Source organism: Pituophis catenifer, unplaced genomic scaffold (assembly GCF_029215685.1).
Source record: "Pituophis catenifer annectens isolate HBS135680 unplaced genomic scaffold, rPitCat1.0.hap2 SCAF_6, whole genome shotgun sequence".
Lineage (NCBI taxonomy): Eukaryota > Metazoa > Chordata > Lepidosauria > Squamata > Colubridae > Pituophis > Pituophis catenifer.
The window spans coordinates 15,722,342-15,783,289 of record NW_027256886.1 but is presented as its reverse complement, the minus strand read 5'-3'; the positions used below and the strand labels follow the sequence as shown (position 1 = coordinate 15,783,289).

The 60,948-nt window shown below is 39.0% G+C and overlaps 2 protein-coding genes across 4 annotated transcripts; both read left to right on the top strand.

Annotated features, from left to right (window-relative positions):
• Positions 1-2,259: 2,259 nt before the first annotated feature.
• SAMD7 (sterile alpha motif domain containing 7) lies at positions 2,260-16,344 on the top strand. Its single transcript, XM_070945731.1, has 8 exons — positions 2,260-2,362; positions 4,906-5,026; positions 6,490-6,626; positions 8,021-8,099; positions 8,981-9,657; positions 11,957-12,078; positions 13,982-14,092; positions 16,120-16,344. The coding sequence occupies exons 1-8, from the start codon at positions 2,260-2,262 to the stop codon at positions 16,342-16,344; spliced, it is 1,575 nt and encodes a 524-aa protein (XP_070801832.1).
• A 7,275-nt stretch (positions 16,345-23,619) lies between these two features.
• SEC62 (SEC62 homolog, preprotein translocation factor) lies at positions 23,620-51,179 on the top strand. Of its 3 annotated transcripts, none has more exons than XM_070945496.1 (8): positions 23,620-23,712; positions 33,863-33,971; positions 36,427-36,532; positions 38,112-38,322; positions 40,902-40,994; positions 44,224-44,284; positions 45,646-45,765; positions 49,926-51,179. In XM_070945496.1, exons 1-8 carry the CDS (start codon positions 23,677-23,679, stop codon positions 50,408-50,410), a joined length of 1,221 nt encoding a protein of 406 aa, XP_070801597.1. In that variant the 5' UTR covers positions 23,620-23,676; the 3' UTR covers positions 50,411-51,179. The 3 variants fall into 3 exon arrangements, with proteins under 3 accessions (XP_070801597.1, XP_070801596.1, XP_070801598.1); XM_070945495.1 differs by lacking the exon at positions 23,620-23,712 and adding an exon at positions 31,709-31,792; XM_070945497.1 differs by lacking the exon at positions 23,620-23,712 and adding an exon at positions 33,604-33,677.
• Positions 51,180-60,948: the final 9,769 nt, after the last annotated feature.

The window sequence follows — 60,948 nt, the reverse complement described above, 5'->3', positions numbered from 1 at the left end:
TTTAAACACATTAACTCCAGCATGTAGAGGGGCAAGCAAATCCAGTTAGCGAGTCTAAAAATATTTGGTTCATTTTTGATGTATTTGGAGGTTGGGAGTAATTTAACAAAGGAATGGCAACATTTCACATCACAGAAGCCTTGCAATATGATTCCCACCTTGTTTTGCCATTTTTTGTTGGAAAAGTCTTACAGGTATGATTTGGCAGTCCATTTTTGGCTAGTTTTCTAGAGTTCTAGATAGGTTCCCAGCAGGATCTTACCTCTAGATCCTTTTCCACACATTTCTAAATTGTACAATTCCCATTATACAACTTGCTGTGATGCATTTAAGGAAAACCAAAACCGAACTGTTTTAAATCAACCTTATATGTGCATGTGTTTGTGCGTGTGCACACATACACATCACACATGCATAACATGCATTATTTTCTGGGTTGCTGCTGAAATGAATTCTGAATCCATCTAATTTAATCTAATTTTGTAGGTTCAAACAACATACTGAAATATAAACTATTTTCATGGGTTCATAGAACACGCTAGGTTAAAAGGTAGCTGGCTACTTTGCATGTTCAGTATGTTGTAAGTTTATTTTAAACTTTTACTTGCCTTAATTACTGCATTGTCAACCCCAAAGCATCTCTCTCTTTTTTTAGTGCTCTCTATCCAAAGAGGCAGAAGATAAAGAAGTCCAGTTTGCTTACGTGATATTTTTAATACCAGTAGACCAAGAGAATTGAACCAGTAGTCTACCAAGGATTGCTCTATATTCTAACTTCATAAATGGAGCTTTAGTCATCTAAGTAACCTCTCCTGGCCCAGTGTGCTGTTGGCTAAAGATTAGGTAGTTGAAGTTCACTACAGATGGAAACTGCCAGGTTGAAAACATTCATTCTACAAATTCCCAGTTCCCAACAATAGTTCAGTGAGAACAATTAACCAATGGAACAGCCTGCCTCCTGAAGTTGTAGATGTTCCATCACTGCAGGCCTTTAAGAAGATATTGGATAGTGATTTGTCGGGAATAGGAAGCAGGAAGTTGGACTACAAGACCTCCAAGGTTCCTTCCAACTCTGAGTCTGTATTCAGTTCACCACAATAAAATTAGATGTGAACTGAATGACATTGTTGAACAGCACTATTATACTGAAGGACAAGCTTTTCAAAAGTTTAAACTTTTACTTCTGACCTTTACTTGCACACAACACATAATTGCACTTGCACCAGCCTATTCTTTATTCTCCCTTGGGTTTGCAAAGCATGATTAAGTGTACGCAACTAGTTTTAGTCCGCAAAGATGTCATACTTCCATTCTTTGCTTAACCAACTGTGACAGAATTACCAGTGGATGAATGGTTTTGCCTGCTGCCAAGAAGGGTTTGTTCAGGGTAAATCTCTAAAGGAGTGATTAACTTGATTTCATCCTTATAATGTGCTGCACTGCTAGGATTTACAGAATAGGATTAGTAACAACTCCTATATGAAGCCAGGCCGTGACAGCTGGTATTTATGTTTTTTCATAGTCTAATGCACAGGTGTCAAACCTGCGCCGTCACATTACCATCACGTGACTATTGTAAGGTTTTTTCCCTTTGTGGTGCTAGGGTGGGCATGGCCCACGCTTGACACATCCAGCCCACAGGCCGCCAGTTTGACACCCCTGATCTAATGTTTCTCAAACTCAGCCGCCTTAAAATGTATGGACTTCAACTCCCAGAATTCCCCAACCAGTATGCAGGTTGGAGAATTCTGGGAGTTGAAGGCCACACATCTTGAAATTGATAAGGTTGGAAAACACTGCTTTACTTCACATTCTTAACTATTTCCCAATCCATAGAGAGAAACATCAAAAAATTGAAGCGCTCTTTTCAGTTACCTGTTCACTTTACTATAAAAGTTAACTACTGAAGGACTGGAAATAATGTTGAAAGTTGGAAAAGGATCCGGGCAGTCAAAATTAAATGATGTGGCTTAATTGGTAGAAGACAGTTCTATTTTTATGGCAACCTGCAGACTAAAATGCCAGGAGTTTGCATGTGTAAGACGCAAACAAGGAACTTAGTCTTTTTAGACACTCTTAGTAGCTCGAAAAATGTCCCATCAATGCAGAGTTGTGGAACAAGGAAACATGTAGGGCCTTTTTATATTAGCTGTATTATATTATTTATATTCCTCTGATGTTTGTGTTATTAATGTAATTGCTTTCTCTCAGCACATTTCCATTTCACTGATTCCCTGATCAATTGCATTCTTCAACAGCATGAATCCTCAGGATCACATGAGAAAAATGATAATCCTCGGGAAGCAGAGAAGTGTAGAAGATGGAGCCTTTTACCAAATTGGAAGTGGCATCCCCGCAGCTGGTAAGGCGGAACAAACATACATTGTGATAGGAATGTACATTTTGCCAAGTAGTCCCAGGCACTATATTTTTCCAGACTAACAGTTGTATTCCTTTAATTATAAATAAACTTTGCTTTTAAGTTATGTCATATATATTATTATATGTGTGATTGTGGTTTGTTTTATTGGACCTATTTGTTGCAATTTTTTTCTTTTCTTCTTAGTTTTTATTGATGTTTGCTGCCCAAGGTCATACAGTTAAAAAAAATACAGTTTCTCCCTGGCCAGTCATGTCTGGCTCCAGGGACTCATTTTTGTTTCTGAGCTGAGGGAGCCAGCATTGTCCAAAAACACTTTGGTGATCAGGGGGCTGGTACGACTATACACGGAGGTGCATGGAATGCTGTTACGTTCCCACCAAAATGATACCTATTTATCTAATTGCATCTGCATGTAACTGCTAGGTTGGCAGGAGCTGGAGCAAGGACGGGCGCTCACCCCATCACGCAGTACTTGGGTCTCGAACTGCCAACTTTCCAGTCAACAGACTAGCATCTTAACAGTTAGGACCCTGTGTCCCCTATGAGTTGGGTAGATAGCCTCTAATCCAGTGTTTCTCAACTTTTCCAACTTTAAGATGTGTGGACTTGAACATTTTTGCTGCCTGGGGAATTCTGGGAGTTGAAGTCCACACATCTTTAAATTGCCACAGTTGAGAAACCCTGCTCTAATCTAATATGTCAGCTCCAGAATTCAGATCAGGCTTCTTTCTCCGACCTTCATGTCCTAACAGATTTGAGTTTTTTAAATCACCTCTTTCTCAGCCTCAGATGTGGCAGGATTTGGAATCAAAGTTGTTGATTTCAGCTTTGAAAGCTGTCACGAAAAACACCATCCTGCCTTCCCACATGTCTGATTTCTTTCAAAAATATAATATACAGCAGACAAAATAAAAAATTATAACATAAAAACAGGTTTATGCAGGAAGAAATAATTTTTTGTTATAGAGGCTGCAAATCAGTGTTTCCCAAAGCTGGGTAAAATACCCAAAATTAGGTAAAAGTGTTTATTCTTTGGGTAAGAAATCCCATCACAATAGGGACATTGAAATCAATTTACATATTGCAAGATGTACCTAAATATATTTAAAATCTCCCAAATGTCTATGGAGATTCTCAGTCATCCAGGTCACAGCTGTTCCAAAGGTGCTTTTTCAAGAGGCAACTGGACTTTCTGGTTTTTCTTTGAAGACGTTTTGCTTCTCATCCCAGAAGCTTCTTCAGCTCTGACTTGTATATTGCCCACCACCAGTCAGAGCTGAAGAAGCTTCTTGGATGAGAAGCGAAACATCTTCAAAGAAAAACCAGAAAATCCAGTTGCCTCTTGAAAAAAGCAACCTTGGGGAAATCTCCCGAAGTGTTCCTACAAGACAATAATTGATGAAATTACCAGTGGTAATTTGTTGAAATGACATTAAAATAATTTGATGACATTGTTTATATAATGCAGTACAGGTAGTCCTTGACTTAACAACAGTTCATATAGTGACCACTCAAAGTTACAATGGCCCTGAAAAAAAGTGACTTCTTATGACCATTTTTCACAGTTGCAACCTTTGAAGCATCCCCATGGACACATGATCAACATTCCTGGCTTGTCAAACTGGTTCATATTTATGACAGCTGCAATGTCCCAGGATCATGTGACTCCCTTTTGCAACCCTTCTGACAAGCAGAATCAATGGGGAAGCAAGATTCACTTAACAACTGTATGAGTAACTTAACAACTGCAGCGATTCACTTAACAACTGTGACAAAAAAGGTCGAAAAACGGAGCAAAACTCACTTAACAAATGTCTCACTTAACAAGAGAATTTTGGAGCTCAATTGTGGTCATAAGTCCACAATTACTTACTACCACAATTTGTACAATTGTAGTCCCCAAGTTGCAACCATTTGTTCAGTGACCGGTCAAAGTTACAATGGTGCTGAAGGAAAGGGCTTATGACCTATTCCTCAAAGTTCAATAAAACTTTCAGATAAGAGATTTTAGGGAATGCAGGAAAACGTTTAGGAAGCACTGCGTAAAAGCAACAGGAACCTGCATCAGGAATGAGGCCCAGAAGGAAAGTCAGAGCAATGTCCTGCAGAAACCAGAATGAGATCTAACTAACCTCAGCATTTTCCATGAGCCATAATTACCCCACGTGTATAAACAGAGAGGCTGGCTTTTAAGCTTCTGATATTGTATCTTATTGCAATGAAAAACATTTTGTGGAATTCCCGATATGCCCCTTTCGCGACCTGCCTTACTGGGAAGGGCTTACTTCAACCCTTAAAATGTTTCTCTCTTTCCCATTTTATATTAAACAAAACCAGGGCAGAGTTATTTTCAGGTTTTTTAACTTTCCCACCCTTTCCTTTTTCTCAAGGCTGTGTAATTTTTCTGCAAACCTGCCCCCTCAACGGCACATTCCTCCCTTCCCTATGCCCAAGGTCAACTCTGCATTGCCGTACCAAATGCACACATTGTTAGCACACTGATACTGTGTGATTTGTTTTAGATCTGAGGCAGCAACAAGAGACCCTAATGAGGAGCCAGTTCATGACAGGACACCCAACGCTAATGCGCCAGCATGAAATGCAGACAATTCCTTCACAGTTGGAATCTCGGTTTGTGGAAAGGTACTCCTGGCCAACGGATGAAAGAAAAAATATTGTCTGTGTATCATAGAGCATGTAGAGCAGAGGTGGTGAATTATGGCCCTTTTATGACTTGTGGACTTCAACTCCCAGAATTCCTGAGCCAGCCATGTTCATGCTGGCTCAGGAATTCTGGGAGTTGAAGTCCACAAGTCATAAAAGGGCCATACTTCCCCACCCCTGGTGTAGAACAATCTCCTATGCCTTAAGACAAAACCTCAAGGAGAGCTTTCCTTGAATTGTGTCCTTCAAATGTATTGGGCAGCAATACAGCCAACAATTACCAGCCAATGTGTTCAATATATTTGAGTTCAACAGATGTAGTCCTTGATTTATGACCATTCATTTAACGTCTGTGAAGTTATAGCAGTGAAATAAAGTGACTTACGACCGGTCTTGCACTTATAATTGTCGCAGCATCCCTATGGTGACATGTTCCAAATTTTGGCACTTGGCAACTGGCATGTATTTACAGGGGTTGCAGCATCCCAGAGTCATGTGATAGCCATTTGCAATCTTCCCAGGGGCCTTCTGACAAAGTCAATGACCAAAGCTGGGTTTGTTTAACAGCCATGGCAAAAAGATGGTAAAATCCGTTGTGATTCATTTAATGACCACATTATTTAGTGATGGAAATTCCCATCCCAGTTGTGGTGATAAATTGAGAACTACTTGTAAATCTAAGTTCTGATTTAGTACTTTTTCCACTACAGACTGTGTTTCTCAACATACTGGCTGGGGAATTCTGGAACTTGAGGTTCACACGTGTTAAACTTGCCAAAGTTGAAAAATACTGTTATAGAGTATTTTCTTCCAGAAAAGGTTACCTATTGGCTTCACAAGTGTTTCTTTCTCTGTGTGAACAGGAGCCATACATAACTGTCAGATCAATTTGGAATATGGTTCCTCATCAGAGAGAGAAGACCAATAAAATCAGTGGGCACACTGTCACAATACAAGCTCCACGCTCTTTGGACATGTGTAGTGACATCGCTCACTCAGACCAAAGAGGCAGAACTGACAGCATATGAGGTGCTTTCATATTTTGATCCAAACATCTGATCCTACAGTTGCCTCTGCTCCATTTGGCTGCTTGTTTTTTGTTTTTTTTTAATGTTAAACCACTAATATAGATGTTTTGCTTAAGGCTTTAAAATGGCTAATCGACATTTATTTCTTAACGTGTACATTAAATCCAAATATATTATCAGTTTTTAAATTCAGGGTCAGAATTACGAGTACTTATGGTAGGAATATCTCATGAAAATGGTCAGGTGTTTTTTTTATATCTTCCAATTTTTGTTTCAGGATTCTGAATACTGACTGTTTGCTCTCTTTTACTGATTCATATGTAGGAAGTTTCCTTTCTTGAATTTTTTTCTTACAAAAAATTTCAGCATTTGCCCATAAGACACTTTATCTAGCTGTCTTGTTTGCTCTCCTAGACATTTGTTACCTACATCTGAGATCTTGGTACCTGCTGATCTCAGGCAGATTCATGTGGCTTCCACTCTTGGACCTTCCACCTCACAACTTGGCAACTTCCCAAACTTATTATCTAGTTGTGTTTCCCAAGGACCAGGTAAGAAAGAGCAAGATCATAAGTAACTGAGTACGTAAATAGACAGTAGCAGTAGGAAAACTATTGGTGTCAAATCCACCCAAAGCCTGATTCAAATTTCTGATTTGATCTGAATCATAATTTTGAAGAGCTGAGTTGATTGTGTTAAACAGTAGGGGTGTGCATGGGAAAACTTGCACTCTAAATTAAGGCCCCTGATTTAAATAGAGAGCAATAGCAATGCTATACTTATAGACTTATATACCACTTCATAGTGCTTTACAGCCCCCTCTAAGCAATTTATAGAGTCAGCATATTGCCCCCAGTAATCTGGGTCCTCATTTTTACCGACCTCAGGATGGAAGACTGAGTCAACCTTGACCCAGTCAGGATCGAACTCTTGGCAGTGAGTAGTGAGTTAATCTGCAATATTGCATCCTAACCACTACACCGCCACACAGATGGTAATGTTAGCCTTGCAAGAACTACAAGAAGTACATCCAGGAACACTAGCCCCATCTTTGTTGTAAGGTTTTGTTAACAGAATCTTGAAAGACTAAAAGCATTTATCCTCTCCTTTCCCCTGTAGTCTCCAGAAAAATAGGAACAATCCCTTCTGAAATGTTTCTCACACTTTTCATCTTTCTTTTACACACTAGTTGCCAGATTGTGGCTCTCTCTCCTGTCTCCCAATTTCATTCCCACATATCATTACAGGCAATTTGCTTATTCAAAAAACTGTCTAGATCAAATCACTCTGGAATGGAAGCTTTGGATGGAGCCAATATTTGCTATGGTACCATTTTTTTTTGCCTAACCAAGCTAAACGAATGTAATTCATACATTTAAAGTTGTACAAAAGCTTACAATTCATGTACAGATAGATGACTTAACAACACTTTGTTTAGTGACTGTTCAAAGTTACAACGGCACTGAAAAAAGTGATTTATGACCATTGCAGCATCCCCATGGTCATGTGATCAAAATTCAGACCCTTGGCAACTGATTCATATTTATGACCATTGCTGTGTCGAAACATCATGTGATCTTTTTTGCGACCATCTGATAAGCAGAGTCAATGGGGAAGCCAGATTCATTTACCAATCGTGTTACCAAGTTAACAACTGCAATGATTCACATAACAACTGCGGCAAGAAAAGTCGCAAAATGGGGCAAACTCACTTAACATTAAATCCATCACCTTTGAATGGTTGCTAAGTAACAGGTCATAAATCGAAGACTATCTGTGCTGTACACATTAATCTGGATTTGAATTGGATTTAACTCTGAGTCATTATCTGTAAGATTGCACTGTGGACTGCTTCTTTGTTTATGAATACAGTATTAATCCAGTTTTAAACAAGTGAATGATGCTAAAAATAATCTTCAATTATGTTCATTCATTCAATTACTAGGATATAGTTTTCTTCAATCCAAATCAATGGAAGCAGTAGCCAAAAGACAAGAATTGATTCAGAAACAAAATATTGCCAGGTAAAATGAACTAAATCACATAAATATTAGAATTTACATGCTAAATCATAATTTATGGTTTATCACCTAGCTTATTGTTTGTACAAATGTTTACACCAGCGGTTGACTCAATTAACCCTGATTAAACAAATCATTGTTAGAATGTCAGATGCCTTATAGGTCAACTAGTTACTGTCATTCAAACTGTGGTTATATGTATGGTATTATTATTTAAATTACAGGCAATCTTTCTATATTTTCATCTTTGTCCATTAGCTACTAGTATAAATCTATCACTTGCAGCTTTATACAGTTTTTGTTAATATGATTATTGTGGCACGTATCTCAGGAGTCACCAGCATCTAGTACTTTGTGTGGACTCCTAAACTAGCCTGGATTACTATTTGGATGGGAGACCACCAAGAATTTCTAGAACCAGAGGCTAAACAAGGAAGTCTAAAAAATCTTTCTGTAATCTGCTTCCATATTGTTGCTGGAAAACTTCATGGATGGATCCAAGTAGTCATCAAGAATTTTGCTGTATTCAAGGATGGGTGTGAATGTGTGTGTAAATGATGAAGTGTGGGTGATCTTAGCCCTTGGCTACTTCTATAAGTACCCTCTGAGGTTATCAGTGGGATAATGCAGTCCTTTGATTGAAAAAGATTTCACTTTATAATCTCCACCAACTGTAGGTCTTCAAGGACTCAAATGGTGTTTTTTATTTAAAATAGAAGATGCCATGAAATATCAGAGGCAGGTGGGTGGGATTTTGCCTTCTAAATCACATAGTCTTGTGCTGCTCTACAATGCCTAATGTTCCAAACTTTATATGTTGCAACCTATCGGTAGATAAAGATTGCATTTCCATTTATGGTGTAATGCTTATGACCCTTACTTAGGATGGAAATGAGTGACATGTTTCAGCAAAAAGAACTCGAAAAAGCTCAGCGAAAAAGTCTTCTAAAACTCAGGGGCTTTTTCCCTTACCCTGATGTCCCAGCTCGTTCTGCTAGTTTTCAAGAAAGACACTGCATTCCTGAAGGCCACCTCTCCAATGGCCTGTATGTCCATCAGACCACCCTCAATGAACTTCAGAGGAACGCCATGTTCATGGGCACAAGCTCTTATCCACCTCTCTCCATGCTTCAAAGGGAACAGGTCCGTCGACCAAGCAGAAGAGCTGGGATTCGCAAAGCTTCTCGTTACCAGTTCAGTCATGGAAAGAACCAGCTGGAGGATAGGGATCTGGCTTCAGTGACTCTCAGTGAAGAAAACGAGGATAAAAAAGAAACCAAAGTGGAAATGCCAAGCAAGCCTCCAGAAGCAGAACAAGAAGTCCATGCAGAACCATTAGCAGCTGTCACCAAAAATGAGAAGGAACGTGAAGGTGGCTTGAGAAAGAACTTGTGTAACCACAAAATGCCCAGTGAAGCAACTGACGGCCACAATGGAAATGAGAAAGATCCTCACAATTCTTGCTTAGTCTTTAATGAAAAGCATGCAGATCCATCAAAAATCACATTCTCTGCTCTCACAAGTAGCTTCTCCATGCTCAATCAACCACCATTATCTTTTGGTAAGTACCGGTAATAGGACATGCAGGAGGATATCATGTCCTTCCAGATATTTGTTAGACTATGAGCCAAACAGTCCCAGGTGGAAGGATAATAGGAATTATTGAAAGCATCACTTGGAGAACCACAGATTCTCCATGTCTGCAGTACAACCTGGCATGAAAGCCAAGTTATATATTTCATGGAAACTTTGCATGGTGATCATAAATGAACACATTCTACTTGCAAAGAACCCTAAGGACTGTAACACAGGGAAAAAGTATTGGAGAGGACAAGGTTTAAAACCCTTTTCCAGCACAAATTAACTTTTCACTGTGATCCAGCTTCATGAAGGGAAGCAATATTAGGATTTTTCAGGACTCAGGTTTAGTACTGTATACCAGAGGGGTCCCTAACCCCTGGTCTGTGAACCGGCACTGGTTGCAGCATGCCAGAAACCGGTCTGCGCAGCCCCATCCATGGGATGCAGGCAGCACACGAAACCATGACCCCTCTGGTCCGTGGAAAAACCTCTCTCCACAGAACCGGTCCCTGGTGCCCAAAAGGTTGGGGGATGCTGGATCCATTCCAGTCGGGCTTCAGGCCTGGATACAGCACGGAAACGGCATTGGTAGCATTGGTTGATGATCTCTGGAGGGCTCGGGATAGGGGTTGTTCCTCTGTCCTGGTCCTATTAGACCTCTCAGCAGCTTTTAATACCATCGACCATGGTATTATGCTGCACCGGTTGGAAGAGTTGGGGGTGGGGGGCACTGTGTTGCAGCGGTTCTCCTCCTTTCTCTCCGACCGGTCGGAGTCTGTGTTGGCATGGGGGCAGAGGTCAACCCCGAGGCGCCTTATATGTGGGGTGCCACAGTCCTCTCGCCCCTTCTGTTCAACATTTATGTGAAGCCACTGGGTGAGATCATCCGTAGTTTCGGGGTGAAGTACCATCAGTACGCTGATGATACTCAGCTGTACATCTCCACCCTGGACCACCCCAATGATGCCCTTGAAGTTAGGAGGCCGTGCGGATCTGGATGGGGAGAAACAGACTCAGGCTCAACCCATCCAATACCGAGTGGCTGTGGTTTCCAGCGTCCCGATATAGTCAGTTGGTGCCATCACTGACTATTGGGGGAGAGGGCTCGTAACTTGGGTGTCCTCCTGGATTCACGGCTGTCTTTAGAAGAGCACTTGATGGCTGCGGCCGGGAGGACTTTCTATCAGGTCCGCCTGATTCACCAGTTGCATCCCTTTCTGGATCGGGATTCCTTACGCACGGTCACTCATGCCCTCGTCACTTCCCGCCTGAACTACTGTAATGCTCTCTACATGGGGCTCCCCTTGAGGAGCACCCGGAGGCTCCAACTGGTTCAGAGTGCGGCCGCACGGGTGGTTATGGGAGCGACGTGGCGTTCCCATGTAACACCTCTCCTGCGCAAGCTGCACTGGCTCCCGGTGGTCTTCCGGGTGCGCTTCAAGGTTTCGGTTACCACCTTTAGAGCGCTCCATGGCTTAGGGTACTTATGGGACCACCTTCTGCTACCAGTAGCCTCTCACCGGCCAGTATGCTCACGTAGAGAGGGGCTCCTCAGGGTGCCGTTGGCCGAACAGTGTCGACTGGCAGCCCTCAGGGTGAGAGCCTTCTCTGTGGGGGCACCTGCCATCTGGAATGAGCTCCCCCCGGAGATACGGAGGATCCCGGATTTATACACCTTCTGCCATGCTCTCAAGACCTTTTTATTTCAGCAGGCTGGCCTGGCCTAACTTCCCTTTTAAATTGTAAATTTTAAATTTTAAAACATTAGGGGTGTTTTAATTTGTTTTGGGCCAAATTATTTAATTGGGTTTTATATTGTCTTTTAAATTTTGTAGTTTGTGTGTTTTATCTTTTTGGCTGTTCACTGCCCTGAGTCCTTCGGGAGTAGGGCGGTATATAAATCCAATAAAATGAAAAAAATAATAATAATGCTGCTGTGTACTACAATTAATCCTCCACATGGAACCATTCATATAGCAACCATTTGAAGTTGCAACAATATTAAAAAAAAAAAGTGACTTAAGACGGATTGTTGCACTTATGACCGTCACAACATCCTCATGGTCCTGTGATCAAAATTTGGATCCTTAGCATGTATTTACAATAGTTGCAGCATCCCAGGGTCATGTGATAGTCATTTGCCACCTTGATCTACCTGTATCTAATCTGGCCTCCCTTATGTAATGTAGATTCAACATTTTGTCATTAGTTCAGAATTTTCTCTGACTTCTTTGCTAGTCACTAAAAATAAAAACGGATTTTCTCCCCCATTCTCCTAGCCCCTCCCAGACTAACTTTAAATGGGGAAGAAATTTCATCTGCTGAAGATATTCGCAAATGGACTGTTGAAGATGTATACAGTTTTATCAACAGTCTCCCAGGATGCTCTGAGTATGCTCAGGTAATCATAAATATTAAACAACTGCAAAATGCTCAGGAAAGAGTTCCTTATATTTAACCTAATTTAAATAATACTCTTAATTTCATTTTACCATTCTTTATTACATAGATTTTGGATATGTTGCTGCTTTTAGTTATTCATATACCAGTACATCATATTCCAAACATTGTTATTATCATGTAATGCCATGCTATAGTTGTCTATTCTTAATGCTATCTAATATTGTACTAAGTATTGTGTGAAGATATCAATGGAGGCTTTCAAAAATAGACTGGAAAGCCATTTATCTGGAATGGTATAGTTCAGGTATAGTTCACTACTTGAGCAGTGGGGTTGGACTAGAAGACCTCCAAGGTCCCTTCTAACCCTATTATTCTATCTTTTTTTTATGAAGCACAGTGTATATGAAATCCACTCAAGGCTGGCATGGAGACAGGAAGGTTTAAGTTTACAGAGCATATGGAAAAATACCAAAAAGAAAAGGTTCTAGCAAGAGACAACAAAACACGATTTTCAAATACAAAGTATTTTTCAAAATAAAAGACTGTTCCTATATGAAGTGCCAGGGAAGTGGGAATAATCAAGTCTGGTTGAAAGTGATAAAAATGTGGGGAAATTGTACTTTGGAGAGATCACACAGACTGGAGGTGTTGCGTGAGATAGCCATCACACCTTGATTCTTCTGGAATCTAACCTAGTCAGTCTGGGGTAGAAAGATATGGACGAAAGTAAGTGTGTTTGCAACTGAATCTTTTAATTCAGAAAATTAACATAAGACACTGTAACTCTGCATTTGGATATATGTGCCTCAAGTGTCAGGCCCAGCCAAAGTTTAGTTATTTATTTGCTTGCACCAAGAGACAGAATCTTGCCAGACTAACCTATATTACTCTTAACCAGTGGTGGGTTTCAAACAATTTTACTACTGGTTCTGTGGGTGTGGCTTGGTGGGCGTGGCAGGGGAAGGATACTGTAAAATCTCCATTCCCTCCTGATCAGCTGGGACTTGGGAGGCAGAGAATAGATGGGGGGGGCAGTCAGAATGTTTTCTACCGGTTCTCTGAACTACTCAAAATTTCCACTACCGATTCTCCAGAACTGGTTAGAACCTGCTGAAACCCACCTCTGACTCTAATCCTAAAGACACACCCAGAGAGATTCTAGAGAGTGGCTTTCCTAAATCTCTTCCTCTTTCTTCTGATTCAATTCTTGTCTCTCCCCCTCTTTCTTTGGAATGTGCTCCCTCCTTCCTGGGAAACTGTCATTTCACTGTAATCCATGATACCACCTCGCCCTTTGTAGACACATTCCATCACATTAAATCTCTGCAGAAATAAGTACAGGTAGTCCCCGACTTACAACAGCTCACTTAATGACCATTTGAAGTTACAACAGCACTGGATAAAAGTGATTTCTGACCATTTTTTACACTTATGACCATTGCAGCATCCCCACGGTTACGTTATTTACATTTGGATGCTTGACATCTGACTCACGTTTATGGCAGTTGCAGTGTCCCGGGGGTCATGTGATCATTTTTGCAACTTTCTGCCAAGCAAAGTCAATGGGGAAACCAGATTCACTTAATAACCATGTTCCTAATTTAACAACTGCAATGATTCACTGAACGACAGTGGCACGAAAAGTCATAAAATGGGGCAACACTTACTTAACAAATTTCTCACTTAGCAACATAAATTTTGGGCTCAATTGTGATCGTAAGTTGAGGACTACCTATACAAGAAATCACATTCAGTGGATCCTGCATGAAAGCAGAGTTGAACCAGATAACCTGTAAGGTTATTTTCAGCTCTATGGTGACATGACTCAGGAGCCTTTGTATGACCCTGCAACACAGTGCTTATTGTTTCAATGACAATATTTATTTCTTTTGTTTTTAAAGGTATTTAAAGATCATGTCATTGATGGAGAAACCTTACCGCTGCTTACAGAAGAACATCTTTTAGACATGATGGGATTAAAACTTGGGCCTGCTTTAAAGATTCAGTCACAGGTGGAGTCCATAGATCTTCTGAAATTCCAAACACTGAGCAAATGAAAACCACAGCACTTTCAAATATATCTTAATTTGCACTAACTTTTTATATGGGTTTTATTAAAAGCTAGCTTCAGCTTGCTTTTGTTATGTGGTACAGGTAGTTCTCGGCTTAAAACCATAATTGAGCCTGGAATTACAATTAAAAAAATCATGCTGGTCATTAAGTGAGTCATTCATCATTTGGCTAACTCGATTTTATGACTTTTTTGCAGCAGTCATCAAGTGAATGTAATGATGGTGGCAGTCATTAAACGAACCCATTGTCTGCAGTGGACATTTTTTTGATGGAAAGGGGAAGTAAATGTCAGTTTAACGGTTGTTAAATGAATCATTGTAGTTGTTCAGTTAGCAACACAGTTGTAAACTGGCTTCCCCATTGACTTTGTTTGTCAGAAGGTCACAAAAGATGATCACACGACCCCAAGGACTCTGCAACTGTCATGAGTCGTTGCCAAGCTGCAATGGTCGTTAAGTGTGAAAAATGGCCATAAATAATTTTTTCAATGCTGCTGTAACTTTGAATGGTCACCATTGACTTACATTGTTGTAAGTCAAGGCCTGTAAATCGCAGTAGCATTTTCTTTGTGTTACAGTTAAATTCACAAGCAATAGGAAGGACATCATGTTAAAGTAGCTACTATATGTGGTGGCATACTGCCAGTATGACACAAACATTTCTTAATGATAGGAAGCTGGGATGACAAACAATTAGAGAAACGATCCAACCACTATTCTCAAAGGACAATTCTTCCGTATTATTCTTCATTAGCTGACTTCATGGATTCCACGTATTAAATATTGCACAGAATCAAATCTTCCATTATTACTATACAATAAAGCGGATAATCATGATACTATGATAAAGACTCAGTAAGGGGCATTGAATAGTAAAAAGCCCCTACCATATTCAGTGTTTTACTTATTTTGAATCTGTAAATAACTGTACATTAAAAAAATAACAACTGCACAGTTTTTCTCCCGAGTTGCAGTTTGGATCAACATCCTCTATCTTGCTTTTACATAGTATTTTGATTTCATTTTAATTGTTAAGCAGTTCTTTTTCTCCTGTCTTTATCCATCCTTCCTCTCAGTGTTATCTCTTCATATCTGTTATAGTAAGAATAATTAAATGCAGCACAGGGGAATATAGTGACAAATAACAGAATGCAACACTTATTTCTTATAAAAGGTATCAAACCAGTTCTGGAGAAATCGGAGATATTTTTAGAATGGTGAAAATGCAGACATAATAAGATGAAATACACAGTTAATTTGCTGTTCAAGTTGCAATGGGCTCCCATGGAAAAAAGCAGACAAGAAAGCTTAGATGTCATATAGCAATGTTTCCCAACCTTGGCGACTTTAACTGAATAACAGAATTGGAAGGGACCTTAGAGGTCTTCTAGTCCAACCCCCTATCCAAGTAGGAAACCTTATACTATTTCAGGCAAATGATTGTCCAATCTCTTCTTAAAAACCTCCAATGTTGGAGCATCCACCCATATATGGAGTTGAACTCCCAGAATTCTGGGAGTTGAAATCGGTGGTGGGATCCTCCCGGTTTAACAACTGGTTCGGTGATTGCACAATTTGCATGCGGGCATGCGCTTTGTGCATTTTGAAGAAATCTTCACTTCCTGGTTTCTTCGGAGGAGTAACACAGCTGATTTGCACGGCAATCCACTCTATCACACGAATCAGCTGAGAAGATGAAGGTAGGAAAATAGCGCAGGCGGGAAGGTGGGTCCATCTGATCATCAGGGAGAACTGGTTCACTCCCAGCTGATCGTTGGAGCTACCAGTTCACCCGAACCAGTCCGAACCGGTAGCATCCCACCCCTGGTTGAAATCCACCTATCTTAAAGTTGCCAAGGTTGGGAAACCTTTCATATAAAGATGGTATACGATTGTATTTATTGACAAGTTTAAGAAAGCAATATTATTTTAAAGAATTTAAATAAAAGTGTTTTATTTCCATAAAGGTGTCCCAATGCCTGAGAAATATATTCTGCACAATGAATATTCCCTTGGCTATGCCTAACCCATATGCAACCAGCACATCTTCTGAGCCTTTCCACGATACTGTATCCCATCTTCCTTGCGACAGTGCTCATACTATCCTGGCCAGTCCTTGCACTCAAGATCCTGAAATTTCAAAAACAGTGGAGCAAGTGATTTCAGAAAGCACAGACAATAATCTGCTCTAGCTGGATCAGAGGAGTCACTGTCAAAAATCAGTGTCAAAAATAAGGGGGTCAGCTTATTTCCCAAAGCACCAGAGGGCAGGACAAGAAACAATGGATGAAAACTAATCAAGGAGAGAAGCAACCTGGGATTAAGGAGAAAATTCCTAACAGTGAGAACAATTAACCTGTGAAACAGCTTGCCTTCAGAAGCTGTAGGTGCTTCATCACTGGAGGTTTTTAAGAAGAGATTGGACAGTCACTTGTCTGAAATGGTATATGGTCTCCTGATTTAGCAGGGGGTTGGACTAGAAGGCTTTCCAAGGCCCCTTCCAGCTCTATTCTGACTGATTGATTGATCTTGAAAATGTCCATTCAGTGGATTTGCCAGCAAAGGATATCACAGGCAATATAAAATACTTATAAAAATATTTATAAGAGTATAAAATGATTGTTAAAGAAATGGAAGTATGGCACCCATGTGGTTAATGAGTATTATATATTGAATAAATATAAATTCACTAAAATAAAACGATAGAATCATTCCTCTGCCCTGAATTTGGTTTTCTTTTTCTAATGGTGCTTTGCTTTAATTGCTTTGTTGTTGTTCTTGATCTATGAAAATGCAAGATTACAAAGAGGCTGTCACCTTCTAACTGAACCTAGCCATAGCCATTTTTCTGTTCCTCAGTTGCCACACAGAGGGGGAAGGGGTGGAAGGAGGCTGGAATGCATTACTAGACACAACAAAGAGTTTTCTCATCAGAACCAAGGTCGTCTCTACTGACAACAGATAAGGTTGGGGAAGGAGTGCCTGAAGAGCCTGCTAATTAACCCAATTGACCAAGGTGACCAACTGTGACACTTGGGAATGGGGTTATTTCCTAGTTTAATTATACTGAAACCACGAGAAAGATTTAGATTTGGTTTTCCATTGAAGCTGTGCTGATATGATGTACTCATTAAAGAAGACCTTTGAGAAAGAGCCAAGTCTCAGAGTTCTGATTTGCTTGAGTTCCTTAGCTGGAGCCTTGACATAGGCCTAATTTAGATGAAAAGATGAGCCTTGTTTTGGAGTCTCTTAATTTATGGCCTGCCCCTGCTCTTTTCAGTTCGCATCCCAAATCTAGAAAGACTTCCAAATTTCATACTTGGTCCAAATCTGTCTATCCACCCATAAACAATGCTGACATAGACACAGAACGCAGTTGTAGAAACAGCAACTCCATACTACTTCATTGTAAACCTACAATAACAAAATCTTGCAAGTCTGAATGCACTTCCTTACCTCTCATCTCTCACCACAACTGATTGAAATAACTAATTGAAGAAAGAACCAGAACCATTCAAAAACAGTGCATTCAGGCCCAATCCCTAGGTAGTCCAGTAAAGTGCCATGGTCAATGGTATCAGAAAAAAAAATAGGAAGGATAGGGAGTGTGTTACTTCATCCAGGGCTCACAAAGGTCACCCAGCAATGATTAATAATGTCTCTGTTCCATAGTGTGATCTCCTGCTGAGAGGATCCAAATCATCTATTTTTAGAGATGCTCCAAAGTTGGTCTGCCACTGTTGTCTCAACAGCCTTTCTTAGAAATGGGAGGCTGAAGACTGGACAATAATTATCCAAAACCTCTCATCCACAGATGGCTTTTACAGAAGGGTGAACACCAGAGACTGGTGTTCAAGACTGCTGTTAATCCACTCACCCACCCAGGGGCGTGTTGAGAGTTTATTAGATCAAAGTGGCTATTTCTTCATTCACTTCCCCCAGCAGCCAGGAAGGCAGAGATGCCAAAAGCAGGTGGCAGATAAAAATCTACTTCCTTGGAGCCTGCAGCCAAAGGAAGTCTCAAGTAACATTGCAACATTACAGACTCTGCACGTGGAGCCAAGACTTTGGTGAAATTAAGCCACTTTATTTGTAAAATGCTCTGCAAATTGATCACAATGGTGGGAGAACATCATGCAGATACTTCCCCAAAAAAGATTTGATCATTTAAGTAAGGTTACTGGATGAAAGCTCAGTGACACACTAAGGGAGAAGGTTGTCATGGTATAGGCCTGAATTTACCAGCGCTCTTCTTCTTGTCTTCCTCCATCTGCACTTCCAGCATCATTTCCAGTATTTCATTTTCTAGAGCAGCTCTAAAAACCAAGTTACCAACTAGGGACAGCCACCATATAACCACCAAAGATATGCACACTCAAGAATTAACAGAGTTGGTTGCCTGATCAGGTATTTTGAATAACTCAACACCTAAAGGCAAAAGTTCTGCACCACCCAGAAACAAATTCTAGCAGCTCAAGAGGTGATCCTTACAACCTGCATGGTGATTGGTACACAGGTACCCCAACTTAGCTTGTTTCTACATCTCAATCTAACATACAGGCACTCATATTCTGCTACTTCAAGACAGCATCTCTGACCACTGATAAAAATGTTAATGATCAAAGACACCTCCTGGCCTCCAAACCTAGCATCAAAATTGCTGAAGGACCTAAACCTTGGCATGGCAGATCTCTGACAAGGGTTCAGAGCTGCCCTTGACCATTCAGATTTTGAAAATACATGTCAGGTATTTATCCTTATCCAAAACTATGTTATGGAGGACGCTGAACTACTGCAGACAAGCAAGTATTAACTATCAACACTTTGCGTCCTAAGACATAATTACTCCAACCATGTGGTTCTCATCATGAAGCCACTGGGTTGGAAGTCAAGATCACCATAAGCTTGGAGCTCTCCTTTCCCCAGCAAGGGCCTATCTAGTGCTACTTGCCATATTGCCCTCAGCCCAACTCCACTGGAATACAATGACTTTTACCATCTCTTGCCAGGAGTGATCCACCCTTCCTCCCCACTGTAATAAATTCTTGCTTAACCAATCCAAATCCATGTAGTCATAGACTTATTTTGCTAAAGACTTATTTTACTCATTGACTGCCTGAAAGCCTAGTGAAAAACATAAAACATTTATCCTTCTTAAAATAGCAATAAAACTTAGATTCATACTGCTTTAGAGTGCCTTACATCCCTCTGTAAACAGTTTACAAAGTCAGCCTCTTGCTCCCAACAATCTGGATCCCCAATTTACTGACCTTGGAAGGATGGATGGCTGAGTCAACCTTGAGCCAGTGAGAATCGAACTGCTGGCAGTTGGTAGAATTAGCCTGCAATACTGCATTCTAACCACTGTGCCACACAGCTCTTTAAACTACAAATCCTGTAATAAGGCAGTAGAGGTGGATGAGCCTGTTATGTAAAACTTTACCAAAATTATCTTCATGCTATACAGTGTATGTAAAACTATTATGCATAAAATCAGAACATTTTCATTGGAAAGTTAAACAAGCAAGCAAAATGCAACACGTAATACTTTATAAAGATTATCGTATACAGAATGTACTTAAATTACACAACATCTGTGTAATTCACAGGTTAAATATGTAATCAATCAAACTTGACTTGGAAAACAGTGGTTTTCCTGAGACCAAACTTCAGTTTTAGAGAACTGACTAAAATTTATTTATTTATATCCCAACTTTATTATTTTTATAAATAACTCAAGGTGGAGACATGCAATTATTTATTTATTTATTTATTTATTATTGCGATTTATATGCCGCCTTTCTCCCTGGGGACTCAAGGCGGCTTACAAAATGACAAATTCCAATACAAATCACAATGAAATAAAATTAAAATCAGCGACCCTATTAAAAACAGTTTAAAATTATGACAGTGTACCCCCAAACGGATCAGTTGAATTGACGAAATTAGCCTCCTTTCTCCTCCTTTTTTCCACAACCACAGCCCTGTCAAGTTGATTGGCTTGAGAGTGACTGGCCCAAAGTCATCCAGTAAGCTTTCATGGTTAAGGCAGGACTAGAACTCAGTCTTCTCCTGGTTTCTAGCCTGATGTCTTAACCACTTGGCCCAACTGGTCCTAAAACATTGCTTTCTTTTAGACTAAAATAATCATAATGTGACTTTTCAAACTATTCAGATTTAAAAATTCTCTGGCATACACCAAAACAATGATTTAAAACATCTTAGTCTTTCTAATTGTTTTCAGTTGAGAGTAAACACATTGAAATCAGATCATAAAATAGTATATGCAGATATCTTGTTCACTATTGTCTACTATGCTATAAACCACCATGAACATTTTCTTAAACTGCACAGAAGATCATGCAGCGAACTGCTTCTTGAAATTATCTTTGTCACGGCTCCAATAACATAGGCCTAAAAACATCTTGTGCTTTTTAGATTTCATGTGTCATAAGATTATCGCATTTGTGAAGGCATAGCAAGTCTGGCTACTAAAAAGCCCAATAAGAACAGTACAACCCTTTCCATACCCATCTTCTTCCTCCACCATTTCAATGCCAACTTTATCCTTAGTTTTAGAGTTTGTCATTTGCTCCAAGGCAAATTACTGTTTCTGTTTGGTTAATTTGAATAACTGCAAGGTTATTACCACTCACCCAACATCAGCCAAAGTAAACCTTGTATTATTCGAAAACTCGAGGCTATGGCTTCAGAAAGGAATAAGCTGGCCCAGAAAACCACTAATTTAGAAATGTCGAAGCTTATCTATAGAGCAGCTTCCTTTGTTTCCATTTATATAAATACAGAGAGAAAAAGGTTGTAAATTGGCCATTAGGTACATAACTGCTAGGGATGATATAGGTCCGTGATGGCGAACATATGGCACGCATGCCAGAGGTGGCACACAGAGCCCTCTCTGTGGGCACGTGCAGTCGCCAGCTGCTCTTCTGGTTTCTGGCATGCACATGCACGCTGGCCAGCTGATCTTTGCGGGCGCCGGAAAACGCCTGAAAATGCTCCCCAAAATGCCCCCAAAACAGGCTGTTTTTCTGCCTTTTTCCAGCCCATTTTCAACCCGAAAATGGCATGAAAATGGCCCGAAAAACAGCCAGAAAACGGCTAAAAAACAGGCATGCACATGTCAGCCAGGCATGCACATGGGTTTCCGGTGCTCTGGCACATACATACATGCACATGTGTTCCAGTTTGGGCTCTTGGTGCCGAAAAGGTTCGCCATCACTGATATAAGTCATGGGTGTCCAACCTTTGGTTTGTCTGGATCACATCAAGTGAGGAGGAATTGCTGGGCCTCTATATAAAATATATAATATAGTTTGTTTATTCATGTCAGAAGCATCACAATTAAAATAAGGCATACTATAATGACATAACATTTAACATATAAAATACAATATTAAAATATGTACAAATTAAACAGATTTTCCCCAGAAATTAGCAACATTAATTGCATTCTGTCTCACTGCCATGACGTCCTCAAAGGTACACTGATCAGGGAACAAAGGGCATGTACATGTCACCACAATCACAAAGAGCAGAAGGAATCAGATAGCTCTTTAGAGTGTCCCTGGATCTTCTTGTACTGTAATTAAATTGTCTATTCAATTATTTCTATACTTCCCAGTTTTCATTAAACCCAGATGCCAGCTGGGTTCCATCCAGTGTTGGTTCTTCGTAGCTTTACATAGATCCACTCTGATTTCAAATTCTTAGAAGTGTTCCCTTGACCTAAGGAAGCTTTTCCTAGATTTTAGTCTCTGTTGAGCTGATTATAAGTGATACAGAGGATGTTGCCTAGATATTAATGATTTGAGTCTCTCTGAATGCTGCTGCTTCTCTGCAAACAGCAGGTGGGACAATGCCAGCTCAGTGCTGGATCTTATCTGGAGTGGTACACTTAAAGCATACAGTAGTAATTCTGCTAGCTTCATTCATTCATAGGGGTCTCGCTGAAGAATGTGTGCTGTTAACGCATTTGGGTGTCTCTTGGACAAGAGTTTATAACTGGCTAATCCTTTCAAACCAGAAGCATCCAAAGCATAGTGAGGTGCTCATTTCCACCTATATAGTATAGTTAATGTATATGAATCACATAAAAATTTAAAAGTTAATGATATTGTGGGGCCATATTGCCAGTTGTCAAGGATTGCATGCGGCTTACTGGTTGGATATGTCTGATACAGATATTTTTTCATTTTTTTTTTCCTAAAGAACATTTTTCTCAATGTAGATAAACTTTAGATTTACTCTTCCTTGGGATATGATCAAGGATTTCTTAAGTCCTGCAGCATAATGTAAATTACTTATCAAGGTCTGTTGGGTTATCGTTAGTTAAGTAAGTGCTTGAAACCACTTCTCCAAAATGTGGTTTCAGTTAGATTGCAATTCTTTACTTGTCTGTAATTAACCTATTAGTAATATACCTCAAGCATCTGAATGTCTAAAAAAAAAAAAAACCCACAGGGAATTTTTAAAAAAATATACTATTGATATTTCACTTTAGAATGAAAAGAATTGTTTCCAAATTAAATAGTTGCCTCAAAAGGTGAAACTAACCTATACTCCCATAAAAGATTAAGGCAGAATATTTTGACTAATGAGGATCAATGAGGGCGAACAATCTTTTTTTATTATTTCTGTTGGCCATGGCTTGCAGTATTTTAAGATGGGGAGGATTACTCCCAGATCGTTCACTGGATACATAGTATACACATCATAATGTGCTATTTAGTCATCTTCTAGGGAACGGCATCGTCCTGAAATAAGCATTTACTTTCCTTGAAAACGAAAAGCTTATTTCTATATTTGCTACCTGAAGACCAAATTATAACAAAGAATTGGGAAGCTCGCTCGTGGGCTAAATTTAGTGGTAAATCCCAACTTTCGTGATTTGTTTCGTCTACAAGCGCCTTAGTCACTAGCCCATGGCTCTATACACAAAACACGCACGTTTGGAGCCTTCCAGATGTGGGAAGGACATCCCGAGGCTGGGATTTGGAGGGTTACTATTGTACACATGTTGTGTACTCTTAGCAATAAAGGTTTGAATTCTTGGGACAAACTGGCTCGACTATTTGGGAGTTACATTTTTCAGAATGAGGGTGCTTGGGTTTTTTTTTTTGTACGGGCATCTCCTCTTCACGCAGAGAGAGAGAGAGAGAGAGAGAGAGAGAGAGAGAGAGAGAGAGACTTCCAATCGAAGCTTCTAGAACGGCGTGTAAATCGGCGCGCCTGTGGGTAGGAACAGCCCGATACCGTTGGAGCGAGGCGGACTCGAAGGAAGCCCGCCGGCCGGACCCCTCGTGCTCCGGCCCCGCCCCTTCCTAATGGTCGCGCGCGCGGCCTAAATGGCTCGCGCGCGGCCTCTCGCGAGGTTGCCGCCCCTCGCGAGCCCTCTGGCTGGCGCCGGCCTCCGTCTCCTTCCCCCCTCCCTCCCTCCCTCCGTCTCTCCCCCTCCCGCTTTCCGGCTCAGCCCCACGTCACCAGGAGACCAGACGGGGGACATCATGGCGGAGCGGAGGAGACACAGGAAGCGGATCCAGGTACCGGGCTGGCTTTAATCTCCTCCCCTCTTTTTCGCAACCGGCTGCGGGATTAGCTTCCCTTTCCCTTCTGTTTCTCTCACCCACCCAGCCCCAATACCCCCTCCCGGTCACCATTTATCCTCCTTCCCCCCCCCTCTACACTCCCCGCCTCCGCCAGTCGGCATCTCTCCTGCGGCTCTTCGCGGTTCTCTCCCACCACCACCACCATTCCGTCCCCGCAGGGCCGGCCTTGTCCTTCTGGAAGGGAGATCGCGAGCCCCTCTAGGTCCCGCTTCTCTGGACTGAGCGCCTCCGCCACCCCCGCCCCCGCCCCCGCAACCTCCATCACTCGCCGCGAGGCCGTCGGGCACCCTCACTTGCGACCCCCGGTCTCGACGCCCCTTCCCCGGCCTTCATCCTTGGCGCCCCCCCGCAACCGCCATCATCTCCCGATGCCCTCCCCGCGGAGCCTCCCGTCAGTATCCCGTGGCACAACCTCCACACACCCCGTTTTTCCTCAGTCTGGTCCTCACCATCCAAGCCTCTTTTCTCCCCCCGGTTGTCATCCCGGTAAACACCCGTTTCCATCTCTCCCACCTGTAACATCTGTTCCGCACCTTCCCCTCCTGCTTTTTTACCTCACCCTCCAGCCTCGGCATCTCCCTTTTTTGCACCTTTTGAGAAGAAATCCTCCCCTCCTACTTCATTGCTATATATATATATTTGTGTGTATGTGTGTATATATGTGTGTATGTAGGTAGGTAGGTATGTTTGTAGGTATACACACACAGACACACACTTTCCTCCCAAACCACCTGGTAATTCCCCAGTGGTTGGTCTTCAGGATATAGTGATGCAGAGCTGCCTGTCCTAATTATTACTAAGATTTTTGAAAACAAACGTTTGTTCAGCACAATCTATCTGTTTTTTATTTATTGTCTACATTCTGTGTGTGTGCCCTCAAATAGCTGTTTATCCCCTTAATCCTCCTCATCCTAGCATGTATGGTTAAATGTATAGGTGTTCATGAATGTACAGGTAGCCCCCGACTTACGACCACAATTGAGCCTGAAATTTATGTTGCTAACAGAGGCATTTGCGGATAAGGTTTTGCCCCATTTTATGATTTTGCTTGCCACGATTGTTAAGTGAATCGTTGTTAGTAACCTGGTTGTTAAGTAAATCTGGTTTCCTCATGGACTTTGCTTGTCAGAAGCTCACAAAAGGGGATCATGCAACCCCAGGACCCTTCAACCCCTTTGCCAGTTGAATTTTGATCACGTGACCATGGGAATGCTGCAATAGTTGTAAGTGTGAAAAATGGTCATAAGTCAGTTTTTCCAGTGCTGTTGTAACTTTGAACGGTCACTAAATGAACTGTTGTAAGTCAAGGACGACCTGTATAATCTTTCCTGCAGCTCAGGAGCTCATCAAGGGACGTGTATCATTCTTTCTTCTCGCTCCCAATTTATGCTGTCAACAGGTAGTCCTCAACTTATAACAGATCATTTAGTGACCGTTTGGAGTTACAATGACCCTGAAAAATGACCATTTTTCACACAACCATTGCAGCATCTCCATGATCATGTGATCAAAATTCAGATGCTTGGCAACTGATTGATGTTTATGATGGTTGCAATGTCCCAGGGTTATGTGATTACATTTTGCAATGTTTTGACAAGCAAAGTAATGGGGAAGCTAGATTCACTTAACAATCATGTTACTAACTTAATAACTGCAGTGATTCACTTAACAACTTTGGTAAGAAATGTCATAAAATGGGGCAAAATACATTTAACTGTCTCGCTTAACAACAGAAAATTTGGGTTTAATTGTAGTCGTAAATTGAAGACTACCTGTGCATATAAGGCTGAATGGTAGAAAAGTGACCCAAAGTTGCCCATGGAGCTTTAATCTGAATGGACAGCCAACTTCTTTTGTTCAATATGAATTCAGTTTCTGAATTTTCCTTACATTTATATACATCCTCATATGTAGTTGTATAGAGAACAATTTTTTGATGTAGTGACAGTGCATAAACAAGTGGTTTTTCCTATGACACTTGCATTATTTTTAGTTTATTGTCATGAGAGGGACAAAGCAGGTGTTTTTCTTATTTCAAATCCAGTGCTGTTAAAACTATTGTTATATGATGAATGTGTTATATGTGCTTTTTAAGTAATGTATGTAATACCTTTAACATCTTTAAAGGACTCTTCCTTATTTCTAAAATAAACTTAAGTTTAAGAAGAAATTTTAAAGTAGAATGCCGTGTGCTGAAGTGGTAAAATTAGAATAGAAAAACAGCTGGAAGGGACTTTGGAGGTCTTCTCGTCTAACATTCTTTGTAGGCAGGAAACCCTATACCATTTCAGACAAATAGTTATCTAATCTCTTCTTAAAAATTTCCAGTGTTGAAGCATCCACAAATTAAAAACTTGAGCTCTTTTCCCATATGTGATTCTAATAAAAGATGTGCCAGATATTGAAAATACTATCTAATTTGCTCAATCGTGTTTACGTATAAGCAATATACATTAATTAACCTTTGGCAGCAACTAGAAAATTATATCAGAATGGTTATACTTTCATTCATATGGTGTAGGTATGCAGTATGTATACATAGTTGTAATAAATAATAAATACTTGAGAAATATGGATATGATTTCAACAAAATAACCTCAACAAAATTTCAAAACTATCTGTAGATTGTGATTCTAAATCTGCTGTAGATTGTGATTTTAAATTTGCTTAGTCTCTGCTCTTCATACATTTGTATTTTGTTGATTTAAGCATTGTCGCAAAGAAGGACTAATAAGAAACTACTAGGAAAATAATAAAATAATAAAAGCATGAACATGCATCTATCTTTTACATTCTTTTCTTGAAGACTGAACATGTTTATATTATTAAAAGATGGATTAAGAATTCTGTGGTCTTTATTTCCTTATATCTGAAATTAGAGAATATCATCTCATAGGATCCTATAAAGTGTATTTTTCTATTAAAAAGCTGGTTGTGTGGAAAATGACTTTATTAGCTTTTCAGAAAAGCCATTTTCCCAGGCCTGGTGTCCAAAGGTTAATTCAGCCTAGTGTGTTGGTTGCTGTTTTTCCTCAGTTGTTTGTCTTTGCTTTTGGTTATGATTTGGTTTGTATGGTTTTTAAATTTTGTTAGCCTCCATGAGTTGCATTTGTGAGATGAGAAAAATTAAGTAAGTAAGTAAATAAGAAAATCCATACCTCCTAAATTACAAACATTATTTCAGATATTCTAGAGACTAGGACCTGTAGAATCTCCCTGAGATTGAAGACAACATAAGCAAAAATGCATTTTTAAGAAAATGCATTATCTTCTAAATATTAATATATATATATATATAAAGAACAGTAATTAATATGTTCAAAACTTCATAGTCCTTCAGTCATTTATAATCTTCAAGCAATAGTAAAAATTCCTAATTTGTCTATGTATAGAGATGCAAAATACCTAAACATTTTGGAATAAAGGAAAGGGGGTTTTTTTATACTGAAAACAGAAACAGATATGTTGAACAGATACAGTTAGGGCTGATTTTCAGGAAAAAAATGAAAAAAGTGAAGCATGTCTAATAAGTCGTATTTTTTGAAACCTAGACTTCGTTTCTTTCCTGAAAACTGAAGAATTGTCTCTTATTAACTAAAATTTCTGTCCTTTCCATATTCATTTTTAAATTTTAATTTAATTTCCAAATACAGACCAGTTTCTTTCACATCTTAGTGTTAAAATGTTTTACAATGCATTTTTTCATCAGTTGTTTCTTGAACTTATTTTCTGCCTTCACCCAATCCCCACCACATTTCGGTCCCTACAGAGTGGAATCTTGTTTTGTCATCATTATGACACACTTCATGTATAGTGGACCAAATTTCTTCTGCAATTCATATCATTTGTATAAGAATGTCATTACTGAATGCAAATATGTTGTGCAATTGAGGTAAATCGATGAGAATGACATAAATCCTGAGGACTCCCTGCTCTCTTAGTCAATGGATATTCCTGAATGCCTTTCTCTAATTAGTCCATTAAAATGAGCTTTAAATGAGTAAACAGAACATAATTTCTTATCATGCCACTCCATTAAAATAGGATTACTCTTACTTTGGGATTAATGTCACTCCAGTCAAGTGATATTTTAAACGTCCATGGAAAAAATGTCAGCATAATGCTATAGAATGCATGCATGAGGTTAAGCATATTCTATATATCCAGTTTCTTTCTGAATTTACAGAGATCTTAAAAGTTTTTACAATTATATATTTTAAAACACTACATTCTATTTTGTATAATATCCTATTTGAGTTAATCAGTTGTATAAGAAAAAGCTGATCATCTCACAGTTGAAAGTTTTGATGTTTAAAATACCCACTGGTACTTTAGGTAGATGCTGCCTTAAAAAAAAAAGACTAGGTCACTTTATGTATTTATCCATGCAAGAAAGCAACAGTACAATCTGTTCTCAGATATATTTTCTAATTCCTTATGCAATGAAATAAAGTTCCTGAAGGAGCAAGGTTTCAATGATTTTCTATTTGACTCAGAAATCCTTTAAATCATACATTCTGTTCTTTTCAAGAATTAAAAAAAAGCCATGAAGTCCAGATAAAATCAGATAAATGCAATATATGTACTTGGCTTATTTTTAACAGCCTTCTGTTTAAGTGTCTTAAATTGTTAAGAGTATACAATTCAGAGAGAAGGTCATTTTATTTTTATTTTTGTACAAGATTATCTTGAAGCTTGGATTTGACAATTTATAGATACAGTATTTGTTTCTTTATCAAATCTAGAACCCACCCATCTCCCTCCCAGGGACTCTAGGCAGTGTACAAAAAATAAAAGCATGCAAACTGAATATAAAAATTTAAAACCGAGGCAAAGATAGTTAAAATTAAACATTAAAACTTAATTAAAAGGTTAAGTTGGTGTTTTTACTGTAGGATTTCAGTTTATCCTTTTTATTTGTGCTAATCTAGAAGTAATCTATGACAGAATGAACTACTCAAACAACAAATTTAAAAAAACAAGTGAGGAAATGTGGAAAAAACAACTTGAATAAGAAATAAATAATAGTATTTGATTTATCAAGCCTAATATATTTAATGAGGAAGAAAATTAGCCCAGCACTTGCTAAGTATAACTTGCAGGAAGTATGACTATGCCATATATGAGAAGGCCTATGCAATAATTATTTCAAAGAAGCAATAAATACTTTACACCTGAAATCAAAGTATTGACAATAAAGACAATAACATTGGAATGCACAAACAACAAAAATCTCAGAGTCTGCAGAACTTCAAATTTTATATAAAAATAGATATGATTTGTCAAATATTGTTATAATGTCAAAGTGGAAAATAATATATTGTTACTTTAATTTGAATACTCAAAATACTTTCACAGATTTATATAGAGAAACATTTGAAAACCAGATCCAGTTTGTTACACATTTTCCGTAAATTGTTCCTCCTTATCAGAAGCAGTCCTGCTGTTTACCCACACCAAATTCTAAAAAGCACAGCGAGGCCTTCTTCTAAGCAAACATAATCATTGTACCTCTGTTTAGTTTTGCCTAGCTGAATGTGAGTTCCATCCAATATTAACCATTATATTTTTAAATAAGTTCATTTACAAAACAAATTAGCTTGTGCCAAAAAGTTTCATTACATCTTGTAGAATATAGGATAATATTCTGGACATAATAAGTATTCTGTACTCTTCTCTACAAATACCAGTTCACATAAGGAACATGTAAGACAGGAAATGAGGAGTCCATTTAGGATTTGAAAGCCTTTCCAGGAATTTTTTTTTACAAGTAATCTATCTGAATATTAAAAACAAGAATTTCAAAGATTATCCCTATGAATCTTTATATTTAAACCTATAACAATTGTCTTTGCATCCATTGTACCTTACGCGTTTTTATGTTTTATGTGTATATTATAAAGTATATTGGTGCATGTTTCAGGGAAGAGTTTAGAAAAGACCTACATTTCAGAAACAATGATTTTCTGATAGAGTTGATATATAGTTCATATCAAGCCCCATTGATGCAGACTTTCTACATGAGAGAAGGCATCTGTGTTAAGCAGGAGCTTTAACATCATTGCAAAGCCAGTGCAGAGCTAAATATTTGCAGCTCTTTGTATTAATGCCTTTTTCATATATGGAGTTGCTGGGGCTAGTACACAAGAGAATTGGGAACTATACACACACTGGGATGCTAAAAAATTTTCTCTATTGCTCCATTTTTAGATTGTGCATACCATAGTTATACTGATTGTGAATTTGAGACATAGTTTTTTCTTTTAATATGCAAAAATATGTGGAGTTCAAAAACCCATTGCACTTTTTTATTATTGAGTAATGGTATGTTTATATAGTGTGCTAGTAATTCGAAATTATTTAATAATTATAGCCTTTATCAGCCATTTCGAATTCTGAATTATTTTCAGGTAACCTGTCAAAGAATTCTGCTTTGACTTTGCCCACTTTTGACTGTCTTGACTTAATCTCCTTATTAGTATACTTATGGTATCATAATAAATCATTGTTATTATATATTTTAAATTATATATTACTCAATAAATCTATGAAAGATAATCTTTCAGATTGCTTATTCTGAACAATTTAAAAGCTTTGGCAATGTGAAGGAGCTTCATAAAGCAGCATGATACTGCCATTTCAGTTTATCTGAGGTGGCATCCTTTAGTCGAGTTATCTGGGGTGACATCCTCTAGTCCAGTTCTCCTCCTGTAGGTTGCAATTCCCTCTTCTTGCACGTTTTTGATTCAGTTCTTTCTTTGACAGTAATCATTATTCTTCTAAAATAAAGTTCATTGTTCATAACGTTTGCTGGTGTCAGGTGCTGATTTGGGACATTCAGGCCATACCATGTGGTGCTATATATACAGAATTTACGTTCATATTGCTTTGTCAGATAGTGATCTGAGCTTTCCTCTCTAGTTGGCTGAAACAAGCCAACAGGCAGTTTGTCCAGGCAGAGCAGGAAGGAATCCCCAGATCACAGCCTTACAGAGTTCTGGTTTTACATGTGGACACCCAATTATATTGTTCATTTTAGAAGGTTCATACAAATACATTTACCTTGTAGCACTGCAAAATCTAACACCTTGCTGTAGGTTATTCCTCTGAATTTCCTCATGAGGATAGAGCATTGTCTATTACATAACTTTCTTGGACTCCCTAAAATAGCCTTTTGCTTCTAATGTAGTAAGGGAAACCTGCAAAAAGGCTTCCCTCAAGTGCCAGTCTAATTGTTTAATTAGGAAAAGAGCTTGGCATTTAATTCTTTGCTTTGAGCAGCAAATTGCTTTGGGCCGATTACTTCCTTCCTTCCTTCCTTCCTTCCTCCCCCCCTTTATTATTTTTACAAATAACTCAAGGCAGCAAACACATCCAGCACACCTTCCTCCTCCTATTTTCTCCACAATAATCCTCCAAGGTGAATTGGGCTGAAAGAGACTGATTGGCCCATGGTCACCCAGCTGGTTTCATGGCTAGGTCAGGATTAGAACACATGGCTTGTTAGTGGAAACACTTGCATTCATGTCTATGTTGGTTATGGATATTTTTAATATGACCATCTTGATTCTGACATTCAAGCAGTAGATTCAAGTACTTTTAGGCATATGAACTAAATGTCAGTTAAGTCTTCAAACCTTCCAAAACTTTTGACTCGATCACTCTTTTTGTAATCCTTTCCTATTACACCATTCCTAAACAATCCTCTAACCAAAAAAAGGATGTTAACATACTGAGGTGAATTTGTAAGAGTGTTGAGCTATGATAACACTCCTTCCTATTTTACATAACTGTATTTCCTTATCCATGCTGGCTTGCACAGTGAAAGGTATATTTGCTAGTCAGCTAGTAGTTTCATTACCTATTCTATGTTAGGTATAACAGTATTTACACCGGACATCTTCATTTTTTTCCACTGCACAAAGGCTCCATGTGGGAAGTTGTAGGTGGAACTCCTGAAGGTACACCTCTGTACAAGCCACGGCTTCCTTCTGATCTGTGGCAAAATGAGCTGGTTAGTAATTTTGTATGGTGAGATGTTGGGTGTTAATAGAAGCTGGCATGTCATATGATCTAATAGGTGGATTCTCATGCAGATTTTTATTCTTTAGTGTTTCCAGACCGTGTAAATGTGTAGTCAGAACTTTTGAGTGAAGCATTGCGTACTTGCAAATCCAATGCCCAATATCTTATCTCCTCTGCCAGCTGTTACTAGTGTAGTGAAAAATGTATTTAAAGCAGTGGTGGAAGTTTATTTTTGAGTTGCCTATAAAGGGAGGGTTGTTTGTTCGTTAGAATTGAGTCAGTCTTAATTATACATGATGTCTTACTAAAAAAAAAGCCTTATAATGTTCACTGATACAACAATGTATTTTAAGTCTTAGGCCTATATACTGGAACATTATTTCATATGAAACAGGTCCAACAATCGAGATGGGAAAGTATAAATGATTAAATTGTATACATTATTATTTTTTCTTTAATGTTTCACTACATTTTGCTTCATCCTTCTGTTGTCTTGCCATTGTAGAAATTTAGATTACAAGATATTTGAGGCAAGACTTATTATTTTTAATATTTTTAAGCAAGTGCATTTACATATATGCTGCTGTTTGAATAATAATTAACAAAATGTATCAGTCACCTGGTTTCAGTAGAAGTAACTGATGAAGTGTTTATAAGCAAAAAGGTGTTTTTTTGAGACAGTTCAGTATTCTTCAGCTGTATTCTTATTTTTATATAAAACAAATTTAACAGCTTTGTGGTAACAATATTTAGTCCAGCAGTTTCATCAGATTCCCCTGTAGACTGTTCAGATCATTAGATATTTTAGTAGAATTGGAATTTTCTTGTGGAATAAAGTTCCTCAGTAAATTATTTATAAATCTCCCAAATCCTCCATAACACTTGCTGAGTTAACCTCTCTTGCATAGTTTGCTTTGTATTAAAGAAGTAATTGGGAGAGGAAATTCTTTAGTTTTTAATTCAGTGACGTATTCAATACGTGTTTACGTATTCAAACTGAATTTTGAAAAATTTTAATTTTACCTGTTAAATATGGTAGATGTGATTTGTGTCCTTATATAATAGTATTATATGGTATTATAAGGACTGCTATCAATTTACAAAGTGAGAAAAGAAGTAACTCACTAACAAGCTTGTTTCACGTGATTTGTCTTTAAAGGTAGACGTTTAACAGGTTTTATATGCATCTGTATCATTGCCATACAATTCAAATTTGTTTACACATTTTTACCATTCGGTTATTTGCTATTTTACTACCTTTTTACTGGGAAATTGGAATAATGGGAAATTAATGCTACTATTTTAGAATCTGGTGTTTTAGCCTTAACTGTTACAGCAAAAGTGCTCAGCTTCCAGTTTGCTTTTTTACTAAAATGCATTTATTTCTTTAATATTCATAGATTGCACTGATGAGAGTTATCAATCAAAAGCGCCATAAATAAAATATAACTAAAACAATCATATAAGAGTCGCTTTGTAGGGGAGCTGGGAGGCATACAAATTTAATATATAAATAAATAACTTGTAAAGCATACAGTAAAAAAAAGGAGAAAAAATTGCAGCCAGATAGTCATAACTAAATTTAAACCTGTGACATGTAAAACATACAAAATAGCTGTCAACTCATTTGAAGCACTTGAAAATCTTCTTATCTAAAGATCAAACAATGGCAGTTGAGTTCAGGTAGACATATTTTTCCACAGTGCGAATTTCACTATTAAGTGAAATTATTATATTATTTCCATTATTATAATGGAAAAAAGCCTGGTTCTGCAATTTCACTTTTAATCCCCTTAGGGAAGAAACAAAAGAACTACGGATTTCCCAGAACAGGGAAGAGATTTAAGAACATATCTTAAGAATACATTGAATCAGTGAGTACATTAGAGAATGCTTTTAGGTTTCAGAGGCAATTGAAAGCCTAAAGTAATTATGAGTGGCAGTTGATTGACAAGCTTGAAGCCTCTGCTTTCTCAATCAATCTTGGCCAGTATTTCATAGACACATGAAGTCTGTGAAAATTAGGAAGAAGTCATATTTCCTTTATTTTTTTTTTTAGGAAGTGGGAGAGCCATTCAAAGAAGAGAAGGCTGTTGCTAAATACCTGCGCTTCAACTGCCCAACCAAGTCTACCAACATGATGGGACACAGAGTTGATTATTTCATTGGTAAGTTGATTATTGTGTGTACCTAAATAATGAAGCTATCTCATTGTCAGAAATTGTACAATTTAAGGGATTTTGCAATTGAGTATTAGAAGCAGCTGTATGAGGGAATAATCCCCAGTAAACACAGTGGAAATTGTTAAAAATATGCAGGATGTTTCAAAACCTCTTGGCATTATGATCTTAAAATAATGTATGGACTGCCCATAAAAGAATAATAATTTGATAGGCATTTTCTTCCATTCTATTTCCCGAAATCACTTGGCATAATTCTAATGTAAAACTTTCATCTGTATATGCTATGTATATTTTTCTCTGATCTTTCCTAATATTTGCATTGCTTATGAAAAATTTGTTCAATAAAAATTATATATTTTTTTAAAAAAAGCTTGACCAATGGCCTTCTAATCCAACATTCTTTAGCAGACAGTGACTAACATGTTACTTTTAAGAGGCTAAATAGCACTGTTTTGTGCAGAAAGAAGTGGCTTTGTGGGAGATGGAACAAAGGCCAGGGTTATCAGCAGCTAGGAAGACTGGAGAATGGTTACCTTAAAGCAGGGGTGTCAAACTCGATATCATTGAGGGCCGCATCAAAGTTGTGTTTAACCTCAGGGAGTCGGGTAGGTGTGGCCAGCTCAACGTCACTCGTCAAGGCTCCGTTTCTGGCCATGACAGCCTCCTTCAGCCCTCTGCCCATGAAAACGGAGCCCAGGAGGCCGTTTTCACGAGCAGAGGGCTGCAGGAGGTCATCGTGGCCAGAAATGGAGCCCAAGAGGGCTGCGTGTGGCCCTCTGGAGCTCCGTTTTCACTGGCAGAGGCACCACGGGCCAGTCCTTTGCTGTTTCCAGGGCGGGCCTGTAGGCCAGATCTAAGCACCCTGCGGGCCAGACCCGGCCCCCAGGCCTTGAGTTTGACACCCCTGCCTTAAAGGATGTACCACCCATGGAATTGACAGGGACTGTTGGGATGGGAGATGATGATCAGGGTCAGCCAGACTAAGGGGATTTGATGCAATGAAACACTGGAGATGAAAATGAAGAAGAAGAAGGGCAGAAAGTATGCTGTGCTTAGACATCGGCAGAAGCTGAAGACAAGGGGAAAGGAAGTCATTGGGGAAATTGAAGGTAGATGCGCTGCTACGTATGCCATACTGTGAACTGCTGAGGGCAGTGTGAGAAACACACTCCAGTTCATAAAGCCAGAAGCAACAGTTTAAACCAGATTACAGGTAGTCCTTGACTTACAACACTTCATTTAGTGACTGTACAACGTTACAATGCTGAAAAAAGTGACATGACCGTTTTTCACACTTGTGTCCTGGATCATGTGGTCAACTTTTTGCAACCTTCTGACAGGCAAAGTTGATGAAGCCAGATTGACTTAACAACTGTGTTACTAATTTAACAACTGCAAGGATTCACTTAAGTGTCAAGAAAAGTCGTAAAATGCGCCAAAATTCACAAATGATTCACTTAGTGACATAAATGTTGGGCTCAATTGTCATAAATTGGGGACCACCTGTAGTTGATTTACTAAAACAAAGGAGAGCTGTAAAACACCCTTTCTGCTTTATAGTCATTGCATTTCACAGATGGAGAAAAAGACAGAAGAATTAAAAACTTGATTTTACTATAAATAGGATGTTTTTATAGACACACATACACCCCCCTCCCCATATATTTAATATAGATTTGTGTTTTTAAATGTCCTCTGGATCTACTTTTACTATTTCTTTTTTTCTGAGAGAAGGTAGATAGCAGCCTTGCCTTGTTTTCATACCCAGGTTTTTATTTTTATTTTTATCCAAAATCTGAGCCACCAAAAGATTCTAAAGTTTGGTTCTGGTGATTCAGAACCTTTAGCCAGAACCAGCCACATAATTTGATGGTAACACTATAGGCAATAACAACAAATTTCAGTTTTGCCATAGCAAAAGCTTGATAATGGAACTATGTTAAATAGTTTGGACTTTGAACATAGCAGCCTCTATCCATAGAGCATTTCTGTTTTTGTGTAATTCCTAAAAGGTGTTAAATACTTTAGTCAATGGCTTGTCAAAATTTGTATTTGATAAAAAAAATCTGTTCCATTTAATAGACAGTCTGCTTTAACAGACATCCTTTCCCCCCTTGTTTTTTTTTAAAAAATATTTCATTTATTACCCTCTTTTAATTTACGTGGATGATTCTTTTTTGATATTGTGGGGTGGGGGAAAAAACCTTGCCACAGGCCAGGCATGATTTTACATATTTTTGATATCTCTAATTTTTAATTCAAGACAAAATGTGGCAAATACTAGTTATTCTCCATAGTGTCAGTAGCCCAATATAGCAGTTTCTAAGCGAAAGCCCCTCAGTGCTGGCCCAACTCGTGCACTGGGATGAAATAACATTAAAGGTCAACCATATTTTTATGCTCAGCGCTCTTTTGAAAGTTTTGTGTTTTTCTCAATTAGCTTCCAAAGCTGTGGACTGCCTTTTGGATTCTAAGTGGGCAAAAGCCAAGAAAGGAGAAGAAGCTCTGTTTACAACTCGAGAGTCCGTAGTGGATTATTGTAACAGGTAAGAACCCGGTATTTGAAAGTTATTGCAAATGTTGTGAATATTGCTAAATATATATTTATAAATATATATTTATATTTATAAATATAAGAGCCTGAGTGGCGTAGGAGGCTAATGCCTCCTACTAAGGCAGCATTTAACATCCAGCTGCCTGCAATTACTGCGAGTTCAAATCTCACCAGGCTCAAGGTCGACTCAGCCTTCCATCCTTTCTAAGGTGGGTAAAATGAGGACCCGGTTTGTGGGGGCAATAAGCTGACTTTGTATAAAATATACAAAAGTATGAAGGCTATTGCTTAACGCACTGTAAGCCGCCCTGAGTCTCCGGAGAAGGGCGGCATATAAATCAAATTAAAAAATAAAATAAAAATAAAAATATATAACTATAGTGAGAGCTAGTTAGTGTTAAGGCATAAGTCCAAGAAATCTGGAAATTCTGAGTTCTAGTCCCACATTAGACACAAAGTCAACTAGGTGACATTGGGCTGGTCATTCCTTCATCTCTAGAAAGATGGCAATGGCAAACCCCTTACCTTGCAAAGAAAACTGCAGGGCAATGTCCAAGCAGTTGCTGAAATTGGACACAATTGAATGAAAGAAAATACATGTAGATGACAGTACACAAAAGATCCTTCAGCAAAGTGTGTGTGCTGGTTCGTGCTGGATGAGATGAGGTGGGTGACTTCCACTGTCTTTTGCCTGCAGCTCCCAGTCTTCATTTTCAGTTTCCCCTTGACCTCCCAGAACAGCTTTGGGGAATACTCCAAAGAGAAAAGTTGGTTTATAAAACTTGGCTTCTTCAACAGCACCTTTGGGCAGGCATGTTTGAATTTAATCCAGAGTGTTAAAACAGGCTAATTGAAATCTGTTTTTAATTATACTATGCTCAGTTAAGCTAGGAAAATGGTTATGGTTGTAGAAATAATACACTTGATACTCTTAAGTTGGTAACTGCATCCCAAAGGCAGAGTTTTCAGAGATTATACGAGTTGAAGAAAAGGTGTTTATGTTTTATAGAAGTAAAAGAAACTGTTCATAAAGGACAATGTTGAAGAAACTGGTTTTTATCAGTTTTGTTGATGACCCTATACATGTAATTAATAATACACATATCGTGTTTTACCGACAATAAGATCCTGTTTTATATTTTTTTGAAGCCTGAAATAAGCACTTGGCGTTATTGCCATGCGCTCAAAAGCCCGATTGGGCTTATTATCAGGGGATGTCTTATTTTGGGGAAAACAGGGTACATATTCATTGTGAAAAAGTAACCAGTTGGAAATGTGAATGTTGTTGTTAATATATGATTATAGAAAGATGGATACATATTTAGATCTTTTTCAAGATGATTTATAATATAGTGCTATATGGAACCAAGATCAAATGCTGTTCCAAACACTGTCTTTTAATGTTTTTAAGGATATGTGTGGTTTGCTACATTCTAGAGAATCCATCAAGAGAAATAGTAATTAAAATCAGCAGTTTGCTTGGTCAGGGTTATATTTCAAAAGCTACAATACCATATAATTCCACTGTATATTGTCTGTCAAATAAAAGGCAAATTTAATTCTCTTTAAAGACTCCTAAAGAAACAGTTTTTTCACCGAGCACTAAAAGTGATGAAAATGAAACCCGACAAGGACGTAAAGAAAGAAAAGGAAAAAGAGAAAGGAAAGACTGAGAGTGGAAAGGAAGATGAGAAGAAGAGCAAAAAAGATAATGGAAAAGAAGAAAAGGCTAAAAAAGAGAAAGAAAAAAAGAAGGATGGTGAAAAAGAAGAGGGCAAGAAGGTGAGCACAGTTTTCTATGTTTAGCTGAGCTCAAGCTGTACTGTAAGAAATTTATTTAATTAAGATGGAACCTTAATTTTAAAATGCATACAAATTAAACAAGGACTCAACATGCACCTATGCACTTAGATTTCCTAACCTGGTTTTTGTTTGCCTAGGTATAACTAAGTCCACAGAACTTGTGTGTGCCTGCCATTCCTTTTCAAGTTCACATAGTGGTATATTTTTTGAAATCACTATTTAGAGCTTGAAATATTTGCAACATCAGGGCAAATGTGATCCTGAAAACAAATGATTAACTAACAGGGATGTGCAAAATTTTATTTTATGGAATTTTCTGACCACTCATTAGACCATCTCTTATTATACCTGGGATGACCTATTTTAGGAGCATTTAGACTAGCCATTCTGAGATGGTATATTCTGTGATGATACATTTCATACCTACTTGTTAACCAGTATAACTATGAAAAATCGGTGTAGTGTAATAAAACGTCAACTGCCCTACCTGTGTATTAACAACAGAATCTTGTATTAGTTGAAATTTCCTAAATTTCATTAAAAGATAATCTACGCAGGCAACATCGTTTTAATCTTGACACAACCTGTTCGTTACAGTACTTGTAAGACACTCAGATCACTGATAACTTATCTTGAAAAATAACAATACATTCAGGACATCTGGTTGACCAAGTTTCTCCATCTCCACTTTAAGTGATCCTTATCAGTAGTGCTAGTTAACTTTTTTTTTTTTTTTTTTGGTGGTTGGTGATATATAGTAGTGAGAGATATCATAGTAGATTTAGGCAAATGAAACAGCCATTTTGAGTGTTCTCAGTTTGAAACAAAATTATAGCATACTAGCTGTACCCGGCCATGCGTTGCTGTGGCCTAGTCTTGTGGGTATACAATATTTTTTGACCGAGTGGCAATAATTTCCCTCTGTAGTTCAGGTCACGCCTACTTTGCCTCCGTCCCACCAGTCTTTTCACTCGGTCGATTGGATTCAGACCTGAGTTGCCTTTCTGTACGTTTCTTTTTGGACTTTAACGTCGCTTAATCAATTATTTTCTTGGACTTTTAACTATTTGGTGTTTGTATTGGGAGAGCTGTGTGTCGTGGGATTGGTGGAGGCCTCCGCCCGGGCTGCCGTCAGTCAGTTTGCGTTCCTGGGACTCCGGGACGCTGGCCGCCGACAAATAATTTGAATCCAGCAGCCATCCGGAGGTTTGTCTTCGGACGCCTCCGAGGATACTTTGCCGCGGGTGTAAGAGCTGGTTTCCCAGCTTGCCAGTATAACCACCTTCACCTTCGCAGCTCTCCGCACCACAGGCGGCATCGGGGTCCCTGCCAAAGGTACGGCATACTCCGTTAGTCGGGAGGACGCTTCACGGCGGTTGACATTTCCCGCCATTTTGCTTGTGGGTTTGGTGGCGGCGGCGCTGAGGGGAAAAGACCCGGCTCGCGCCTGCCATTATGGTGCTGCAACATTAAAGTCCAAAAAGAAACGTAGAGAAAGGCAACTCAGGTCTGAATCCAATCGACTGAGTGAAAAGACTGGTGGGACGGAGGCAAAGTAGGCATGACCTGAGTTACAGAGGGATACGACACAGCTCAATTCCAGCGCAATGTCACACGAAATAACTAAATCAAAATGAAAATAAATCGAAATCTAGGAAAATTCAATTTAACAATGCAATCGGAAACATTGAAATGGAATCGTGAAATATTTAGTATAGCGTGTGTTGCTTTTATGTCCAACAGATGGCGCTGTTTTTCAAAAAAGCATGTTTTTACCTGTCAGATGGCACTGTTTTTCAAAAAAGCATGTTTTTACCTGTCACAGGTGTGACATCTATATATAGTAGGTATATAAAAACATGCGCGTATTCAAATGCAACGTTGTGTCAAAATTTCAAAGCAATCGAAGATTTAAGATTTTGAACAAATATTTACATTTTTATTTATATAGATTATTATAGGATGACCTTGGAACAAAACTGGGCAGTTTTGAGTGATAATGTTTCAAGCATTCCAGTCTTAGAAAACGTCCATTTTGATTATCCAAAGCATGACATAAAGAATGAATGCTTTGAAAGCCTTGTTTTCAGATCAGAACAAATCATTTGAGCTGTTTCAAATTTTGCTCCAATGAGCAGAGTCAGTTTCAAAAGAATGCAGTTTGATTCTTGGTTTAATAAAGTCAATTAACGAGTTGCCATTCACCATACTGTGTAACTTTGTGTTCTAAGGAAAAAAAGAGACTCAGTGGGCAGAACAATCAGTGGGTACCTGATTGCATACTAAATATCTAATATTTATTTTAACTAAGATTAAGTTCCTTGATCTGTATAGAGCAAATGAAGCGGGGAATTATGAATTTAAAGGCATCTAATTTTAGATATCCTAGCAGAAAGATCGAATCCGATTTTCCTCCTGAAGTTAGGTGTTTCAGATAAATAATTGGCACTAGAGAGATGAAAGAGGACTTTTTATATCTCTAAAATAATTTGAATACTTACTAGAGATACACTTATGAATTCTATTTCATTCTTCATGTTCCCATTATATACTATTAGGATGAGACCCCAGGGACACCTAAGAAGAAAGAGACAAAGAGAAAATTTAAACTTGAGCCTCATGAAGATCAAGTCTTTCTGGATGGAAATGAGGTATGGTATCTCTTATTTGTTGGCGGCACTTAATTAATTTTAGCTGATCTCAAAAAAAACAATGCAGCATTGGAAGAATTTGCATAAGAAAACTTCAGGAAATTTCAAGAGTGTACTCTAGATGAAAGGTGTCACCCTAAGACAGGGGTATCAAACTCAAGACCCATGGGCTGGATCCAGCCTGCGGGGTGCTTAGATCTGGCCCGTGGGGCTGCCCTGGAAACAGCAAAGGACCAGCCTGTGGTTTCTGCCAGCAAAAACGGAACTCACGAGGGCTGCATACGGCCCTCCCAAACTGTGTTTTCACTGACAGAGGGTTGCAGGAGGCCATTCCAACCAAAAATGGAGATCAGGAGCCTGTTTTCGCTGACAGAACAATCGGTCCACCACAGACGCCCCCAACACGAGTGATGTCAAGCTGGCCACATCCACCCCAGCCCCCTAAGGTCAAACATAACCCTGATGCGACCCTCAATGAAATCGAGTTTGACACCTCTGCCCTAAGAGATAGGGACAAACCATGAGGGCAGACCATTGTTGCTTATAAAACATCGATTCATCTCTATTGCCATTAAAAGTCAAGCTTCCATCAAGTGAGACTTAATATTTACTGGTTTTCAAAATCTATATAAAATATGGTGAATTCTCTAGTATAAGTGGATTCTTCTTGATGTGCTAGTATCAGATTAATAAGTAACAGATGAAACTGGAAGGCATGGTTCTGTATGAATAAATAAATTCTTTATTCAGGCCAAGGGTCTTACATTAGCCTATGAATGTTTACACAGCTTTTAAACAATACTGTATAAAAATATAATAGATAATATAAAAGCAGTAGGCAATTATTTGGTACAGCTGTTGAGCTAGATTACCAATGTTGCTATTGACCTCTTATCTGTTGCAAGACTCTACATGGCACTGCACAAGATGTTGTTATAACAGACTGTCCATAAATATAAAGGTGAATTCTCTGTCAGTAAAAAACATACCTAGATACAGTTCAATCAATATAATTGAAGAGTTTTATTTTCAAGAATAACTTTGTCAGATTCTTAAAATTATATTACATTTACCATAAGTTTAGTATATCCATTAGACAAGTTTTAAAGCCAGATGTTTACATTTTCATGATAACAAAATCAAATATGCACACTAATAGCCTGTCGTGTACTTCCCAGAATGCCTATAGGCATCTCATTTTTTAAAAAACCCTAACATTATTTTTTTCAATAAATATTTATTAATGATCCTAATCCTGTACTGTGTGCAAAACTGAAATAATCATGCATTCTTCTCAACCTGCTTATTTGTTATTTTTTTATGAAATATATTCGCTGCCCATCACAACAGGGGGCCACTCTGGGTGGCTTACAACAATAAAAGGGGGAAAAATATAAACATTACAATAGCAAAGGAATAAAACAATAAAAATAAACAATGAAAATACAATATTATGAAATAAAAAAGAATTAAACTATAACTGATTTTTCAACCTTCATATATATTCCTGTGTTTTAACACATAACCCTCGGGATGTGTACTTAATCATACATGTAAAGTGATAGATATAGATTATTTTATGTGTTATTATCTTTATTTTATTGAGTCTTTATAATGTGCATATTGTATTTTATGTGCATACTAATTGTGTAATTGCCAAGAATCTCTCTTAATTCCAATTGTATAAGTCAAATAAATAAAGCATGTACTATGTAAAGAATGGCATGTATTTCTAGGAATAACACTAACTGCAGGAAGTGGCTGTATATCAAGGATCTATTACAGTATTTCTGTTTGGCGGAATTTAGTTCTGTAGTCATTGATAATACAGTCTTTGGTAGATAATGGTGTATTAGAACAATACGCTGATATTCCCAATTGTCATGTAATCTTCCTAAATATACTTTTATATTTGCAAAGTAAAGTTTACAGTTAGCAAGCTGTATCAATTCAGCTTTTGCTAAATTTCTCTTTGCTTAAACAATTTTCTCTCAAGCTTGAATTGCATTCATTAAAGCAAACAGTATTTAAGGCAGTGCAGTGTTTCAGTGCATGCTGAAAACACACATAGCATCTGTCCCAGAATTGCAGAGGAGAGCTATGGAATTCTTTTTACATGTTTTGCAGAATACTGCATCTATAATAGTGATAGGTTATCAGATTTTCTTCATTCAGGGTACACTCATTGTCACATGTATTGTCGCATATATGTTTCTTGCTCAATGCAGTTTCTGTAGTGTTAGGATAAACGTGAGGAATTGTTGCTGTCTAGTTTTAATTAAAAGCTGTTCCTAGCTTCAGCGCTTGGTTTTTCCATAAATTTGAAGAAATTGGCCCAGAGAAAGAAGCCTTTCAATTTGACTTCTTAGAACTGGTATTCAAATGTTTAAAATCTCTGAATCTGCTATTGTTATTAATATGAATTTACATTCTTCATGAATACATCTGATACTACTCTAATATATGCTGTTTCTGATTTGATTTATTTTTCTTTGCCTTGAATCTATTTCTGTTCCTTTGGCTAACTCTTTCAGTACTGTGAAAGGAGAAAAAAAATCCTTTTTGGATATGGCATCCCTAGTTTTACAGATTTTTATCTCTCCCCTTCTTCATTGGTTGTTTCCCCTTCATTGCCTTTATAAAGTGCTCCAAGATAAACTGGAACCTTATGATTATGTTTTGCGCATGGCCAAGCAGAACAGTGCACATTATCAATGTATGTAGTGGCATTATGAGTCTGGCTTTTTAAATGTATGGATCACTTCCTATAAATTCACCCTTAGTTTATATTTTCACTGAGCTATCAGTGATATCAATAATAATGTCTCTTTCCTGAAAAATCAGGATCAGTATAAATCATCTTATAAATGAAGTTGAAGGAAGAGGTTTGCTTGATTCTGTAACTTAGATTTGGTTAGTTTGAATTTTATCCTGTTTCAACAGAATGTCCAACAGCTTGCTACAGCCTGGTTAGATATATGTAATCCAAATAATTTGTATATGTTTGGTGACACTGAAATGATACTTTCCTGTGGAAAACAGAGCACTTGATTAGATTGAAATTTGGTATTGTCCAGAAGAATTTTTCTTGTGTCTTTCTGTACCATGCTAGAAATTATCAACATTAATGCTAGAAAATGATATATAATATTCAGTTAGCTTTCTCATAAGCTTTATTCTTTACCTTTCTAGATCTGGTTTAATTTTTGCATCATAATTCTCCTTTCAGGTATATGTATGGATCTATGACCCTGTTCATTTTAAAACATTTGCAATGGGCCTCATACTTGGTGAGTCAGAAGGAGCATTAATGAGTTAAATATCCAAACTTATAAACAAGCTGTCTGTTTCTTAACACATCTGTGTCTTTCCCAAGAGCCATTTTTTAAAGTGTTTACTTCATTCATCAAAATTATGTTGTACCATCTGCTTCAGAATCCAAGAACTAGAGGAAAAAAACCGTACACAAGTTGGTAGTAAACTTTTTTAAGAGTCTCAATTAAATAGTAGAATATGAAATATTATTTTGAAGCTGTTGGAATATTGCAGTGTAGTAGAGCTAGTAATTGTATGCCTCAGTTTTGTGATGTTTAGTTAGTTCCAAATGACATTTTCAAAAGAGAATTGTAATGTGATGACCAATAAACTAGAATTATCTAAATCCAGCAAGGGTTTCTTCTCACCAAATTCTTCAGATGTGAGGAATTCTGTTAAGTAGCCTACCTGCTTAGTTTCAGAAATAATAATTAACATATGCATGTAACACTGCTATTTTAGGAAAAAATGATCACATCACCTTTGCCAAACCACTTTTCTACTTTTCAGAATTGCTTCATGTTAAAGACACAGGTGACAATTGTTCCATTTCAAGTTTTACACCTATAGTCTATAATTACAAGGTTGATATTGAAATGGAATATGGACAATAGAAACCTTATCTCTCTAGCAATTTTCAAAGATGTTCCCTAATCTTAAAAAGGCGAGATGATTGCATGAATGCCGGCCACAATATATATGGTTTCTGATGCTTCTAAAGAATGTTAATATTATTAATATGAATGAAATTATGCATAGGCAAGGATGGAGCTAGATCATTTTTCCCCAAGTTCCAGGCTATTTACGGTATATAATGTGCAAAAGTATTTGCCCCCATTCAGATTTTCTGATTTTTTGTGTGTCTTTGCCACACAATGTTTTCAGAGTTTCCTGAGAGTATGCTTTGGGGGGGGTGGGGATACCAAAATGTGATGCTTTTTTAATTTACCCCATGAAGAAATTTACCCAAAATGCAAACAGTATCTGTAGCAAAATAAACAGTTAAATTAAAAAGATAATTAAAGCCTCTTTAAACAATCAGACCCGCTCTATTTAAAGGTTAGATACTTAAGCTGCCCTCATTGCAATTAAGTTTTCACACATAGATTCTAAAGGCTCATAACAAGAAATATTGGGCCAGTCACAAAATGAGCAGTGCATGCAAACAAACCCTCAGCATTACCAAGTTAAAGCAATTCACTAGTCACAATAGCATGTTCCTGAACATCGTTGATAGATATAAGCAATGAGACTGAAAGCTAAATGTCCAAAACCAAATTTAAATTACTCAGTAATTCTCATGCATATATATACATATCTATCTATCTTTTAACAGTGACTGCTGTTATAGCTGCAACTCTGTTCCCACTTTGGCCTGCGGAGATGCGTGTGGGAGTATATTATTTGAGCGTTGGTGCCGGCTGTTTTGTGGCAAGCATTCTTCTCCTGGCAGTTGGTAAGTTGTTGGTTTGTTTCTCTGTTTCTCTTTCAAGATGGCCCATCTTGAAAACTTTTCGGCCTCTTGAAAGTGCCTGGTGTGCATATTTCTTAAATGACCACTGTATGTCAGCATTGAGCTGGCTGCAAATGAGCTTCTTTTGAGCTATAAGAAGTAATTCGGACATGCCAGTTGCTTTTTCTGTCTCAGGGGATAAACTAAATGCACCAGTCCCGAGATAGAAATCTTGTCTACTTGATTGTTTTTGCAACCATGACTTCTTTTAGGAGCCATGCATGATATTCTTCTATTAGCTTTGCTGCTGTCCTAGGAATTATTTTTTTATATTTTTCCTCTCTTGTTAACAATTAGCTGCACTGAGGTCACATAGAAAATGTCTGGTCTGGTCTGGCATGGCTGAGAGGCTAGATTTTGGCTTGCAAATTCATTTATAGTATTCTCTGATCTATATCCATAATTCTGAAGTATCTCTTTATTTCAATCACATCTAGAGATGAAGTTGGGGGTAACAATACAGCTCTGTAGGAATTACTATATTTTTCGCACTATAAGACGCACGTGACCATAAGACGCAGTACCGATTTTGGCCTCCAAAATCCTGTTTTTAGCCTCCGCATGCCCCATTTTCGGCCTCCAGTGTCCCATTTTCAGAGGCCAAAAACTGGATGCACAGAGGCCGAAAATGGGGCATGCGGAGGCTAAAAACAGGATGCGCGGAGGCCGAAAATGGCTGAAGGATGGGGGCTGGCGGGTGGGCAGGGCTTCAGCAATATTCGCTCCGTAAGACACACAGACATTTCCACCCACTTTTGGGAGACAAAAAAGTGCGTCTTATGGAGTGAAAAATACAATACCTGCTTCATTTCTATACTTGTATTTATTTGAGCTCAAAACAAACCTCTAGATCAATTTAAATGGAATCTACTTGGCGTTAAAGTAAAACTAGATGTAAAAAACTCAAAAACGTGAAAGTAAGGAGGGAAAGCAGGGGAGACAACTTCATTTGTTTTTGTTTTGTTTTGTTTTTTAAATCTGTTTATTGATCAAATCATTGCAGTATGCAGATTTAGAAAAGTAGACCTTAAATGTAGCAAAACAGTCAAAAGTCAGTAAAACATAGAGCTTCTCAGAGATCACGGATCATTCTAATTACTTATGCATTAGTAATTGCAGACGAAATGAATCATTTTGATTTATAACCCTTAATAAACTATAGTGAACTGTACCTTTCTGTTCTTTTCAACAATATTTTTTTTTAAATGTTCAGAATGTCCTTTGAAAGTATGTAGAATATGGTTTGTGGCTGTAACTTCCTCCCTCTAAAGATTGCCATATCTAATTTGATTTTGCAGGTATTTATTGCAAAAATTACATCATTGACAATATACAGAAAAGGTTTCTGTCCCTAGGCTTACTATGAATTCTCAAGACATATTCTGCTTATTTGAGAATTAGGAACAGCCAGGCATAAGATAGCAATAGCACTTAAGACTTATACACCGCTTCACAGTACTTTACAGCCCTCTCTAAGTGGTTTACAGAGTCAGCATATTGCCCCCAACAATCTGGGTCTTCATTTTACTGACCTCGGAAGGATGGAAGGCTGAGTCAACCTTCAGCTGGTGAAACAAGCTCAAACTGCCAAACTACAGGCAGTCGGCAGAAGTAACCTGCAGTACTGCATTCTAACCACAGCATCACCATGGCGCATAGAGCAAAGAGTATTCAGTTCAGACTTATAAAACGATGGATCCAAATATTTACCTTCATGCTGAGCTGCTTTTGTTGACACTGTACGAAATTCCTCTAAAACACCCTCCCTGTCTCCAAGATGAGATTTAAGCCCTGGGGTAGTCCTCAAGTTAAGACCACGATTGGGATTTTTAATCATTAAATGCTGCACCTGTTAAGCGTGGCAGTATATCACCACAACTTGCAACCTTCCCTGCCAGCACCCCTTTGACTTTGCTTGCTAGAAGCCAGTGGGAAGATCACAATGGCAATCACATGAGCCTGGGATGCTGTAATCGTCGTAAGGCAGTCTAGTTGCCAAGCACCTGGTTCACAATCACGTGCCATGGGGGCTCTGTGACGGTCGTTAAATGCGAAGACCAGTCTTAAGTCCCTTTTTTTCAGCACTTCAGGTGGTCACTAAACCAGGGGTATCAAACTCGATTTCAGGGGTGGGTGTAGCTAGGGTGCGCATGGCCAGCTGGATGTCACTCGTGCAATCAAATGCCACTTTTGCTAGTAGTTTGTTTTGCTAGCACTCTGCCAGCGAAAATGGAGTTCGGGAGGGCTGGGGGTCGTTTTCGGCTGCAACGGCCTCCTGCAGCCCTCTGCCAATGAAAACGCACAGTCCTCCCGGCCTCCGTTTTCGCTGGCAGAGGCACTGTGGACTGGTCCTTCGCTGTGGGCCAGATCCAGCCCACCGGCCTTGAGTTTGACACCCGTGCACTAAACGAATGATTACAAGCCAAAGTCTATCTGTGCTTTGGAAGGTGTAGGGGAAATTGAGTAATAGTTCTTGTGAAGTACACCTTGACATTTGCTCAGACTCAGAGATTGAGACACACATGTTCCCTGGGCCGCCTTCTGTATCAGGCCTGGCATTCCAACACAGTGTGTTACCACCACCACCCGTCCCCTTCACATCAATAGATATTCAGACTAACCCCAAGCCGAAATCTTACTTCTCCTATTGAGAGATCAGTTCAACTTGATCAACTGCTCCATAACACACAGATTTCCCCCCCCTTTTTTTTTGTTCTTTTATTAATTCACGTTTAACATTTAATATGACCATAGACCAAATCAGTACATTGCAGAATTAAGCAATTATAGGATTTTGATCCATATTTTATGGGTGGGTAAAAAAAAATCTTGCTTTAAAAATGTCTCTTGAAAGTAATCTTATTACTTTATTTTCATTTTATGTACACTTATGACTTTTTTTTTAAATTTGATTTATATGCCGCCCTTCTCCAGAGACTCAGGGCGGCTTACAATGTGCTCAGCAATAGCCTTCATCCTTTTGTATATTTATACAAAGTCAGCTTATTGCCCCCACAACTGGGTCCTCAATTTACCTACCTTAGAAAGGATGGAAGGCTGAGTCAACCTTGAGCCTTGGCGAGATTCGAACCTGCAGTAATTGCAGGCAGCTGGTCTTAATAACCAGCTTAATAACAGGGTGCCTTAGACCACTGTACTACCAAGGCTCTTTAAACAATAATGTTTCAGTCTAGCACATAGTTAATTATTTATCAGATAGAAATACCTCTTTTCACTCATGATAGAATTTAGGCTATATGTGAAACATTTATATAGGATAATGGTGAACAGTAAACTTACACGTGGTAAGATTGGAACAAGCTCTCTTCCTTTAAAGTATATACATTTTCAGACACTTGGATTCAACTTTTCTCTGGTTGCTAAGCCAAATTTTCCCAGCAGTAATTCCTGTGCAAAAAGAATATTCTCACTTATTATTTAGCCCGAAGAAATAGGGACTTGAAAGCTGAAAAACTGACATATGGTGGCGCAGTGGTTAGAATGCAGAGCTGAAGAAGCTTCTTAGGTGAGAAGCGAAACGTCTTCAAAGAAAAACAAGAAAGTCCAGTTGCCTGTTGAAAAGCACCTTTGGGACAACCATGACTTGGATGACTGAGAACCTCCATAGATATTTGGTTAGAATGCAGTATTGCAGACTAACTCACTGCTCACTGCCAAGAGTTCGATCCTGACTGGTTGACTCAGCCTTCCATCCTTCCAAGGTCATATAAAATGAGGAACTAGATTGTTAAGTCAATATGGTAACATTTGTAAACAACTGAGAGAGTGCTGTAAAGCATGGAGCAGTATATAAGTCTAAGCACTATTGCTGTTGAAAACTCATACTCTAAATCTAAATCCAAGAATGAAAACAATGGGGGGAAGGGGGACTGATGAGATACTTTATAGATGACATAATTAAAGTATTTAAGGGCAGCTATCAGATTAATATTGTGTATTTTGTAAACCACTTTGCCATGTTTATAGAGGAGAGAAATAGAAAAATAGATTACTTCTACTTTTCATTTGAAGTGTTTACTCTGTACTGCTATAAATGCAGCTGTGTTCTGAAAGCAACTTATTTGGGCATTTCCTTCTTGCAGCCCGTTGTATCCTCTTCCTTATCATCTGGCTGATAACTGGAGGAAGACATCACTTCTGGTTCCTACCCAACCTGACCGCTGACGTAGGCTTCATTGACTCCTTCCGGCCCCTGTACACCCACGAATACAAAGGACCAAAGGCTGACTCAAAGAAAGAGGAGCGACTAGAACCCAAAAAGCAGACAAAATCTGACAGTGAAGAGAAATCTGATAGTGAGAAAAAGGAAGACGAGGATGTCAAAGCTGATGCCCAGGGAGGCTTTGGATCGGAAGGTTCTGGAGGGGAGCGGAATTCGGACACGGACAGTGACAGGCGGGAAGACGACCGGTCGCAGCACAGTAGCGGCAATGGGAATGATTTTGAAATGATCACAAAAGAGGAGCTTGACCAGCAGACTGATGAAGGGGATTGTGAAGAAGAAGATGAAGAAGACGAAGAGGAAGAGGAGGAGCAAGAAACTAGACCTTTACACGAACAGTCATAATTCAGCTATCATTTGGGACTGAATCTTGTGCAGAAACAATTGGATTTTCTATGTTGGCTGGTGCACTCTTTTAACAGCGTTTTCTCCCCGTTTGCGAAAGTATACAGCTTAGCCAAACACCTTTATAAAATAGTTCATAATTTGATTTGCAAACTAAAGGAAACTATTAACTTGTTTATCGGTTTTAAATAATGTATGCTTATCAAAAGATTCGCAAGTTTAGCAACTTGTCAATCGGTAGACATTTTGTCTAGAGGAGTCATCAAACACATAGAGGAATATAGCTCTCTTATTAGTTTGATAGATTGCATGTTTTGAGTAAGTAGACATTTCTGCAATAGTAATTGAATACAGTAATTTTGAATGACACTCTCTCCATTTATCCTCAGCCGATTCATCTGATTGGTACTTACAACAGACTTTATTCAGTTCATTCTACTCTTTAACTGCTATTAATCTTCATAAAGCTGTAAGACTTTAGTTAGAATGTTTTCGTTCAAGAAGATAACTTTTTTGCTTAAGACCAACAAATTATTACTATTGACTTGGCTGTAGATTTTTAAGACTCTTTTTAATTGTGTGCAACCAACTTAGGAAATCCAGTCTGTTCTGTCCATTTGGTTTGGAATGCATCATCTCCAGCAGGTTAAAAATAAAGCAATCAAAGCAGCATAATTTAGAGATTATAGCTGTTGATTTGACCTGCCCCATCATAGTACAAGACATGTATTCTGTACATAACATAAAAATAAAGCAAACCCCTATTTTACCCGTTAGTTATTATTTGGAAGTTTTATCCAGTTTTCAATTTGTATAATTAAAAGCCATTTCAGAATGTATGTATGTTAGGACAATTTCAAGAATCGGTGAGAGTGGCAGCCCATTGCAGCTCCTGTGCCAACATTCCATGTATTCAAGTTTAACTAAGCGGATTCTAATTTCTCAAAAGCAGACAGTGCAGCTCGGTGTAATGCCTTAATGTTAATCTTTTCTTTCTGTCTTGAAACAACAGAGTACTGTATTTGATGAGTTGACACTGCCATGAAAGAGTGTTCACCAGAAGAATAGGTTTTAAGATTTAAAAAAAAAAAAATCGTACAAAAGATATAACCAAGACCAAATAATTTCTTGAAATCTTGAAGGAGCTCAATTAGCCTCTTTCTCTTGCACATATTTTATTTGACTGACTTGGGAGACCATTGTGTGTTTAGTTCTATAAACATTTTTAAAGTTAAGGCTTTATAGCATTCCTCTGAATCACTGAATTTCAGCCTGAAACTGAAATTATGAATACAGATTCAGTACTTTCCTATCAAACTGTCAGGCAATAATGTTAGTTATTTGCTTGCCTTTTCAGCGGTTGACTTAACAGATTTCTCTCTCTCTCTCTTTTCCCCCTAAACTGCTCTCCCTCCCTCCCTCCCCATCAACAGTGTTCAGACTGAAGATGTTAATTTTTCTGATTGTGCAAATATATACATTTTGTGTGTGCATTGATAAAAACCATTCACAAATGTGGTCTGATTTGCTTATTACCTCTTTTTTTTCTCATCCAACATCTGGGAAAAGAAATATTTTTCATAATTCTTACTCACCCTGGTAGTATTTTTATGATACTCATGAATTCTGGTTACTTGTCTTAGCACTATTTATAGATTTTCCATTTGAAAACCCCAACTCAGCCCTACGCTGCTGTTTAAGAACACCTTTATATAAGATATGTACTTTTTGTCTCTATACATACACTCAGTTTAGGCAGAAGAAATTCACAGCAATGAGCTGCTTATTCAGTGCTCCCAACTACCATTATTTGCATAATCAATTTCCTTGTGATTTACTTAAAACAGTAAATAGGATATATATATAAAGAAAGTGGATGGAAGAGCTTGCAAAACCTGTTCACATTCTGCGTTTCAACAAGACCTCTAAGCATTTGCTGGAGGGGAGATGCCAAGCAACTCATGCCTTCATTCTTCAATCAGAACTTTTTCTGCTTAGAAATACACACTGTTCTTTAACAAGTGCTCTGGATTGTACAAGTATTCTTCAGCTTATGCGTATTGGCCAGCTGAAGTTATGACCTACGAGAAAAAGGGGACTTACAACTCGGATCCAACATTCCAATGATCGTTTACCACCACTCCCATTGTTAGTCACATGAGTGCCACAGGGCTATATTTATAGCCATTTGTAGCGGCTGATAGTCACATGACCACATTTTACGATAGTCTTGCAGAAAACCAGCTCTTCGTTTTCAGCAGAACAATGGGTTCGCTTCACAGCCCAGCATGTTCACACTTATGACTGATACAAAAACCCAAAATTGGGATGGCCCCATGACCCATCCATTGTGTGGCCATTATTACTTGCAACCTGTAATTCTCAAGGCCTACCTGTATTGAACCTATCGTTCGTGTCAAACCTTTGCAGTCCTGCACAAACAAATACTTTGGATGGCCCTGTGTTAAATCATGAACGGAAAGTACACCATCCACTCAATGAGAGTTGTGACAAATCTGTAGTCTGAAGCACAGTTCCACAACACATCCAGACTGAAATTGCTCCTGGGAATGTTGCCTTGTGAACATGAACATTTGCCTAAACATTTGCCTGTACAGGTAGTCCTCGACTTAACAGTTCCCTTAGTGACCGTTCAGAGTTACAACGGCACTGAAAAAAGTGACATCATCATTTTTCAGACTTGAGACCATTGCAGCATCCCCATGGTCAGGTGATCAAAAGATGCTTGGCTACTGGTTCATATTTATGACCATTCCCAAAAATCATGTGATCCCCTTTAGTGACCTTCTGACAAGCAAAGTCAATAGAGAAGCCAGATTCACTTAACTGGGTTACTCATGTAATAATGGCAGTGATTCCCTTAACAAGTGTGGCAAGAAAAGTCATCAAATGAAGCAAAACACAACAAATTTCTCACTCAGTAACATACATTTTGAGCTTAATTGTCGTACGTTGAGGACTACCTGTTGTTGAGAATGATAATGTGGCAGAAAATCAAAGGAGTCAGACTTGGAGTTCAAGAGAAGCTTTATTTGGCCAATGGTTCAGACAGAAAGTTAACCATCTCTCATCTGAACAACGTTCTCATAAAGACATGTGTTCTTATAGTTAGTAAAATATGGAAATATGTTAGTTCATTCCTATTGGCTAGGCTCCTTATTGCTGTGCAGAAAGCTGATTAAACCTTGCATTTGAGGCACTAACATCAGCAGGAAATACTAGTTTCATATTGACTTATGTGGTTTCTAACTCTGCACGTTGCCTCAGGTGAGAAAGCTAGCTGCTCTGTGGTTTGACATTTTGAACATTGCGAACTCAGAACTTGTCTTACAAAATTTAGGTCGAGGGACCTTAAAAGATCATCTAGGCCAACCCCGTATCATTTTATATCCAAATCTCACTTTATGACCTACTTTAATAAAACAAGTACAATTCTACTTCTGGGAGTAGTAAGCAATGCCCATATGTCACAATAGGGGAGCAAACCTTTCACAACTCCTTTTTTTTTATTTTTATTTTCTTAGATATAATGGAAGGGCATTTATTCACATGAATCGGCTGGCAGTTATATTTGTTTCCTCCATCCAGCCTGAATAGTTGACACAGTCTACTCAACTGCAATGTTTCTATAGCTCCTGCTGTACATTTAATGTAGCATACTCGGTCTTTTAAACCTGGGGTCTCCAATCTTGGCAACTTTAAGCCTAGTGGACTTCATCTCCCAGAATTCCCCAGCCAGCTCAGAAGGCTCTTCTCCTGAAACCTGCCAGCCGAAATTCCTTGACTTTTATGGATGTATCCTGTCCAGAGTCACATATCATATCATGGATTAATAAAGTACATCTAATTCGTAACTCAGTTCTCAACTTGGAGCCTTCCATGTGTGCTGGATGAGAGGAATTCTAATACGGGATATCTGAACAGCTCCGGATCAGAGGAAAAAGAAACTGATCACGAAGCTGGAGGGTCTGAGGCTGAGAAAGAACATTTAAACATGAATTGATTACTGTAATGCTTTCTCTGTGGGGCTGCCCTTGAAGATCCTTTGGAAGCTACAGTGGGTGTCAAGGTTCTGACTGACAAACCCAACCCAGCAAACACTGTTGAGACGACCCAATCTCTTAATGCAAACCTTTATTGAGTACATCATTCGGCACAGAACAGAAGCAAAACCAGCTCTGGCTAATTCCCGCGCAGTTCAATATAATTATAGAATCCTCCCTCCCTTCTATTAGTGCAGAGCACATTGTCCAATTAAGTGTCACAATATTGTTGTGAGTAGATGTCTTGAAAGTCTGGCTAACGCCTGCTGCAGTGACCTTGGTTCTCAGGAGCTGATTGCTTGATGTTTAAAACTCACATTCTGATTTCCCCTTCCCTCCCCCCATAGTTGGTTGGCAAGCTGAGTAAGCAACAAAAGTGAAAGCAGCATGAATATGCTTCAAAGCTTGACAGTGGGTGTAAAATGAGGCAATCCAGGCAATTATGCATGTTTCTCCACCAGCTCACATTACATCTCTGCCCACAGGCAGATGTTGGCCAGTGATTGCAATTTACTACAGGTTTTTTTTGCCAGAAACCGGTGTTTACTTTCAGTTCCCAGCAAAAGCCAGCCCATGATGAACAAAGGGTTCATTTAATGACTGCAGTGTTCATTTAACAACCATTGCAAAAAAAAAAAGTCAGAAAAACAGCTGTGGTGATACGGCAATCTGCTTTACAACCGCCACAACTTACGACTATAATGGCTAGGCTCAATCACAGTCGTAAGTGGAGAACGACTTGTACCAAGTGCAGATTAGATGAGGGATCACCCTGTTTCTTAATTTCCATCTCTCTTCCCTTGGTATCATATATCTGAAAAAGTTAAAATTTAAATAACCACTCCCTTTAGGACTGTTTGTCCATGCTAATTACCTACAATCGTGTTTCCAGCTGTTCTGTAAAGTTCGTTGTCCTTCTGATAGCTACAAATAAAAGTTTTGGTCTGTTGTTCATGCTTCTCCCTGCTTCTGCCTGCTTTCATCTCATTATTTCCAGAAAACTATTTTATGTTTGCTGATATTTAATAAATAAGCATCAAACTATTTTCTTTCTTTCTTTCTTTCTTTCTTTCTTTCTTTCTTTCTTTCTTTCTTTCTTTCTTTCTTTCTTTCTTTCTCTTTCTTTCTTTCTTTCTTTCTTTCTTTCTCTTTCTTTCTCTTTCTTTCTTTCTTTCTTTCTTTCTTTCTTTCTGTTAGCTGAACTGAGCAGCATGCATGCTTGGTCTGATTTGGATATAGGGACAAGCTGGGAATGTGCTGGGTGTAAACTAACCTCCAAATTACCCATAGCAATTTCCCAAAACATTGGAATATTGTTGTTTTCTCTCTGCTGTTAGGTTTCCCCTCTCGCTTCCCTTCCAGCCTTTGAGGCTGGCTTAATAGCAGTGCCTGTGAGAGGGATCTTGGAGTCTTAGTGGACAATCAGCTAAATATGAGCCAGCAGTGTGCAGCGGCAGTTAATAAAGCCAATGCAATTCTAAAGTGCATTAACAGAGGGATACAATCAAGATCAAGTGAGGTACTAATACCACTCTATAAAGCCTTAGTAAGACCACGCCTAGAATATTGCATCCAGTTTTGATCACCACACTTTAAAAAAAGATGTTGAGAGTCTAGAAAAAGTGCAGAGGAGAACAACCAGGATGATTAGGGGACTGGAGACTAAAACATATGAAGAACCGGTACTTCTCTAGTGAAGAGAAGTACCAGGGGAGACATGATAACTGTCTTCCAATACTTGAGGGGCTGACACAGAGAGGAGGGGGTCAAGCTGTTTTCCAAAGCACCTGAAGGCCAGACAAGGAATAATGGATGGAAACTGACCAAGGAGAGATTCAACCTAGAAATAACGAGGAACTTTCTGACAGTGAGAACAATCAACCAATGGAACAGAAGTTGCCTTCAGAAGTTGTGGAAGCTTCATCACTTGAGACTTTCAAAAAAAGATTGGACTGCCACTTGTCAGAAATGGTGTAGGGTCTCCTGCTTTAGTGGGGGTTTGAACTAGATGACCTATAACCGTGATGGTGAACCTATGGCACACGTGCCACAGGTGGCACGCGGAGCCATATCTGTGGGCACGCAAATGTTGCCTTAGCTGAGCTCCAGTGCACATCCGCGCGCAGACCAGCTGATTTTCGGGCCTTCTAGTCCCACTGGAAGTCGGGAAATGGGCCATTTCCGGCCTCCGAGGAGATGGGAAAAAGGCCATTTTCACCCTCCCCAGGCTCCAAGAAAGCCTCTGGAGCCTGGGGAGGGCGAAAAATAGGCCTACTGGGCCCACCGCTAACCTTTTTGGTGTCGCGTGCCGAAAGCGGGGGGAGGTCGTGCGCGCATGCATGGGGGCACGGGGGGCATTGAATTATGGGTGTGGGCACACGCACGCGACCCCCCCACGCACTCCCCCCACTTTTGGCACGCGATGGCAAAAAGGTTAGCCATCACTGACCTATAAGGTCCCTTCCCACTCTGTTAATCTGCTATATCTGTGTCTTAATTATAGAAAGCCCACAACAACTGTTTTGGGGCCTGGAGAAGATGATGTGGGTTCAACCTTCTCAGCCCACCTTTATTTATTTATTTATTTGTTCAACTTGTATGCCGCCTTTCTCCAAAGACTCAAGGCAGCTTACAATGCAATTAAAAACCATATATAAAACATTAAAAGTTAAATCATTAAAAACATTCACACCATTCATGGCCGGATCTCTCCAGATCGTAACAGCGAGATCAACGGCCCCAGGCCTGCCAGAAGAGCCAGGTCTTCACCGCTTTTCGGAAGGCCAATAGGGTGGGGATGGTTTGGACCTCAGGAGGTAACTGGTTCCAGAGAGCTGGGGCAGCCACAGAGAAGGCCCTCCCCCACGGGCCCGCCAGCCGGCATTGTTTAGCTGACGGCCCCCAATGCCCCCAAGCAAGTGGGGGGCAGGAGTTAAAGCACTTCCAAAATTCACCTAATTCCTTCCACTTTGTTGACTTGTTGGTTTAATTCAACTTAGGCAACTCTGGACTCCAAAGCATTTCTGGGCAACTCACAATATAATAAACCATACAAACACAATGCAAAACCAACCATAGGGGATTGCGGTATACAAAAACTAATTCAACAAGGGACTCCATCCAGCTAAACCCAAGGCTTGGGAGAACAATCAGGTCTTCAAGGCATTCTGGAATGTCAACAGGGTGGGAAGCATTATGGAATTCCGGAGGATTTCATTCCAGAGGGGCTGATGCTGCAACAGAACGAATATACTTCCTGGGTCCCAATAGATGGCATGGTTTAATCAAAGGAACCAGGAACTCGCCAACCCTGCTGGCACCTTCTGACCAGACTGAGGGACATTAGACAGTCCTTCAAACCTATAAAGCCCCATGTAGGGCTTTATAGGTTTTAAATTGTACTAGCAATCAGACTGGAAACCAGTGAAGTTCACAAAATTGTGCTCAGTGGATTCTATTTGTGTGTGTGTGTGTGTGTGTGTGTGTGTGTGTGTGTGTGTGTGTGTGTGTGTGTGTGTCAGGGGTGGGTTCTAAAATTTTTTACTAGGGCGTGGCTTGGAGGTCATGTGACTGGGTGGGTGTGGCTAGCTGGTCATGTGACCGGGTGGCCATGGCTATGTGTATAGGGACTACTCAGAGGGCTGAAAAAAGTCATTCCTGACAGGTCCTTGCACTTTTGACTGGTCCTCACACTTATGACCATCCTCACATTTATGCCCGTGCAGCATTCTTAACAACCATGTCACTCATTTCACAACTGCTTCTCTTCACCATGGTGACAAGATAGGCCAAAAAATGTAAAATGTGAGGACAGTCGTAAATTTGAGGACTGGTGAAAAGTGCGAGGACCAGTCAAAAATAATTTTTTCAGGTCTCTGAGTAGTCCATATGTACAAAAGGACTACCCAGAGGGCTGAAAAAAGTGATTTCTGACAGGTCTTCGCACTTTTGACCGGTCCTCGCACTTATGACTGGTCATCATTTATGCCCATTGTAGCATTCTTAACAACCGTGTCACTCATTTCACAACTGCTTCTCTTCACCATGGTGACAAGATAGGGCAAAAAACATAAAATGTGAGGACAGTCGTAAATTCGAGGACTGGTCAAAAGTGCAAGGACCAGTCAAAAATAACTTTTTCAGCCCTCTGAGTAATCCATATGCACAAAAAGATACAGCAATAGAGAGGGATGAAGGAAGGAGAAGAGAGGGAAGGAAGAGAAGGGAGGAAGGAAGGGAAGGGAAATTAGAGTAGGAGTGAGGGTAAAAGAGGGAGGAAGAGAGGAGGAGAAGGAGAACAGAAGAGGAAGTAGGGAGGAGAAGAAGAGGGGGGAAGAGAAAGTAAGAAGAAAAGAAAAGAAAAGAGAGAGGTGGTAGGTTTGAGGAGAAAGATTGCTGTACAATAAAAAAGATGAAAGGGAAGAAAGGCAACCCCAAACAAATATAACGATATTAAGATAAAGAATGAATTGTTAAACTTTAAAGAATAAAAGAGAACAAATATGAATAAATAGCAATAATTAGAAACACACGTACAAACATACAATGTATTTTCTTTGAACAGAGTATTTGGCCGGTTCACAAATTTAAACAGTGTTTAGTCATTTCAATTAAATTTACAATTTCTAAATTTCCTTTTTGCCATATTTATTCCTCATCTATTTTTTAAAAAAAACAATATTACCCTTCATCCTCATCTCTAATCTTTATCAAATTCAATTTTTCTCTTCTCTTCTATATTATACCCCTTCCCATTGTCATCTATTTTTATATCCATCCTCACATTGGTTAATTATGTAATATTACAGTTGTTTAATACAAATTCAACATTTTAATATAAATCAATTAGTTATATAACTATCTTTTTTGTATATTAATCAATATGAACATGAATATTCTAATTATTTCCATGCAATCCAATTTCTTACAAATCAATGTCAGAGTAAATGTCTAACTCCCTCAACTCCATGCCCCCATAGTCCTGCAAGGGTTAACTAAGTACACACCCCATCACCCCCATAGACACACCTTACCTTCTGGCTCCTCCTCCCTAGTATATAAGGCTGCTTCACGTGGAGATCCTCCAGTTCCAGATGTGTACCTGTAATGGAAAAGACTGATGGTCAGTAACTGATAATCTGATTAGGCCTGGGATTAATTCAGGCTTGAAATAAATAAAGGAAAGTTCATAATTATACTTGTCTTGTGAGTCATTGGGCTAGATCCATCTATTAACAATATGGTAGCAGAGGATGGTTGCCCATGACTCTGAGCAATGACAGAATCAGCAGTTTACTCTAAAAAGAAAAACAGAGTAAACACAAGAGCATACATGAAGATGATGGCAGAGCTGCAGGCAACCGAAGGCGCCACAGCTAAGACTGCAACAACTGAGAGTGAGCAGGATGCCTATGCGGACCCACTCTCCAACAACGAAGACTCTCAAGAAGAAGCCAGCGATGGCGAAACAGAGGAACCAGAGGAAGGAGATGACTTCAGAGATGCCCTACAAAAAATGATGGAGACGACCGCCAGCAAAGAAGAACTCATCGTGAAACTCCAAGGCCTCCTGGAGGACCATGGAGCAGCAATGAAAATCAGACACAAAAAAAGGTTCTTCCTGACTATTGTGAATGATTACAGCAGATATGGGTATGTCTACTCTCTCAGACACAAAAACGAAGTATTTCAGAGGTTTAAGGAGTTTCACAAAAGAATAGAACTGCAACACAACATAAAAATAAGACAAATAATGACAGACAGGGGGTCTGAGTTTATGGCAAAGGAATTCACAAAATGGTTGAAGGAGCAGGGTATGGCGCATTACTCCTCTTCACCTTTTTCGCCATTCCAGAATGGGGTCGTAGAGAGAAAGAACGGAATGCTATAGACCATGATGAGGTGCATCTTGGAGGATGCTGGGTTGGGGCCGACTTTTCGGTCAGAGGCATTGCATTACTCCAATTACACACTAAACAGGTTATGGTCTAGCTCCATAAACAAAACACCATACGAAATACTGTATAAGAGAAAACCTAACCTAGCCCACCTACATGTATTCGGTGCCCCAGCAGATGTCCACATCCCCAGGCAACTAAGAAGGAAAGGGGAAAAGATATCAAAGAGACTAAAGTTCATGGGCTATGAGCCGGGCACAAAAGCATACAGGTTCATTGGCAGCAATAACAGATTTATCGTTTCCAGATCTGCAGACTTCCATGAAAATACAAACTGGTCCCAAATTCATTCCAACGACACCATTATCAACAAAGACACACACGACCACAACCAAAGGGAAGATGAAATAGCCACAAAGAAAACAAAGGAAGATGAACACATCAAAATCAAACTTCATGAAATAAGCACCAAGGAGTGGAAAGAAGGACACCCCACCTTGAAGCTAGACAGCCTAACGGAAAAGGAAGCCAAGAGCCTGCACGTAACAGATACATCTCCAAGCAGGCCCGTTAGAGC

Bases quoted from the DNA above. Each gene is read 5' to 3' on its own strand.
- SAMD7 (XM_070945731.1), top strand. From the start codon at position 2,260: ATGAATCCTCAGGATCACATGAGAAAAATGATAATCCTCGGGAAGCAG. The intron at 5,027-6,489 runs GTACTCCTGGCC...TTGCTCTCCTAG, and splicing joins GAATCTCGGTTTGTGGAAAG to ACATTTGTTACCTACATCTG. The intron at 6,627-8,020 runs GTAAGAAAGAGC...TTCAATTACTAG, and splicing joins TTGTGTTTCCCAAGGACCAG to GATATAGTTTTCTTCAATCC.
- SEC62 (XM_070945495.1), top strand. From the start codon at position 31,709: ATGTGGGAAGTTGTAGGTGGAACTCCTGAAGGTACACCTCTGTACAAG. The intron at 31,793-33,862 runs GTTAGTAATTTT...TTTTTTTTTTAG, and splicing joins ATCTGTGGCAAAATGAGCTG to GAAGTGGGAGAGCCATTCAA. The intron at 36,533-38,111 runs GTAAGAACCCGG...TTCTCTTTAAAG, and splicing joins GTAGTGGATTATTGTAACAG to ACTCCTAAAGAAACAGTTTT.